Source organism: Haliotis rufescens, unplaced genomic scaffold, assembly GCF_023055435.1.
Source record: "Haliotis rufescens isolate VD_foot unplaced genomic scaffold, xgHalRufe1.0.p SCAF_11, whole genome shotgun sequence".
In the NCBI taxonomy this organism is placed as follows: domain Eukaryota; kingdom Metazoa; phylum Mollusca; class Gastropoda; order Lepetellida; family Haliotidae; genus Haliotis; species Haliotis rufescens.
Genome location: NW_025963791.1, coordinates 894,635 through 945,272, shown reverse-complemented (window position 1 = coordinate 945,272; position 50,638 = coordinate 894,635). Strand labels below are relative to the sequence as shown.

The window sequence follows — 50,638 nt, the reverse complement described above, 5'->3', positions numbered from 1 at the left end:
GTTCTTTTGGGGGGACATGGGGATATGTTTGGATGACAATATGTTGGATAAACCTTGTGATCACAGGTGTCTCTCATGTTTACATAATAATTATGATAATATTCAAACCACGAACTTGATGTGAACGGAAGTAACTCTATAACAGCGCTATGTCAGTAGACACCGGTCGTTTTGACGAGCCAATCACACAGCTAGATAGTATGACGAGTAAGGATAATGAATTAATATTCCACACACGCTTCGTATGTATTGTATTGCACCAGGGAGTCTTCCAGCGCTCTATCCGTACCTTCTGTAGCAAGCATCATGTTGGGTCTTGTTGATCATGTTATTGGGCCATGTTCATGAATTACCGTGCGCTTGTTTCTACATCTTGTTCGTATTCATAATATCTGACTGTTGATATTATCGCTTGAATTCTACAACATGAGACACGTAGCTATGTTCGAGATACCAGTAAGTTTTGCATTATTTAAGTTTATTTGAATTGTTATATTTGGGCGATAGGACGTTACATGTGAATGGTTTGTATCTGGTTATTTTGTAATCGAAGTCCACCCATGATCATGGAGAAATAATGAAGATTTTCTCATCGATAAAGTTTTAAAACCTGCATAATGTCTGATTCTTCGGAAAACATGCGTTGCCGATCTCATTTGTTTTGTAACACCTCAAAAACCAAACATTATCATGATTTATTATAATTTGATTCGCTTGATCTCGATCTGATATGGTAAACCTAATGTCGTTGCGACCTATGCTCGCCATGAAGATAAAACACGTCAGAACAGGAGAAGAAAAAAGAATAGAAAAAAGGGGAACTTGCAAAATACATTTTACCCAATTCCTCTTGTTTCCATCCACCAAAAGCATTATGTCAAATAATGATAAAGTCATAGGGTCATAATTATAATATTCAATTTATTATTTATACAGGGTTAAAACTATACTCCAAAACTGTACTAACCTGGGTAAAGATAAAATTGTGATGTTAAACAATGGGGAAATTTGGAAATGTGGATCAGCCCGCAGGAATGTGTACTAGCCCTGGGCTAGGGGGCTAGTGTTAAGTTCTAGCCCCCAGATAGGTGTATAATCTTTATTTATTTTATCATTAACACTATAGTGTACGTCCTACTCTTTTGTTCATAACCCCCACACAGCTATAGATCTGACGGAGACCAGGTTTCCCAAGGATTTCACCCTCTGGACACCTCCCTTGCTATGTAGGTGTTATTCGAATCCCTATTTTCTAAAGAAAAGTTAAATTTGCAGAAAGTTTATTGACACGTTTGCACATCAAATTATCTTAACGAATTATCATTGTACGAAATACTCCCATGGTACCTGTTAACTGTACTTGTTTACTTCATAACCTTCAGTGTCCCTCCTGCCGTCAACCCTCACCTTCATCCCCAACCCCGTCTCATCTGTGTCAATGAACACCGCTGGTCAGGTCATCATGGATGATGTTACTTTCGTTGAGATTCTCCTTGATGAAAATGAAGTCTCACATGTCATGCCCCAGTCCTTCTCCAGAGCCCTCCTGCGCTGGGTAAAGGCAACAATGGCCTTTTAAAAAGGCAGAGTTGGTGCACACCGGGCGTGCCTTGTATGTTGTGTGGGATGATCATGTGTGTACGTTTTCACACAGTACTTCAAGAAAGTATTGCCGTTTCTTCTTACACTTTTGTACCTGATAGGTGCTTTAGATTGATATTTTGTGGGAGTATTTTGTCGTATACATGTGAGTGAAAAAATTCTAATTCTTTTTATTCCATGCAAGGAATCTCTGATTAAACTTTCCCCTTCACTCACGGATGACTTCATTTATGAACTTTACAGACCATAGCAGGGTAAAAAATCAAATTGCACTAATACCGTATAATATGTTATTCAAAATACCACATACACCATGCACATCCAATTTCACAACTAGAAATAGAAGCAGTCCATGCAAGGTCCAAGAAATTATTACATTAGACACTAATCTTATATCATTACCTTGACAGTTGTGTGTTTCGTACTACAAAGCAACATCATACCAGATTTAAAGTACCATGCCTGTGACTAAAGACACTTAAATGTACTACAGGTCTATTGACATTAATTAAAAGCATATATACTATTCCGGTATAATGTCATTATACTGAATAAACATGCCCAGCGCAGTACCACTATAAAAAAAGCCCTTGTTTATAGCTACACTACCATGAAAGCTATATGCTCCACTCTCCTAGCCAGGACAATGTGTCATTGCTTAAGTATTTCTCGATATCACTTAAAATATACTTAGGATAGTGCATCTCTGACACTCGTGAATATAATAGATCTAGAATTTTTTTTGCAATGACACAAGGACCTGTGCTCTCCTGCTAGTGTTCCTTGCAAGTGTGTGTATATACGAAATATTTCTAGATCTATAAGCACTTATGGTGTAATGACATCACTTCCTGTTTGGGAAAAGCAGAGAAAGCCCCATGCCCCCATCTACATACCTAAAATAAACAATCCAGTATACTCATCCCATATAATGGCATCACATCCGTGGATCTTGGTTTAAAAATAAAAATATTAATCGGCTTCATGCTGACTTATATCTACTGAGGAAAGTAATGTTTTGTTTTTTTCTCACAGTTCACTAACACATTATTACTGTACAGATGTAGGTGATTTTGAAACCGAACAATGAAAATAGCAGTATAATAAAGCATTGTATAAAATAATTAATAAAAGACCATTTTTTATATAACCATGTGCAGCAAGACCCAGTCAACTTGACATGTTTGTACTCATCTCTCCTGGAGGAATGTACTTTTCAATTACTAAGATACTAAGATGATGTGGATGTGGAAATGTTACCAAACTGAAAGTTGGATCCAAAACCCGGAATAATGTTACAAAATGGTTAAGAATCAACCGCTCAAACACAACCACAACAGTTTGCTGAGTAATGTCAGTGCTACATCCCCCAGATCAGTGGAACTTGAGTTTGAAGTGACACTTTGGCTGCACTTCCAGCATGCCAGCCTACAAAGATATGGATATACAAGAAACGATGTACACCCAAACTGTTGGGGAGTGACAAATAACATGCTGAGAATAATGGAACTTAAAGAACAAGCTTTTGGTATGATACAAGGGGCACAGGTGGCCCGGTCTTCTAACGTTCCGCAATTCGCTGTGCAGAGTTGCGTTCCTTGGGCACGCCAAAAACCTATGATTGTGGGTTAGAATCTCAGTTCGCCCCGATTATGTTTTTAGGTTTGTCAGCACCATACCCGTGCTCGTGGGTTTCATCGAAGTGGTAAACGTCTAAGACCTTCATCACTTCAAGCTTCGTTGCAAGGAGTTTTGTCTGTAGACGAATGACACTGGATGGACGGGTGAGGCAGTGGCCTTGGCCAATGGGAAGACTAGCCATGCACCATAACAATACCCATGAACGTGTGGAGATTTTGTCCCCAAATGCCTTTTTAAAATATTGAAAGTCCAAGTACATAGTAAAATGCATTTCTCCAATCACAAAGATCAGTTTTTGCCTCAGGTTGGTCAGAGTTAGGACAAACACACTTACATAATCAGAAAATAGAAACATGTGACATCAGACCTTTTTATAGGTAAAACGCACCCATTAGGAAAGAAAGTTCCAGACAGATGCAAGGATGGTTTGAAACCAATATCATTCAGCCCAGTTCTTCTGAACATAGCTCTTACCGTTTCGTGTTTTGTCGTAGATTATAGACGCCTCAATGCAGTTACAAAACCTATATTTTCCCCTCTACCACCTCTGCCAATATTTTTAGTGTGCTTGATTGTGCTAGTGGCTTTTGTCAAATACCACTCCATCCAGATTCAAAACACAAATCGGCCTAAATTACACCTGATGGTGTTTTTGGATGGAATCGCCTCCCTCCTTTTGGCCTCATAAATGCTTCAATGGCATTTCTGCAAACCATTTCAGAATTGGCGTTACATACTAATAAATGTAGATGACATAACATTTTCTTAAACGTTTTGGGAACATTTAAGTCACCTCAAGGCAGTATTCCAAAAGATCAAAGAAGCAGGACTCACTCTCAAACCAAACAAATGTACATTCGTGCCAAAACAAGTCACCTACTTAGGGCATATCTTTAGCAAAGATGGCATCCATGTTGGTCCTTCAAAAATAGATTCAGTTACACAGATCCAACCCTCTGAAAATGTCCATGACATGTGTCATTTCATAGATTTGGTCACTTATTATTACCAGTATTATTTGGAGCAAATTTTTCTGACATCGCCTCCCCTCAGTACAACCGTCTGAAAAAAGTCGCATCTTTCGAATGGTCCAACAATTGCCAACAGACAACGAAAAGCTAATGCCAACCCTTACAACAGCCCCCATCATTGCCTATCCCAACCAAAACAAACCCTTCTTCCTCACATCTGATGCATCTCAAACTGCAAAAGGGTACATTTTAGGCCAACTTGATTCTCATACCGTAACTTGGACTGATGTTGTTAATTATGATGTTGATTGGTAACGTTTCTTTTGATCGTCAGTTTCCAAGCAAGGATATGTGATGCTTAATGCTCATTTCCCATCACAGCCAACAACTGTTATGGCCTCTTGAAATGGAAGATTTAAAATGATTATTAATAAATAGGGGTTACAGGCATACTGTCTCTCATGGTCATATCTTTCTGTCAAAGATTATGGATTTGCTCACAAAATATTCTGTATTGATGAGGATGGCCATATTGTGGTTCATACGTTTTATTGAGGCTGAGTTATTTTTTTTAAGCAAATGGAGGCTGTGATTTTTATTTACACAAATTTATTAGCTGTTTTTTTATCCCCCACACAAAGTGGAAGGGGGATATAGGAATGGGTGCCGTCCGTCCGTCCTTCCGTCCGTCACATTTCGTTTCCAGAGCAGATCTTGAAAACCGTACCATATTTCTTCACCAAAATTGGCACATAGATAGATCTAGTGATGAACTGGTGCCTTTTGATAGTTTGGGATTTTTAAAAAAGTTATTTTTCGAGTTTCCATGGCAACAACTTTGATTTAGACTGAAAATGGCGGTAGTCCTCGTTTCCAGAGCAGACCTTGAAAACCAAACCATATTTCTTTACCATACTTGGCACATAAATAGGTCTAGTGGTGAACTGGTGCCTTTGGGTAGTTTGGGATTTTTAAAAAAGTTATTTTTCGAGTTTCCATGGCAACGACTTTGATTTAGACTGAAAATGGCGGTAGTCCTCGTTCCCGGAGCAGATCTTGAAAACCGTACCATATTTCTTCACCAAACTTGGCACATAGATAGATCTAGTGGTGAACTGGTGCCTTTGGATAGTTTGGGATTTTTAAAAAAGTTATTTTTCGAGTTTCAATGGCAACGACTTTGATTTAGACTGAAAATGGCAGTAGTCCTCGTTTCTGGAGCAGATCTTGAAAACCGTACCATATTTCTTTGTCATACTTGGCACATAGATAGGTCTAGTGGTGAACTGGTGCCTTTTGATTGTTTGGCATTTTTAAAAACAATATTTTTTAAGTTTCCATGGCAACAACTTTGATTTAGACTGAAAATGGCAGTAGTCCTCGTTTCCGGAGCAGATCTTGAAAACCGTACCATTTTTCTTCACCATATTTTGCATATTGATAGGTCTAGTGGTGAACTGGTGCCTTTGGATAGTTTGGGATATTTTTAAAAAGTTATTCTACGAGTTTCCATGGCAACGACTTTGATTTAGACTGAAAATGGAGGTAGTCCTCGTTTCCGGAACAGATCTTGAAAAACGTACTATATTTCTTTACAAAAAGGCCCAGTGAACATAGTTCACAGGCGCTAATGCATTGCACACACCCGACATGTCATATTGGCGGGGGATGTGAATATTTCATGCTTGTTTGTTGTTGCTATAAGCTAAAAGTTCAGTGATTAATTAATAAACTCATTATAAAACCTTACCTACTAGTGATCCTTCTGCAGTTCGCTAGTTTGGACATTCGTTACTTTGTAGATCCTTTTGATCAGGACAAACCAAGGATGCTATGCCTGGCGTGAGGTGAAATGAGGTGGATGGAGCTGGACATCATCTTAGATGCACAGGCCAAGGAAACAAGGCGCAGCCCCAGAGCCCTCATCATTCACCTTGGCATGGATGACCTGGGCATGGTCAAGGGCAGCCAACTCTACCTTGACATTAATATGGTGGCCTCAATCCCTCGGATTGGACTCTGCCCAGGCGCTATTGGCATGATGACAGTCTTTCCCAACTTTATAGCTTATGTTGGGCAAACAATTGCCAGTATATTGGGCAGCGGCGGTAGTTGTCATGTCAGCGTTGCCACAATGGTTTTACTAATTGGGCCAGGCAGCGGTAGTTGCTTTGGCCCGCTACCTAGGGCCGGGAAGCAGAAGCTGACTTAGGCCAGCAGCGGTAGCTATGTTTGGCAATGTGGTAGTTGCCAAGCAATGGTAGCTTTGGGGGCCTGGCAGCTGTAGCTGTCCCACAGTAGCATATTTAAAAGCTACCATTGCTTGCTGTAGCTGTCCCAGGCCAGCAGCCGTAGCTGCTAATCCTGTTGGCAATGCTAGTTGCCATGGCAAAGGTATTTTTTTCGCATACCCAACTAGCCCACTAGTACCTGCACACTCTTGGCCATTTAATCCACTCTCATCTCATGTTTTTATTATAGGCACGGGCATCCCCAGTTTGGTGGCCTGTGCCTCTCCTTTGGCATATCACGCGATAAGTTCAGTGATTAATTAATAGACTCATTATTGAACCTTACCTATTTGTTATGTGATCCTTCTGCATTTCGCTAGTTTCGACATTCGTAACTTTGTAGATCCTTTTAGATATATTTTCGCTAAACCCCGTCTTGATGCTCTGGTATTTATTTTGCAGCATCCATTTATATTTGTACTTCATCCACTATTTTTGTTTGTTGTTTAACACCGCACTCAGCAATGTTCCAGCCATGTGACAGCAGTCTGTAAATATTCGAGTCTGGACCAAACAATCCAGTGAATGGTGTCTAGTGAAACACAGGTAAATCTGAAAGTATACATGTATAACACTAGTGTGGTAATTAAAGATGAATAAACCTTCCTTGTGGTGCATGGTGATCTCGTCTGTCGGCATCTACAGGAGAAGTAATTTTGTTATCTCAAAGACGTACATACGTATCTATATACGCCTTTGGTTATCTCAAACTGAATCCAGTTCGGGTAAAAAATGAATATATCTGTATCACGGAGCAAGGTTGCTTCCAGTACACACCGTTTAGATTGTGCCATGCTGGATTGGGTTTGTTTGTATGCTACTGTGATTTTGTTACTCTTCAGGAACAAATGTTACCTATAATCAATCAGGCCTCGTCCACTGCTCCAGTGTGGGCGGAATACCCCATTTTGTGACAATATGTTAGTCATGTTGGCCAGGCTAAGGGCTTATTTCTGATTGATAGCCAACACTAGCCTGTTACTTTAGTCACATCTTGTGACGACAAGTTAGTTTGGCTTCAACTTTCATACAGATTTTATGTTATAAAGCAATCTTGTTTCGAAATGTAACAGAACAGGCATGTTAAAAATTCTTGAAGGTATAGTATTACCATCGTAATGAAAACGATTATGAAAAAACTTCTTACGATTAACTGCAGAACTGATTTATGCATCCATTTCTTCCAAATCCAACTACCTCAGACTTAGGTAGTAACTGTTGTAGGGATCTCAGGGCTAACAAAAACGAACAATTTATAACCCGCTGTATTTCAGATTTGCAGACCAAATGAAAATAGATCTATAGACTGACCACGTTTAGATTGATTTATCATATGTTTATCCAGCCTGCAGATACCTCAACGTGCATTCAGTTGATCCATTTCCAGTTAGGCATATATTATTGTCTTGTTTTTTCCTAAAGTGCCAGTGTTAAATAACTAACATAAAATGGCTTACGTGTAAATAGATCCAATTTCCTGTAAATAGTGGCAATAAAATATGTTTACAACACAATATCCATAATCCATCTCGAAAACAGAAACTAAAAGAATTATTGCAAAACGGACTCTTGCATTTGGCCTCGAAACTTTTATTATTATTTGGAAAGCTAAAAGCTTGGTGACTGTCTTTACGCATAAGACAGCGAACACCAGTTTACTCAACTTTATTTTCGGAGAGCTATATCAAGGGCCGCTACTTAATATTTAAACATTTCATGTGTAGGTTCACTGTAGAACTGTTGGATTCAAAGTGGAAAATGGTTTTGTGGTATTGTTTGTGTTTACAGTGCAATGTATACATCGAATATATTGGTAATTTCAATATATGTACAATAGCAAATGATGGGATTACCAGTAGACGCGTGATACGTCGTCTGCTATGGGTAGATAACTCCCGATAAACCTTGGACGACCTAGCAAAACGGCGCGGAACATAAAATAATCCTAGATGCAAAGTTCCCATACCGCAACTTATCTATCACTGACATCTGAATCCCAGTTGCCAGTGGTTGTTGAGTGTTAAATGTGACCGACTGGATCAGGCTCATTGTAAACGGGTAAGTAAACGTGCAGCATGTAGCCTAAGTCTGATGTTGGTAACTTTTCTGAATTTCTCTTTACGATAGGCGATAGTATATTCAGCGGTAGAAACTAACAGTTTTAGTCCACTAGTTTTTATAATGATAACATATAGCAAAACCCCTAAAAGTGGCAAATTTCTACTAGTCCTAATGATACCTTACTAATGGCCAGTTTAGCAAGGACTACAGGACTTGTGCCAATTTCTACCACTAATCGGCCTATCATCCGATACTTGACAATAAGTTTAGATTGATATTATAATCTCCAGCAAAGTCACAGTAAATATCTACCAACATACTTGTTTATGACTATTCACATATGGCTGGAATGTTACTGAGTGTGGCCTAAACAACAAACAATTATCGAAAATGAGTAAACATTTCTGTAACTTATAAATAGAGGACCCAGGACTGTGATGTTTCAGATGTACAAGCAGGGATGGAGATATGAGAAGGTCTGCAGCCCCCAGCCAGCTGAACCCAGCTAAAAGGACAAAGTTCTCTGTACCATTCAAGAACCCAAATTCTTCAAAAGTGCATGAAACCGAAGCTGTGGTGTCAGAGGTAAACTGTAAATAATTAAACTTATCCTATCTCACACTATGCATCTACTTTCTTCTTTTGATCCTATATGTAAACATGCTTGAACAAAATCCCCTATTTCTAAAAGCAAATCACCAGAACACATCCCATCATCACCATGGTCACCACCCAAACAAATGGGTCACACGAGATAATCCTGTGCAAAGCGACCTACACGACCTGATCACGAGAATACCCCTGCCACATCATTCTCTTTCTGATCGCCACAATGTGGAGATGAACACTAAGAGTTTAGAGAATACATTTGAGCTTTTTCTGCTGTATTTCTCTCCAACATCATGTCACAGGTCCTGGCAGATGATTTTATAATGTGGACTGAGGCAGTGATGATTGTATTCAAAGGTTTATTCTCTGTAAAAGATATAAGCAAGAATGCAGTATACAGGACACCTTCAGCTATTTTGGTAAGGGATGTGCACAATCACATTCCTTAGTAACGGTTTCTAAGTTTTGTCACCTCGCTAAAGTAACAGGTTGATTGAGGGTGGGATTGGCTTTCCACCAAACAACGTATTGAATTAAATACTTCCACAAGTAGATGTATTGTTAAATTACCTAGTAGATATGAAAGACAATGTGTTCGCTGAAATGTTGCTCAGACAGATGTCACTGATGAGGTTGTCGCACATCATTATGGAGCTTCTATTGTCGAGTACTTTTTCGATGTTGATGTCCAATTTTTTACATTTATACATTGCTTTGATATTCAATTTCAAAGTTTAATACTATACAAATGCAAGTGGGGTAATTTTTTCTGATTATTTTGAGCTATGTTTCAAATAGTGATGCTGTCACGTGTGGTTATATTAGTAGCATGAAACAAACATCACTTAATGGTTCAATGAAAATGGTAAGATAGTAATGGTAATGTGTCTTGAAATTCTTCTAATCAAATTGTATTTTTGCAGCCAAAGAAAACAGGCCTGTCTAACCTTGTGTCTACATCTGATGTGTAAGTTAACACTATCACAGATACACCTTTATTTATTCTTCTGGTAGGGTGTACCAAAGTATGCTTACAATTATGGCTGTTGTATGGGACATGAACATGGTTGAAGGGAATGACTCAGTTACTAGAAAGTAGTATTTTACAATTAATTTTCAGACATTTCATGTTCTAATATATTTTGTGATATACATTTATCAGTTTGTGCATGACTGGCTATATACTCTTTATTATCTAGTGAATTGTTACAACCATAGTTTCATGTTTTTAATAGTCAGTACATCATGTACATATCTCTAGTAAATTATTTTTAGACAATGGAAAACAAAACTTGCTAATACGAGTTGAAACAGGAATATATTTCAAAATCCCGAAGGTGGACTGTGTAAAAAGTGTAATTAAGGGTTTGTAGAAGACAAGTACCACTTTGTTCTCGTGTGCCCATTGTATCGAAGTCTATGTTGTACATGCCTAGCTCCCTTTATGTATCAATTCCAAATATCTTTTAAGTTTAATTGATTAATGTACACATTTGTAAATATCAATATATTAAAGTCCTCAACAGATATTATATGTCATGCAATGAAGTTAAGAGATGATAAGACAAGTGCTATAAACAATCAACAATTAGTTCTGTACATCTACTATTTACACTGATTTGTGCTATAGGCCTGTGGCCTGTCAGTATGTCTGCAATAAAGCATGTTGGTTGTTGAAAAGTATTGTCAAACCATTTTGATATTGTTAACAAGTGGTAAGGATAAGTAATATTATAAGAACCAGGTCACCTATTTCATAATGTTTCTCAGCGTAATTCAATTAAAAGAAAAATTAGGAATATATTTCTTAGCTTCTCATGTCAAAGAAAGATTAAAATGTGCTATGACATGATCAGCTGAGAAATATGTTTCCAATTTTTTATTTTATTGAATTACATGCAGCTTTGGTCTATTTGTAACAACTTTCTGAAAAGACTATGTGACTTGTCGGTAATTGAATAGAATATACATGCATTTCTATATTTTTAAACAGTTGTTTATGACATGTCATATTTGGACTACTTTGTCTTAAATTCCCAATAGGTTGTTAGTTGTTCAGTTTTATTATTAAACCCTGAAATGCATGACATAGGTTAGAAAGTTTACTGCAGAGAGAGACAGTGCCTACGTGGCGGTTCATCACAGTACTTAGTCAGCAGCCAATAGGCTAATGGGCTCATTTACTGTGGAAATATAAGAGAAGTAATTACATAGTTTTTAAAAAAAACAAGGTGTAATTTATAGAACAGGGAATTAATTGAAACCAATATTGTTCATAATGATTTAAACATGTCTGCTGATTAAACTTTTTTGGAAAATTATTTTAGCATAAATTTATTTTGTTTGCCATTTTAATAAAGATATGATAATTTGTTGGCTCAGTATTGATGTTGTGTCTTTTTTTAATAATTATACATGTATTGGCAATAATATATAAGTGAAATGTGTGGTAACCAAACATAGAGCATCAGGAAACATATTGATACATGTGACCAACATTATTGTATATTTTGAGGACAAAGTGACTTTCCATTTCACAGTTCCTCCTCCCCATCAATTGCCATAGACACTGAGGATGAGGAGCCTGGGCCTACATTGCCTGTCTCAGGTGGAAGCAACATTACTCCTCCTCTTGAGCAAGACAATGGCGCCACTACACACATTGATAAGACACAAGCCTCATCTACCATAAAGTCCAAATTCTCATCACCTATATTGGGAGTCAGCAAGTTTCGTTCTCCCTTGGGTCAAGTGGGAGATAGGAATACTCCACACATTCAGAATGCCAGAAAGACACACATGGAAACAAGTAAATATACCCTATTTGTGATGATCATCAACTACTGTGGTTTTTATATGTGTTTCCAAGTTACGGAATGGTAAACATAAACAGATATTGGTATTCATGGCACTGCAAATTGTATGAATATAGATGTTATTAAAGTCTTTGAAATGCATTTAGAAGTGATACACATAAGGAAGAGAACTATCAGTGCTAATTACTGTAAAGTGTTGGCTTCCATTGTCTATTGCTAATCGCCTATCAGCGCCAATTATCTGTTGGCTTCCCTTGTTAAGTTTCCACCTTTTGTTATCTTATTACTTTTGTTGTTCTTACATGTACATATATATGCTCTCTGCCTCACATCATTCATTCACCTGATGAAGGAGTAAGCATATACTCCGAAACGTTGTGTTCCTCTTACTAAAGAAGTTGACATCCATAAATTCACTTTCTTATAGATGTTATTGTAATGCTTTTTTTATATGAGATGATAAATATAATATATTTTGTATATGATCAAGTACTGTGTATTATGTATGACCACAAATAACAAGAAACATCACTTTGTGTTCACCTCAGTGGTAATGTTGATGCGGTATTCAGTCTGTTAACCCTGTATTCATTCATGAGCTAAAACCGTGCATATGTATTGCTGTTCATTTAAATATTGCTCCCATGTCATGACAGTATTTGATTTATGCATTGAGATGTAATCCTGTGGCCACGTACAGCCACCAATCCACTAGTCTGCTAGTCATGATACTGGTGAAAATCTGGAAAGCGTCAAAGGCTTTAAAGAGCAAGTAAAGTGAAAAAAAATGATTGTGATTATTTTGCGAATATCAATTTCCGATATATGTATTATGAAACTGATATAAAGAAGATGATGGACTAACGTGGACTTTATTATTTTATTATATATATTACATGTACACCGAGTGAACATTTACCTAATTTTTTGTATATATATATATATATGCCTTCAGTTTATTCAGGGAACAGGCATTTCTTGAGTGGAATAGGGTTGAGGGCAGCTGGTGTTGTATTACCCAATATAATATATATATATAGGATAATACAACACCAGCTGCCCTCAACCCTATTCCACTCAAGAAATGCCTGTTCCCTGAATAAACTGAAGGCATCTTCAGTGTTGTTACTTGAGGTGACATAAGTTGTGGACACGGTAATAAAATGGATGAGCAGACTGAAAAAGAGATGTTTTGTATAACAAAATCTGAGGCAGAAGCAGGCAGATTAAACATTGGCCCAATTGTCATGATAGTTAAAATTGTACATCGCATCAAACACCGGGAACCTATTTTAACCCCAGTGAGGGGATTCCCCACAGCGGCGAAATTTTTCAGTTGGGGGGGTTGCGATTTCACCTGCCGTTTTTTATTAGCTGTTTTACACTATTTCCGTTGTTTTTGTTTTTTTTCAAATTTAATTTTGGTCAAGCATTTGTGATTAAGTGTGCCCTAAAGTATTAAAATCTACAAAGTTGCTATGTTGACTTTTCTTGCCCTTTATAGAGACTATGTGTCTCCTAAATTAAAGTTACATTACATAAATACAAGTCTGAAATGATCTGTGTACTGGTTGAATGTGTATTGTGGTGTGTATACTATAATAAATATTTCAAGAGTGATTTTTAAAGCAGTTGCAAAATTTGAAAGATACACAGGATATGTGCCTACCATTAAAAGCAAGCATGACTTCTAATTGTTAAAACATTTTAGCAAAAACTGATTAATTACTTTCAACTGTTGTAGGCGCCTCAGCAACAAAGTTAGAGGCAACAACACAGAAGAACTACCTCAGTGTTGTTTGGTGTAAACGATCGAAAAAGAAGGTGAGCATCTGTCCTAGTGGATGCCAATGTTAATCTACTAGTCCAGAAGTAGAAAGTTTTGAATACATCAGATATCACACAGGATGGTATGATAGTCTTTGACTAAGTTACCATGATAAGTTTGATTTGAATACCTCATAGATACATACATCTTCAGTAGCAATGAAGACAATGACATTTTCATTCAGATGAGTGTTAAAGCAAAGCTTTTACAAACAACATGGAACACTAAGAGAAATGAACTTGCCCTTGGGGGCATTACAATATGTAAGCTAACACATCTAGTGTTGTGAGCATGAATGTACATGGTTTTTGACATACAACTATTGGGCAATGGGAATCTCATGTTTGTTTCAGCACAAGAAGTGGGAAGGAGATGGTGAGTGATTTATACAATGCTAGAAATACTCCTGCAGTGTTTGAAATTAAGGGGGTCCTGGGGTTCTTGAGGTTAACTTTCTTCATATTCGAATCAAGGGACCCCCTAAATCTAAGTCTTTTACATTAGGGTTTAGACTAACACTTTGTCTGGGAAAACATTTCTTTAAAATAATTGTAAATTTTGTTTTCAGGAGAACCTTCCCCCTACTGCTGTGGAAGCAAGGAAACTAGAGTTGGTTTAGTTTCATCTAGACTTGCCTAGGCTTTTTGTAACAATGTACTGAACTTATTGCCCATGGTGATTCTTGGGTGAATTAAGCTCCAAGTATCTCATGCTTGTCACGGCATTCAACTAAAATGAGGTCATGATGATGTCCAGGCTGAATGTGTGTCATCATTCCCAGTTGTGTGGATCTTGTTATCAGGCTCTGTTCTGTGGGGTCCCAACTCTGTTATCAGGCTCTGTTCTGTGGGGTCCCAACTCTGTTATCAGGCTCTGTTCTGTGGGGTCCCAACTCTGTTATCAGGCTCTGTTCTGTGGGGTCCCAACTCTGTTATCAAGCTCTGTTCTGTGGGGTCCCAACTCTGTTATCAAGCCCTGTTCTGTGGGGTCCCAACTCTGTTATCAGGCTCTGTTCTGTGGGGTCCCAACTCTGTTATCAGGCTCTGTTCTGTGGGGTCCCAACTCTGTTATCAGGCTCTGTTCTGTGAGGTCCCAACTCTGTTATCAGGCTCTGTTCTGTGGGGTCCCAACTCTGTTATCAGGCTCTGTTCTGTGAGGTCCCAACTCTGTTGTTATCAAGCTCTGTTCTGTGGGGTCCCAACTCTGTTATCAGGCTCTGTTCTGTGGGGTCCACACTCTGTTATCAGGCTCTGTTCTGTGGGGTCCCAACTCTGTTATCAAGCTCTGTTCTGTGGGGTCCCAACTCTGTTATCAAGCCCTGTTCTGTGGGGTCCCAACTCTGTTATCAGGCTCTGTTCTGTGGGGTCCCAACTCTGTTATCAGGCTCTGTTCTGTGGGGTCCCAACTCTGTTATCAAGCTCTGTTCTGTGGGGTCCCAACTCTGTTATCAAGCCCTGTTCTGTGGGGTCCCAACTCTGTTATCAAGCCCTGTTCTGTGGGGTCCCAACTCTGTTATCAGGCTCTGTTCTGTGGGGTCCCAACTCTGTTGTTATCAGGCTCTGTTTTGTGGGGTCCCAACTCTGTTGTTATCAGGCTCTGTTCTGTGGGGTCCCAACTCTGTTATCAGGCTCTGTTCTGTGGGGTCCCAACTCTGTTATCAGGCTCTGTTCTGTGGGGTCCCAACTCTGTTGTTATCAGGCTCTGTTCTGTGGGGTCCCAACTCTGTTGTTATCAGGCTCTGTTCTGTAAGGTCCCAACTCTGTTGTTATCAGGCTCTGTTCTGTGGGGTCCCAACTCTGTTGTTATCAGGCTCTGTTCTGTGGGGTCCCAACTCTGTTATCAGGCTCTGTTCTGTGGGGTCCCAACTCTGTTATCAGGCTCTGTTCTGTGGGGTCCCAACTCTGTTATCAGGCTCTGTTCTGTGGGGTCCCAACTCTGTTATCAGGCTCTGTTCTGTGGGGTCCCAACTCTGTTGTTATCAGGCTCTGTTCTGTGAGGTCCCAACTCTGTTGTTATCAGGCTCTGTTCTGTGGGGTCCCAACTCTGTTATCAGGCTCTGTTCTGTGGGGTCCCAACTCTGTTGTTATCAGGCTCTGTTCTGTGGGGTCCCAACTCTGTTGTTATCAGGCTCTGTTCTGTGAGGTCCCAACTCTGTTGTTATCAGGCTCTGTTCTGTGGGGTCCCAACTCTGTTGTTATCAGGCTCTGTTCTGTGGGGTCCCAACTCTGTTATCAGGCTCTGTTCTGTGGGGTCCCCACTCTGTTATCAGGCTCTGTTCTGTGGGGTCCACACTCTGTTATCAGGCTCTGTTCTGTGGGGTCCCAACTCTGTTGTTATCAGGCTCTGTTCTGTGAGGTCCCAACTCTGTTGTTATCAGGCTCTGTTCTGTGAGGTCCCAACTCTGTTATCAGGCTCTGTTCTGTGAGGTCCAAACTCTGTTATCAGGCTCTGTTCTGTGAGGTCCCAACTCTGTTGTTATCAGGCTCTGTTCTGTGGGGTCCCAACTCTGTTGTTCACAGGCTTTTGTGATGCAGCGATAATATTACTTATAGCAATGTATGTGCAACGTATCAGTTTCTTCAAAAAACCAACTTTACCTGAAAAGCCAACACAATAGTCTTCCAAGATTAAGTGTTTGAGACATGTAAAAGTATGTGATGGTGTGTTCATGTGTTATCATAAGGATTATAAGGGGATTTCTTTATACAAAAATTGGAACTTTTGTGCACATAATGAAAAAAACAAATTCATCAGACTTCCAATTAACATTTGTGTTGTGAAAGTGTGAAAATGATCAAATCTGAACTGTTGAAGTGATTGGAAACTTTTCCATCACATCTGTAGTAACTGCTTACAAGATGGTATAATACATATACTTGTGTTTGTGCAGCGGTGCTGGTGACTCACGGCAGGAGTGTCACTCTGTATGACACGGAGAGCAAAGAGTGAGTGGCTGTAACCTTTTGTTTCATCTCATATGAGTCAAGATTAAAACTTTGATATTTTATTTTTGTTATGAAATCACAACTTTGTAAAATGTCTCCAAATAGCATCTACTTCATGTTATTACAGTACATGTTTACCTTGAGTATTGAAATAAGAGATGATACAGGGACTCGTGAACAACTTGGAATATTTTCACATTTTACATAATGGTGTACCGGTATATCAAATTGATATCAGGAACTGAAGGGGAGCCAAGATAGTTTGCCCTGTAACTGAAATTAACTGGATAAGATGTATATATTCCAAGATAAAATCAAGGATTCTCAAATGAAAACATTAATTTGTCATGAATCAAAATCCTTGTGCCAGTTGTGTTTCCGGCTAGTCTTCTATCTGTAATGTGGGTGCAAGTTACAAGACATCTCAGACTACTTACATACACTGAATACATTCCTGCATACACCGAACACATGCAGGTCAGAATTAATATTGTTTGACAAGGGTGATCTTAAATATATGATCTTAGAGTTGACAGAGACAACATTGATGGCGTTTATTATGATGACTACACCCGTAAAGATCCGGGCAGAGAATAAGTCTTCAGCAACCCATGCTTGTAGTAACAAGCCTAGGTGACTGCTTGTCGTAAGAGGCGACTAACGGGATCGGGTGGACAGGCTTGCTGACGTGGTTGATGCATGTGATTGCATCCCAATTGCGTAGATCAATGCTTATGATGTCAATTCTGGATTGTCTGTTCCAGAGGCGATTTTTTACAGATCGCCAGCATATAGCTGGAATATTGCTGAGTGCGGCATTAAAGAAACAAATATTTTGATGAAAACAGTCCAAGCAAGTTTGAAGATTGAAATACACATGTCTTTATTCAGGATTGGTCGAGGCAGTGGTTACAAGGCCAGTGAACTGGCATTCCTCAAAGACGATGAAACACTCTGTGTTGGTGGCAAGGAAATACAAGTCAGTCGAGTAGAGATTAAGTTGTTTAAAGATTATACATACTTCTTGTACTTGTTTCAATTGGACATTTCTTCTTGGTAGTTACCCAAACCTGAAACAATACAAAACAAATCAAGCTTTGAAAATGTAAGTATGTTTGACGATTGTGTTGACAGTTTTGATGAAGCCTAGTGTAGGTTTGAAACATAGGTAAGAGAGGGTAAGTGACACAAGGTATGTCTGTACATGGTGTTTTTATTCCTTGTTGCACAGGTCATGTCAGTACTGACAGAGGAGCAGTTTACATCAGGGAAATGTTTTACCAGCTCTGCAGGCTCCGTCCCACTTATTGCTGCTCAACACAACACAGGTAATTAGACCACTGATAAAGAAGACAGGTAATTAGACCACTGATAAAGAAGACACAGGTAATTAGACCACTGATAAAGAAGACACAGGTAATTAGAACACTGATAAAGAAGACACAGGTAATTAGACCACTGATAAAGAAGACGTAGGTAATTAGAACACTGATAAAGAAGACACAGGTAATTAGGACACTGATAAAGAAGACGTAGGTAATTAGAACACTGATAAAGAAGACATAGGTAATTAGAACACTGATAAAGAAGACACAGGTAATTAGACCACTGATAAAGAAGACGTAGGTAATTAGAACACTGATAAAGAAGACGTAGGTAATTAGAACACTGATAAAGAAGACGTAGGTAATTAGAACACTGATAAAGAAGACATAGGTAATTAGAACACTGATAAAGAAGACAGGTAATTAGACCACTGATAAAGAAGACAGGTAATTAGAACACTGATAAAGAAGACACAGGTAATTAGACCACTGATAAAGAAGACACAGGTAATTAGAACACTGATAAAGAAGACAGGTAATTAGACCACTGATAAAGAATACACAGGTAATTAGAACACTGATAAAGAAGACAGGTAATTAGAACACTGATAAAGAAGACAGGTAATTAGAACGCTGAGAAAGAAGACAGGTAATTAGAACACTGATAAAGAAGACACAGGTAATTAGGCCAATGATAAAGAAGACGTAGGTAATTAGAACACTGATAAAGAAGACACAGGTAATTAGAACACTGATAAAGAAGACACAGGTAGTTAGAACACTGATAAATAAGACAGATAATTAGAACATTGCTAAAGAAGACACAGGTAATTAGACCACTGATAAAGAATACACAGGTAAATAGAACACTGATAAAGAAGACACAAGTAATTAGACCACTGATAAAGAAGACACAGGTAATTAGAACACTGATAAAGAAGACGTAGGTAATTAGAACACTGATAAAGACGACACAGGTAATTAGAACACTGATAAAGAAGACGTAGGTAATTAGAACACTGATAAAGAAGAAACAGGTAATTAGACCACTGATAAAGAAGACACAGGTAATTAGACCACTGATAAAGAAGACAGGTACTTAGAACACTGATAAAGAAGACAGGTAATTGGAATACTGATAAAGAAGACACAGGTAATTAGGCAGAAAAACGGTAGACAACACTGAGGTAAACAAAGCCAGCAGAAAAAAACACTGGTACACAAAACTCAGATAGGGATCACAGGAAGACAATACAAGTAAGTAGAGATTATTACATTTAGTGTGAGTTTTGTACTGATAGCATTCAGTTTCATCAATTCTGACAGAAGTTTTGTAAAATCTGTTGAAATCACTTCATTATTTTTGTGGCTATTTGTTGGTCAGGAAAATTGTCGCCTTGACTTTCAGTGGAATTGGCTTTTCAGGTATAAAGAAACCTTTCGTGGACCCAAACAAGGACAATACAGCTCCCCAGGTAGAGTTCCATCTGACATGTTGTAATTTGTCACAGTCTAGTATTTATATTGAACCAGTGATTTGTTATTTGAAACATCTCAGATTTGTTAGTTTGAACTGTTTGATTACTTAAAGTTGCCTGTGTAAGCCGCCTCCCTCCAACAATGTGGCATGTATTTTTATTAACAATCTCATTTGCATGGCATTAAACATCTTATTCTAGAGGAAAAACATAGCTGTAAATTCCAGTATCAAAATACCTCTTTCACTGCAATTCTTAAAAATCAGTATCAGAACTAGAGTGATGTAGAGTTCTTGTGCGAATGGTTATACTGTCACTTGTAGGTTAGAACGGATATTTGTGTGAAGCCAAGATTTGACCCCACTGCCCCAGGAGCTCTTGTGATGAGAAGGCCACACTCTTCACATCAGGTATGTGACTGCTCTTGGAATGAGTTAGTGAATGTTGTTTATGACATATTTTGCAATATTAAAACAACTATTTCACACCATCCTGTAAATAAGAAAGTTCCAACCAGACAAACCATTGGCAACATTTTGATTGACTGTTTCATCATGCATAAGATTACGGTCCGATATTTCCCCCTGAATCCCCACTCAGTGGAATTTTGGATATGGTGCCACTGGTTGTGAAGTCTCTCTAGCAAGTACAGTTGCCGTGATTGTGTTACTTGATCTGTCCACAACAGACACATCTCCTAGGTTTCATCAAACGTTATTATGTGTCTGACCCACGTTACTTTGGGCTTTCTTCCCACTTTAAACTGTACATCTGTGATATAACTGCAGTGCTGTTGAAAGTGGTGTCAAACCCACTCAGTCACTACTCATTGGTGATATTTTCACAGACCATATGCACTTATCATCATCAGTTTAGGAAAGATGGACACTATGGCACAATGAACCATGTTGGTATACATCTTGGTTTGCTGAATTATTTCACCTGAGCATCTTCACCTTTACTGTGACAGCTCCCTCCCCCCAGATGGTAGTCCTTTGTTACACCTGTGCTTGCTGTGTCACAGTGACAGCTCCCTCCCCCAGACAGTATTCTCTTGTTACACCTGTGCTTGCTGTGCCACAGTGGCAGCTCCCTCCTCCAGACAGTATTCCTTTGTTACACCTGTGCTTGCTGTGCCACAGTGACAGCTCCCTCCCCCCAGACAGTATTCCTTTGTTACACCTGTGCTTGCTGTGCCACAGTGGCAGCTCCCTCCTCCAGACAATATTCCTTTGTTACACCTGTGCTTGTTGTGCGACAGTGACAGCTCCCTCCCACAGACAGTATTCCTTTGTTACACCTGTGCTTGCTGTGCCACAGTGACAGCTCTCTCGTCCCAGACAGTATTCCTTTGTTACACCTGTGCTTGCTGTGCCACAGTGACAGCTCTCCCATCCCAGACAGTATTCCTTTGTTACACCTGTGCTTGCTGTGCCACAGTGACAGCTCTCTCGTCCCAGACAGTATTCCTTTGTTACACCTGTGCTTGCTGTGCCACAGTGACAGCTCCCTCCTCCGAGACAGTAGTCCTGTGTTACACCTGTGCTTGCTGTGTCACAGTGACAGCTCCCTCCTCCAGACAATATTCCTTTGTTATACCTGTGCTTGCTGTGCCACAGTGACAGCTCTTTCCCCCCAGACAGTATTCCTTTGTTACACCTGTGCTTGCTGTGCCACAGTGACAGCTCCCTTCACCAGACAGTATTCCCTTGTTTCACCTGTGCTTGCTGTGCCACAGTGACAGCTCCCTCCTCCCAGGCAGTATTCCCTTGTTACACCTGTGCTTGCTGTGCCACAGTGACAGCTCCCTTCACCAGACAGTATTCCCTTGTTTCACCTGTGCTTGCTGTGCCACAGTGACAGCTCCCTCCTCCAGACAGTATTCCCTTGTTTCTCCTGTGCTTGCTGTGCCACAGTGACAGCTCCCTCCTCCAGACAGTATTCCCTTGTTTCACTTATGCTTGCTGTGTCACAGTGACAGCTACCTCCCCCAGACAGTATTCCTTTGTTGCACCTGTGCTTGCTGTGTCACAGTGACAGCTCCCTCCCCCAAACAATATTCCTTTGTTACACCTGTGCTTGCTGTGCCACAGTGACAGCTCCCTCCCCCCAGACAGTATTCCTTTGTTACACCTGTGCTTGCTGTGCCACAGTGACAGCTCCCTCCTCCCAGACAGTATTCCTTTGTTGCACCTGTGCTTGCTGTGTCACAGTGACAGCTCCCTCCTCCCAGACAGTATTCCTTTGTTACACCTGTGCTTGCTGTGCCATAGTGACAGCTCTCTCCCCCCAGACAGTATTCCTTTGTTGCACTTGTGCTTGCTGTGCCACAGTGACAGCTCCCTCCTCCCAGACAGTATTCCTTTGTTACACCTGTGCTTGCTGTGCCACAGTGACAGCTCTCTCGTCCCAGACAGTATTCCTTTGTTACACCTGTGCTTGCTGTGCCACAGTGACAGCTCTCTCGTCCCAGACAGTATTCCTTTGTTACACCTGTGCTTGCTGTGCCACAGTGACAGCTCCCTCCTCCGAGACAGTAGTCCTGTGTTACACCTGTGCTTGCTGTGCCACAGTGACAGCTCCCTCCTCCAGACAGTATTCCCTTGTTTCTCCTGTGCTTGCTGTGCCACAGTGACAGCTCCCTCCTCCAGACAGTATTCCTTTGTTGCACCTGTGCTTGCTGTGTCACAGTGACAGCTCCCTCCCCCAAACAATATTCCTTTGTTACACCTGTGCTTGCTGTGCCACAGTGACAGCTCCCTCCCCCCAGACAGTATTCCTTTGTTACACCTGTGCTTGCTGTGCCACAGTGACAGCTCCCTCCTCCCAGACAGTATTCCTTTGTTGCACCTGTGCTTGCTGTGTCACAGTGACAGCTCCCTCCTCCCAGACAGTATTCCCTTGTTTCACCTGTGCTTGCTGTGCCACAGTGACAGCTCCCTCCTCCAGACAGTATTCCCTTGTTTCTCCTGTGCTTACTGTGCCACAGTGACAGCTACCTCCCCCAGACAGTATTCCTTTGTTGCACCTGTGCTTGCTGTGTCACAGTGACAGCTCCCTCCTCCCAGACAGTATTCCCTTGTTGCACCTGTGCTTGCTGTGTCACAGTGACAGCTCCCTCCTCCAGACAGTATTCCTTTGTTGCACCTGTGCTTGCTGTGTCACAGTGACAGCTCCCTCCTCCCAGACAGTATTACTTTGTTACACCTGTGCTTGCTGTGCCACAGTGGGAGTTCAACAGACAGAAGCTGGCTGTGCTAGATGTAGTGGTAGACCCTTACCTGTCCAGCCACCTGCGGGCGCACCAGCGGGATGGTGTGTCGTTCCTGTACGAGTGTGTCATGGGCTTCAGGGACTTTGCTGGACAAGGAGCAATCTTAGCGTGAGGCACAATTTTTCAGGATTGTCTAAGAAATACAGCATTTTGTTTCTATTAATAAACACTGTCTAATGTCAAAGTGTATCAGTCATGTCTGAGTGTCTGATTATTACTCAAGGTTCACATTCCTAATGGAAAAATTGACATTTCATGAATATTATATGTATCCATTGAAAAGCTAATTTACCAAAAGCTAATTTGATTCCCTCAAGTGCCTTTTTCTCCTGTGGTATATTTTTAGTTATTTTATCCTAATTCTGTATAAACAAGGTTAACACAGGTTTGAATTGGCCTTAATTTTGCATTCTGGCCTTAAAATGCCCATAAAATTGAATCTACCTTGAAAACACTTTACAGTTCAGTAAAAGGCCATGAAAAGACCTTGAATTTCACAACAAATTATTTTAAACAAATATACATTAACATCCCCACCACAAAGAGGGGCAGGAGATATAGGAACAGAGTTTGTCGGTGCCATAAATTATTTTGTTACAGAGTTATGGCCCTTGCTCCATGTTTTTCAACTTAGGGCATGGTGTCTGCAATTGGGACAACCTTTTTCAGATAATAAAGGAAGAGTCTATGCCATAAAAATAAAACACTGGATGTGTGGACGTGAATATTTTAATAGTGTACTTGGATGTACAAATGGAACCATTCTGACCATGAATTAAAGTAAGAATGTCTGAATAAGTCTGTTTGAAGCACTCGGGGTCATAGCCTTGAAAATGCCTTATATTTGGTGGCTCCAATTTGCATGAACCATGAATTATTAAAGTTTCTCCTTGTATGTTGACAGTGATGACATGGGCCTGGGCAAGACTCTGCAGTGTATTACCATGCTCTGGTGAGTGGATGTTACAAATGTTGTTTGTTTGATGTATAATATTACTCGGACATTTATTTGTTTTTTTGAATGTGAAATGTCCTTGACCAACTGATCTTTGATCGTGCAGGACACTGTTGAAGCAGGGTCCATATGGAGGGAAGCCTGTGATTCGGAGAGCTCTCATCATCACCCCAGGCAGTTTAGTTAAGGTGAGGAATGTTGATCGGGATGTAAAATACATACTGCCCTGTACTCAGCTTCTTTGATGTATATTTTGGATAGTTTTAAGCTTGACGTAATGTACACATATGGCATGATGCATTGTCTGTGGTCTGTCAGGATGTTCTTCATAATTCTGATCATGGCTGCCATGTCAACATGTATGCAGTCAGAATGTGGTTTGAGAATAACACATCATTCATGTTTTGGTATGTTTTATTAATGACTATGTTATACATACATACCAGTTTACTACCAATGTCTCTGAAACATCTGGGTTTTGGAGGCTTATGTTTTTAAACTTATCCTATCTCACTCTATGCATATCTTCTTTCTCCTTCAAACCTATGTGGAAACGTGCTTGAACCCTGTTTCCAGCTTTAAAATAAAAAAAACATTTGCCATGCTCCTCCGTTCAAGATCCCATTCCTAGAATCTTCACGCACACTCGATTGTGGGAAGAACGCTATTGTAAATGCTCCTTCCAAGGACGCTCCCGAGGCTATACCGGATCAACGATTGAAGTCTAAGGATTGGAATTGACGCTTGACAGGAGTTCTGCCTCGGGTCCTACAGAAGGTAGAAGCCACCTATCACTGATTTTAGTTGCGCCCTTTTGACCAACATGCAACTGGTTCCCCAGCATGCTAAAGCTAGCCAACAGACAATTCCATTGTCTACCGCTTCGGGAAGACCTTCTACTTCAGCCACACTCTCAGTGGCTCCATCCGGCCCTTGCCATACTCCATTATATGCTGGCACATTTGCAGAGTCCCTTATCACAAAAGGCTACTCAGGGCGAGTAGCAAAGACTATTAATGCAGCAATCACTCATCCATTCCTACAAGTTGGTGGATCAATCTTCACGATTTGGACATGCTGCATGGGAACAACAGACCAACCAACCAGTGATTACAAGCCGGATAAGAACTTCAAGACGATCATGCTGAAGACCATATTTCTAATGGCCCTGGCCCCTGGTCTTCGTTGGGATTTTCTAGCAAAGAATCAATTTCCCGGCCAGTCTGATTGGTTATTCACGATTTCCCCACTCTTGTTGATTTGGGGATGAGATGACCAGGAAGATCTCTCCCTCTGTCCAGTTCGAGTGCTTCATATCTCTTTGACTGCATCTCGTGAACGCAGAAAATCACGGAAGAGACTCTTCATCCTGCTGTCAACCACTTCCATCTCAGTGATTTCCCACACTACTCTCTTTTTGTCGTTGCTCCATCATCCTTTTGCTGGGCTGTCCACAGTAATTGCACCCTCTGCACCATTACGGAAGGGTACTTCTGGAAGTCAGACACAGTTTTCGCCTCTCACTACCCTCACAACATCTGTCACGGATGTACAAGGTCTTCACAAGTTCACAGCGCAGCTATTATGAAAAATAGAATTCTGTCCCAAACCTTTATTCTGCTCACCACTGCCTCGAGTATGTGATCTAGGGTTTTGTTTGGAAGATCCTTTACGGATATTGTCGATTATTCCTTTTCACGCCTTCATTTGGCTCATACACTCGAATGTGTTTAATAACCTTGATGTAGCGCTAAAACAAGTCACATCTATTCTACGTCAGAGATAGCAATGTGACATGTTTGAAGAATCGATACCAGTAGACAAACCAGGGTCGATTTAAACACGTTCGGCATGTATTCCCAATCTCGTTCTGTTTGGATCGAGTAATGTATCAGGATCGTCAACACTTTCAATCAAGTGTTTTTTCCCGCTCACGAGTTCAGCAGCTTCCTAGTGTCTTCTCACGGTTGTAGTCTATACAGGCTAGGGTATCTGCAGCCCACAATCCAACCATGGGATAAATGCATAGAGTGAGATAGGATAAGTTTTAAAATTTGGAAATATTAAGTATAAATTGTACATTTATATACTTACCCTATCTCACACCCTATCGTGATATGCCCATCCGACCATCCCCGCATCTCCGTTGTTCTAGCTTGATAGCTCTAAGAAAGAAGATGAGTTGGTAGAGAGACATGTGGTCAACCATGGACGGTTACCATGTACGAGAGGTATGTAATTGACCAAGCTGGGGTCGTAACCATTAAGAGATGCTATGGGTGGAAGTTTAGGAGCTGGAAACAGGGTTCAAGCATGTTTCAAGACAGGATCGAAGGAGAAAGACGATATGCATAGTGTCACATGGTTTTGCGTCTCCTGGCTCATCTCGACGCAGCTCTACGTCATCCCGGTCTCGTCGCCGTTCAAGGAGCCATTCCCCCGTCCAGATTGTGATTCCATTTAAGATTCCTCTGAGGGATCCTTTTTCCCTGACTATGACCCACCGGACTGACTCAAGTTGTCGATTGAATTGCTAAACGGTTGACTTCTGTTGCATCCCACTATATGAGAGATGACTTATGTCCTACCAGTAACGACAGGTCGATCATATGAGCAAACACTTACGTCTGTCTTGAGCTATCTAAGTTTTAGAAGAAACTCCTCCGTCAACCCTGGTCCAGTCCTTCCTTATTCATATCTATGCCATTACAGACACTGTTGTTCTGTCTCGAAACGAAATGGGGAGACTCAGCAGGTTATGGCAAAATTGGACCATCCTAGAGAACCTGTATGGAGCCTCATGGAGCTGTTCATCTTGGGCTGTGCTGGGATTTCATTGCCAAGAATCAACTCCCAGGACTGCCAGACAGGTCATTCACCATCTCTCCCCTCTTGTTGATCATGGGTGCAGACGATAAAGAGGAACTTTTGTTATGCCCAGTGCATGCTTTGTGGTATTTCCTCAGACATTCTAAAGCACAACACAAGTCGAGGAAACGTCTTTTTATACCTCTTACTCCTACTTTGCAGGTGGAGGTTAACTGTAATACTATCTCCTTATGGCTTCGGTCATTCTCCAGGCTGACCTGGACTCCCCCATGGCCAACGACCCTCACAAGATCAGGGCTGTCGCATTGACCATGGCTCTCCATAGCAACTGCTCCATCAAGTCTATTATTAGTGTTTTTTGCACTCCGATATCGTCTTTACAAGCCATTATCTACAAGAAGTGGCCTTGGATGATGAACCCTGTGTCCATAGTTTGCCATGGTGGCAAAACAACTCACCAACCCCTGACCTCAATGATTCCCTTAGACCCTTGGCCCGTCGAAATCTCTGGTTTTATCACCCCAGATTAGAGGGCTCACATGCTTTCTGCATTAGCTTGGTAGGCCAGTTTTAGTTTTGGCTCACGCTTTTTGCTATTGCTGTTCATTTATTTGGTCTTTCCATATTCTTCAAACTTTTGTTTTCCTTTTGACAGGAAAGGTTATTGCTTTCTGTCATTGCTCAGGATTACTTAGAACTTGACATGCATTTATTTCGGATCACATCTGAAGGTAGGCCCGCCTCCGTACCATCTGATATATATGCATTAAGGAGTAATACAGGATAAGTTAACATTTTTTGTAAATATAAATATTTTTTACATTTGTATACTTATCCTGCATTACTTTGTCTAAGTGCCCTCCCATCGTAGTGCTGCCTCCCCATGAAGTCTTCAGATGTTACATATTTCGCAGTAATGTGCTCTTATGTGACGTCACCACTTCTGGGTCACTTGGCAGCTGTGTGCTACACTACTGGTTAGAACAACTTCTGTAGCTGGACCTCTGACAACTTCGTCTTTCTGTCAAAAAACAGCAGTAAATGCATTTAGGAGTAGAACAGGATAAGTATACAAATGTAAAAATATATTTCGATTTTACCAAACTAAATCTTGAGGTGTGAACAATGATGGAAGGCGAGGTTTGAACTTTCAGATTGGTCCATTTTCCAGGGATGTCCTGCACATATTTTGCATAATCATGAAATTATGCTAATGCCACGTGTCACTAGAGAGGGGTCACCTATTTTTATTCTTCAGGATTTGAAATTCCATTACTCCTTTTGTTATTGTTAAACTTAATCAAAAATTCAATATTTTCTATGAAACTGGTGTTATTGCTTACATGAGAGATGATGACACTTACCTTGAGTAATAATCAGTGTCATTTTTCCTATAAAATTGTGAAAAACATTGGCTGTTTTGACTGACAGCCATCTGGCCTGCTCCAACTGCCCCTGTAGATATAGATGACACTGCTATATTAGAAGAGCTCTCATTGGCCAAACTACAGTAGACAGTGATTATTCTTAGTATATCAGTTCTTCCTTGGCAGTTGATGATCTAAGATGTCATGTCATGAAGAAAAACTGGATTTGAATAGAAGCTCATTTTACAAAACACCTTTGTATTTGTGATTATGAAATGAGGGAGAAGGTGTTCTGAATAGCAAGATCGGTAACTGAAAATCTGCTTATGCCATGCGGATATTTATTGTATATATATCATCTGAATGGACCACTTGTACAGTTATTAGTGTCTCATTTTCAAATTTTCAACCTAATCTTACACTCAAGTTGCAAATTTGGCTTTGTGATATTTACAGTTTGGCAACTATAATATGTTTTTGGTGCTCTCAGTTCAGTTGCTAATACCTGAAATGTGGGACATAGTTATACATGCAATAACCAGATGCTGCTGATGGGAAGTTGCTGTGTACCTGGTAGCTTACTGGGCTGGTCTCCGTGGTAACTATTCTGTTTGGGTCACCTTTATTCCTTATCAGAGGTTTCTATTGTCCAGAACTGGTTTCAAGAGTTTAAGAAGTGGCTTGGTTCTGAGAGACTGAAGGTGTTTGCTGTTACTGCCAACAACAGAGTTGAGGTAAGATGTTCAGCGATTATGGGTATGGAAAACCAATTTTTGATCTGTTAGCAGTGACCTAGTTCCTTTGAAGTTTATGCAATTGATTATGTATGTAAGGCCAATAATGTAATTTGTTCATTGCCTTAAAGTGCTACCTCATATTTGTGCTCAAGTCTTTGGAAATAACGTAGGGAAAATCTCTTCCAAATAAGTATTAAAGAAACTGTTGTTATACTTGGCCAAATTTTTTAGCTCACCTGGCCTGAGTTAATGTCATCAAAAGCTGTCAGCCATCAACTTCTCCAAAATGGCTTGCTGGATTCAACTGAAATTTTGGGTTAAAGTTTGTTTTTATTAAAAAGGGGCTTCATGTAGTTACAAGGCATCAAAATTAGAATTTCAATATGGCTACCTGTAAGCCATCTTTGATTAAAGACAAGAAATATTTAAAAACATTAGTTGGTGAGATGGTCACCTTGTATAGTTTGTTCAAGACATCTTCATAAGAAACCAAATATAGCTGCCAATCATCAAACATCTTCTCAGAACCTCTTCTGGCTGTCATGGGAGCCATATTGAAAAGTATATTTATAGCCATTGATCAGTGTATTGTTAAAAAGTGTAGTGAAATTTTGATATATCAATATGTAGGTAGTAGTGGGGGTTAGCTGATATGTTCTGTTTCCTGTGATATTTACATTTTTACCTTCATTTAATCTTTTCACTTCGATTATTCTGAAAAGTGAAACTTATTATGGCCATTACTCAACCATTTTCTTTAAAAAAATGCAACTTTATATTCATGTCTACAATTCAAATGACTTACTGACATTTTTTTAGTGGCTGTATTTGTTGACATTTTAAACTGTTGAGCTTCAGTGTTGTGGCACTATTTTAATGGTTTAAGAAATAACTAACCACTTGACTTGGATAGGTCAAAAACAATATCGAATTGTGGGGAGAATAAGTTTGTATTGTTACTGAAATTTACTGATTTGTGACTTGATGAGAACTGACTTGTGACTTGTGTGTGTGAGTTGCAGGAGTACACAAAGACAGCCATCTACCCAGTACTCATCATGTCTTATGAAATGTTTGTACGAGCTTACAAAGTGATCCAGGAGGCCCACTTTGACATAGTTATATGTGATGAAGGTCATAGGCTTAAGAATACAACAATCAAGACTACTTCGGTGAGTTGCGGAGTTGCTTGTTTTTATGCGCATGATATTTCATCTTTACTGATACATGTGTATGTATTGATATGGATAGAAATGAAACATGTTAATGCAGGAACTCGGTTGCGATGGAGCTGAAACTTCACAGGCCTGTTCCTGCTAATGATGGCACCCTTAAATGTTCATAATGCTCTGATATGTTTTTTATATATGTCGCCACAGAAGCAATACTGAAAATCATTTATGATTACCGGTATTATTCAGCCACTCAATTTCTTTTGCAATATTTCAAGTTTTGACCACATGCTCTTACATACTCTCAAAATGCTTTTTTGGCTCTGCAAATATCATCTCTTCAAAATCTGCCGGACTAGAGCTGAACTTTGGCCTTTATGTGTCTTCTTAGATGATATCATATTCTGTTGAAATCAAAGGATTTTATTGAGCAAAAGAATAGAAAATTGTGGGGGAAAAACAAAATTAAGTTGTAAAATTAGGAACTTAGATGCATGGATGAAATGTAGTTACCGGTTTCATATTTAGGTCTCATAATTTATGCAGAACATATTTGGATATCAATGTTTGTTGAGTGGCTGTCTTTATTGACATGATAACCCTCATGAGTATTTTAGGGCTGAAACCTAATGGTGTGTCATTGTAGAATGACAGCAGTGCAGATGATATCAACGGTTTACCTCCACTGTGCCCACTTTTGAATTTGGATCTTATAACAACAAAGGATTAAGGGATTAGGCCATATCACCATCAGGGTTGCAGTGCCCACTTTGCCACAGTGCATGTACAGACCCATGAATATACTAGTATATTGAAATAAGCATACACAAGAATGTAAATAATGATTTATTATTGGCAAAATAAAAACATATTGTACAACAATCCAAACACAATTATGTGTACAAAATCATTCTACACGTACAATTAGGTGTACAAAATCATGATACATTTACATGTTATTTGCTTAATTTCATGATATGCACAGAATCAGCAAACTGTTGAATGGTCTTGGTGCCATTCTGCAGGTGGTGCTTCTCTATCTGCAGTCTGTCATCAAGTTGTCTGTACTTTCGCTTTCTTGGACGAATTTTCTCACCAGACTCTAGCTGATGGATGGTCGACTCGACGTACGCTTGTTCGGCTTTGAAAAATGATACAATCTTGAATATATTTGGATGAGGCGCACCCAATATCTTCGCAATCTTGCTGTGCCACCCCTCCACATGATTTGCGGTTATGGATGTTCTTATAAGCTGTGATCACGCCGTTGTAGGTGTTGAGTGTGGCGTGACAGGTTTTCATACAGCATCGCCAGTAGACTCTATCTTCTTTCCTATTTTTAACCCTGAATTTATATCCACCATATACTAAATTCTCCCCGCCTTGACCGTTAGGAATGTAACTTAATGCTACTTGTGCGTTTGCCATGACTGCACTGCCAATTTGTGGGATATCATATAATTATAAAGTAGTGAACAAAGTTCACAAGAGTGAACACTTGTGAGAACATTTCACTTATCACCGCAGTGCCCACTGTACAGGTGAGAACATTTTAGCTGATACGGTCCCCCACTTAATCCCTAATCCCCCCACTGTCTTCCCCATGTTGTTTTAGGACCAAAAACAAAAAGTGGGCACAGTGGGTTTGTCTAATACAGATTTGGACTATTTACAGGTCATGGTAATATAGAGAATCTCACACGTTTGTCTTTTGATATCAAATATATCAACATGAGTTGATTTTATCAACGAGTGTTGATATATTTGATATCCAAAGACACGAGGGTGAGATTTTATTAATCAACCAACATCATTCTTCCAACTTTTTCAGTTTGTAGATAGTAATAAGCAGTGTCTTAAGTGTAAAAAGTACTGCCAACAGCTTCTGTAGCAGAGCCATTAGTGATGTAATTTGATTGTGACGTCATGGTAACCAATGACGTCACAATGGTCTGCTAAGCATTGTGATGCAATTTCATTGCAGTGATATCTGCAATGTAGCTATCGCTTGATGTCAACCAAGCAATATCTCCTGTGGGAGCCAGTTTTGGATGATAAATAGCTGTAAAATGGTTGGCGAAAATATAAGAAACATTCACTATCTTGCCTCGTGTAGCCTTAAAGTTGAACTTCTTGACAGTGAAACTGAATACTGAACTAACTGTGTGTTTCAGTTTACCAGTGAAGATCCTGGTTAGAATTGGTCATCAGCAACCCATGCTTTTTGTAAGAGGCGAATATCGGGATCGGGTGGTCAGGCTCGCTAATAGCGTAGTTTGATGCTCATGATGCCAATCACTGGATTATCTGGTCCAGACTTGGTTATTTACAGACCGCCATCATATAGCAGCAATATAGCCGAGTGCGGTGCTAAACAACAAACAAACAAATTTTGTTTCAGTTGATCATGAGTTTGCCAACCAGAAGACGTGTAATTCTAACAGGCACTCCCATACAGAATGACCTGAAGGAGTTCTTCTCCATTGTGGAGTTCTGTAACCCTGGCATCCTTGGTAGGTCCTGACTAGCCTCTCCTAATGCTTATATAGTTAGTGTTCATTCAAGCAGCTGGGCAACAAGCTGTTTATAGACAAGTTCGTATAACCAAATTAGAAGTCCATGATAATCAGTTCCTCAACTAAAAGCGTACTATGAATTAATATATGCAGACTCAGGTTGGACTTTGAATTTTTAACTAGAAACTTCATGTCAGCAAAATATCAACATTGAAGGATATAGTTTCTACTTTAGAATATTTTGAATATTTAATTCCAAATGTGCATTTTTAAAATAAATATGTTCTTTTTCAATGTTATTTTGAAGGAACAGTCTTTTACTGAGAATGATGCTCTTCATAGAATATGGGTATTGTAATAGTAACTCCATTTGATAAATATGCCCTGAGTGAGTGAAGTTTTATCAGTGTTGTAAATGTTGGAAACCAAGAAGTGCTCAAAGCTTAATTGAATTGCCCATCGCCCAGGTTCTAGTGCTGCCTTCCACCGAGTGTATGAAGACCCCATCGTGGCGTCCCGCCAACCGGGCGCCTCCTTGCAGCAGGTCAGTCTCGGGGAAGAGAGAGGGGCCGAACTGACAAGACTCACCAAGATGTTCATCCTGCGGAGAACTCAGGAAATAAACAACAAATACCTGCCCCCTAAAGGTACTTGTCAGTAGAGAGTGAGTGTTTAATCTGCAGATATTCCAGCTATTTCACGTTAACCTGTATACACTCGTGACTGGGCCAGGCAACCCGTGGTTGATGTGCACAATCAGCAGTATCCAACATTATTAACAATTTATCTATAAGCGCATAACAAAATAAACTCCAGGTATTGCTCACTCCTATCTGTGCATGTCTAGATATGTAAAACAAACAGCAACAATGATGGTACTTTAGCAAATCTTTCCAACTTTGAAAACAATAATGCTGTTGCCCAATTTTGCAGCCACGAGCACTTAGATAGAAAATAGTGTAGAAACTCTGACAATTGTGTGACAGTTACTCTGTACTTCACATCTGTACCTTCACAACATATTAAACCTTGTTCCTCTTTTAAACAGAAGGTAGGGACATGTCGTCAGGTCTTCACACAGACAGGTATTGTCTCCGCGTACAAGATCTGATTTCATTTAAATTTACTCACATACTCACTTATTCAGTTCTATCATCATTATTTCAGTGGAGCTTGTAATATTCTGTCAGGCAAGTCGTCTCCAGCTGTGCCTGTACCACCAGTTCCTCCAGTGTCGACTCATGCGGCGCTGTCTGTCAGGGAACGTGGAGGGGGCGCCACACCTCATCTGTATCGCCGCTCTCAAGCAGCTGTGTAATCACCCCAACCTGGTTCTCAGGAAGGCCATGGAGCCAGCAGGGAAGGGAGGAGAAGAGGAAGAGGTAGCCAATGTCAACGATTTTCTCCTGTTTAGTATATTCCAGTGGGAAAAGTCATCACTATATAAGTTTTAACTTACTCACTCACTCCTATGAGGAATAAGTAGGCACTAAATTTTTATTCTATGTTGATGAGGATAGAATTCAGTATTCATTTTCTTAAAAACAAATGATAGAATTTAAGAAATTCATTGAACAACTTTGGGGTTGGTGGGTAGGGTGAGAGGTGAGATGTAGAGTGAAAGTAGTCGGATCCAATGACAGGGGTAATGACGGTATGCAAATGTACATTATATTATCCAGTCTGTGTACTCCGGCCTTCTTCCCTACTTCCCTGAGGATGCCTCCCTGGAGAGAGTGGTGACACGACACTCTGGCAAGTTGGTGGCCCTCTCCTCCATCCTACAATCCCTGCACTCAGAAGAACCCCGGGAGAAGGTTGTGCTTGTCTCCAACCACACCAAGGTACATCTTTCGTAACTATTGATGGTGTCAAATGGTGATTTAACTCCTTCAAACCTGCTGGCTGTATGCCAGTATGTTACCGAAATGTTTTCTTTTCCCATTGGTTGTTTTCAGACTCTAAACATGCTGCAGGTGTTTTGTGACAATGTGGGCTTCAGGTGGGTGCGCCTCGACGGCCAGACCCCTACATCACAGAGACAAGATATTGTCAACAAGTTCAACAGTAAACACTCTCAAGAAAGTAAGGAAAGGCAAAACCGGATATAAAGTGTGATAAAGACTATATTTTAAACATTTCCTTTCAAAGAAGTTTTCTCACTATTTTGTAACTGAACAAGGCTCTGTTAGACTACGGGATCTGAGCACCATAATTCCCATACTTTAACAAAGACTTTTAGCAGTTGTAGCTCTAAGATTGCTTTGTGGAACAGGACCATGGAATCCTTCAAATGACTGTTGGCAGTGGTAGCTGAATCATTGATAGCAGTGTTAGAAAGCAGTGGCTCGCTCAGAGTCACTACAAGATGATACTTGCTAAGGGGGGCATGATGAGTTCGGGCATAGTAACTATGATGTTTTGCAGCTGTGTTTCTTCTGAGCTCCAAGGCTGGGGGAGTTGGTCTGAACCTGGTCGGCGCCTCCAGACTCATCCTGTACGACATCGACTGGAACCCTGCCAACGATCTCCAGGTATACACTTCGACATACATAGCTAAAAGTTGTTTGCTGATTGTTTGCTTGTAATTATAGTTCCATTGCTATAACCATCTCATTGAAGAAATATGTAAGAGTTAACTTTCATGTTCATTGCAAACTGTTAGGGTTCCCATTAATCAGCATCTGAAACATGACGAGGCTGGTGTTACTTGGTTTACTTTGTCTACAGGCTATGGCCAGAGTGTGGAGAGATGGTCAGTCCAAGAAGGTGTACATTTACAGACTTCTCACCACAGTAAGTTCTACAGGCGACTGGTCATCAGTAGCATACCTAAAAAATAATTCACATGATAATTGTGTAGAGCTTCAAAAACCCTCCCCTATAACTTTTTAAAGCCCTAAATCACATTCAAAGATGTCTGCTGATATAATAGGAATTATTTGTTGTTTTGTAATTAATCTGATAACAATGTTGTCAAACTTTCAATGTGTTAGAATTCAATTATTTTAGCAAGGGGATAAAATCTTTGACACTTAAGTATTTTCTTTATTTTCTAACATACCGCAATGTTAATTGATGATGTCAGAGAGTCCTATGACATCACTCAATCAGATTCCAGCTATAGTATTGGTAGCTATGTCTTGTTATAGTAATGTAGAAAAGTGATTAGATTGATGCGTGTCAATTATATTAACAGATGCACACGAATAACTACATTGTATTGAAGTAGCTAGCTCTATTGCCTATCAATAGTTAAGATAGTTGTGGCTCATGTCCTGTTCACTGATGCTGCTAGCAACACCTGACCAGTCATCAGATGATAATCAAGCAGTCCCATGTAGGTAAATGGAGATGCTGAAAGGTTTTGTCTTCATTTGACCATCGTCATCATCCTTAGTTCTTAAAACAATGCAACGTTTAGACGTCTCAGGAAAATCATATCATGGAGAAAGAAGAAGAAGAAAAATATTTTATTTACGTGTCACATATTGCACGATACAATAAATCACATAAAAAGCAAACAGTACACTATCCGGCCACAGGGCCTATGAGACACAATCTTTCACAATTTACATTTCTTTAAAATTGTAACAACATATTTGAGCAATGTAACCTGCTGAAAACAGCCGATAAGGGCTTAACATTACACTGATAAGTTCGTCACACACAGCGTTAGACGTTTATTAGATAATATACAACATCTTCCATACACACAGCACTAAACACTTCTTCGCACACAGTGCTGAACCCTTATTGGATAATACACATCTTTTCTCACACAGCGCTAAAAACTTATTGGATAATTTACAACAACTTCCTCACACACAGCGCTGAACGCTTATTGGACATTTTACTACCTCTTTCTCTCACACAGCGCTGAACACTTATTGAATAATATACAACATCTTCCTTACACCCAAAACGCTCATTGGACAATATTCAAAAATCTTTCTCACACACAACACTGAACACTTAAGCTACAGTCACACAGACAATGCGACCGCGATGCAACCTCTTGGTGACTGATTTCCTTTGCGACCGAATGTAGATAGCTAAGACCGGTAACTGTTCACCGCAGGTACGGCAAAATGTTTGCAACTGGTTGAGACCGATCAGTGACTAGTCAGTGAATCTTCGGTGACTTGTTGCAACTGAATGGCGACTGGTGGGTGACTAGTTGTCGATCAATCACCGATCAAAACATAATGCATATAAAAGGGGTGCTTTTCTGAATCAAATCATTTCTATGCAAGTTGTCAAGATGTAAACAGCAGAACAGTTGCAGTTGCTCCGCCTGCAAAGAATAAATCAAACTGCTGCAGTTGCTGCCATGTACATGATGATGTACAGAAGAATGAGACTGACAAGGCGAAGGCAGTATTGGCTGAGACCTTGGATCGCAAGAAGGCCACAGCTAGGAGACTATGGTAATCTGATGGCAGAGTTGGAGACATTTCGTGGGCTACCTAAAAAATGGAGCCTGTAAACATCGGACATCTCTGGCTCTTCCTTCTCACAGCAGTTGTCTCTGGTTCTGGTTCTTTTGTTTTCCTGCCTTTACGGACCATAGTGATGAATGGAAATAATTGATGTGAACTCTCTGAGTACTTATGACAAAATGATGATGTAATGCACAGACAGGTGTTTTTAGAGACAGTGACATGTTGCATACCCAACGGCGAATGATAGATGCATGCTTGGAAACCGCTTTGCAACCGATCGACCACCAGTCACCGATGAAGCGCCGGTCGATCACCGCCTCATCACTGATCAACCACCGATAGGTCGCCACTAGGTTGCAAAGAGTCAACACTCTTGTGCAGACGAAACCGATCGCCACGCAGTGGAAGCCAATCTGCGATTAAAATAACACCACTTTGGGACCTCCATGAGACCAGTGAAACCCCCTGTGCGACCAAATTGGTAGCAGCTAGTCTTTTGTGCATGTTCAAAAGACTGGTTGCGACCAAATGGGTTTTGCATCCGCTCTGAAACCTTGTAGCGACCTCAGTGAAACCTTTCAGGGACCCTTGAAACCTCATTGTGATTGTCAAATATTTTGGTCGCCAGGAGGTTGCATCGCGGTCGCATTATCTGTGCGACAGAGGCTTTACTGAATAATTTACAACTTCCTCGCACACATTTAATGGATAATGTACAACAGCTTCCATACAGACTTTGCTGAACGCTTTTGGATAATAATAACTACAGTAGTGCATGTATTCTACGTTGGAACATGTGTAATATAGACATGGCTAGGGGTTTACAGAGCTTCTCACATTGCAGCAAAAATATAAACTGATCACTTGGAGATAAATTAGGGAATGATGGATTTAATGTACTAGCTTGGTTATACAACTCATACATAATATCTAAATACAATGGGCAGATAGTAAGGAAGTGACACTCACCCTTGATATCTATGAGATTACAATATTTACATTTTCTTTCCTGAAGAGGCCTCAGTGGGCGACGGAAACACCCCAGTTCAATCTCTAGTGGGAGTGAACCATATCTTAGTTTGGCCAAAATACTCCACTGCCATCTTTTAATTATATTCCGAACATACGGTTTAACATTAGGGTTATACTTGAACTGTCTGTACGTACATAATTTATTCCCATTAACTTGTCCTCTATCATTACATAGATCGGATAGCCACCTCCTTGCATCTGTGGTCATTAAACAATTCTTAATAGATTCAAATTCTTGATGGGAAATGTCTTAAACATTCGGGATACGAATCTGGAGACTCCCAAGAGTTATGATACTGTGTTGTTGACCATGAATAGACAGCAGAGATAATTCTGTCGGGATCAGTAGAACTGAGATTTTTTCAAAATCGCAAAGTTTCAATTTGCTGGATTGTCAGAGTTGATAACCAGCTCATGTCACCACAAATGGCGGAGTTAGCAGTCTTGCAGCCTACTCCTAGAAAGAATCGGCGTGCTCGGTGTTGAACTTAGTTAACACATCGGAATACTCTTATACCATATATTGTAGATCCATATGACAGGAGGGGTTGGACAAGATAACCATATAAGGTGTTAAATACATCATAAACCATTGCCCCCGACAGTCTTGAATTTACTGATTAAAATGCCCAATGCCCTGTTGGCTGATTTCGACAGTTCTTTATAGTTCAAGTCTAAATTTTGTGGAACCATAATCCTAGATATCTGTAGGCTTTAGAATAGTTGATGACCACATTTCCAATTCTGAAGACTACGTCAGAGTTCTGAAGATTAACTGGTCGATAATGAACAATTTTAGTTTTTCTCGTGTTTATACTTAGTCGCCACTTTATAACACTAGGTGTTCACTCTTTCCAACATAAGTTGTAAACTGTGTCCCTCTGGGGCGATTAATGCAATGTCCGTATATAACAGCAAACTAAGCATAGTCGCATCAACTAGGACACCACATTTCAGACTATTATTTTCGGTAGCAAGGTCATTTATGAATACCGGTACAGAGAATAAGGCAGGTGACAACACACATCCCTGATGGACGCCGGACTTCACTGAGAATGAATCTGTGTAGTAACCATTGATACCAACCTGGCCCTTTTTATCTCCATACATAGATCTAACTGCTTCATAAAAATTACAATCAATACCCAATTTCTTTAGCTTGTACTACAGACATTCCTTATTAACTTTATCAAAAGCCTTTAAAGCTTCAATAAAACAGACAAACATTGATTGTTTTGACAGTTTCCGAATGTGTAACACAGACTATAATGTGAATACCGCATTCGACGTAATAAGCGCCCATGGCGATATTTGCTGATAAATTGGCTAGTGAACAATCCCAATTAGCACCCCTTCCGATTGATCAATGTACACAAGACTTATTTATTCACGTATAATACATGCTTGTGTGTTATATGCACCCTTAATTATGGGCAATTGAATTCTGGAAAAATATATCTGTCGTACATAAACATTTCAGGCAGTCACTATAAACCACAAAATTTATCTTTCAACTCTGTTTTTTTCACCAACATAATATTCTAATAAGAGCCCCCTACTTCTAATTGTGAGAGCGCCCTGGGCGCTTATTACGTTGAATACGGTATGCGTACATGGGTACTTCTCTTTTTATCGAACCCATTTTGCTCATCAACCAAGAGGGGCGGTCGGGTAGCCTAGTGGTTAAAGCGTTCGCTCGTCACGCCGAAGACCCGGGTTCGATTCCCGACATGGGCACAATGTGTGAAGCCCATTTCTGGTGTCCCCCGCCATGATATTGCTGGAATATTGCTAAAAGCGGCGTAAAACCATACTCACTCACTCATCAACCAAGACATCGTTGTCTTCTAACCATTTACTGAAGAGGCTGTATCAATATGTCTGCACAGATCTTGCAAGGTATTGATAGTAATGAAATACCACGGTATCCAAGAGGGTCTCTCGGGGCTGGCTTCTTTATCGGAAGGATAATACTGCTTTTCCAATTATCAGGGCACACATTATTTTCAAAACAGTAGGAAAAGATCTTGTACAACATTTCAATACAAGTTATATTTTTTAGTGCTTCAGCCGGTATTAGATCAAGACCTGCAGCTTTATCACGTTTGCCCCGGGCAATAACCTACTCCACTTCAGAATGTTTAATACACAAGTTCAACAAACCATGTCCAGACTCTTTTCTACACTAACTGAGTCATTACGTAGATCCTGATGAATAGAACCATAATGATCATTCTCAAAATCTGTGTTAATTGATTCTTCAAAAAGCGAAGTGTAACTAGTTTTCCATGTATTTAACACGGCTTGCTTGTCAGGCGAAATTCCACCATTATGATGTACCTCCCAGGGAATATATTTCACAATCTTTTTCACAAATGCAGTCTTGCTTGTAGATGTCCCAAGTGTTAGATGTGTAATATGCCATGTTACAATGTCCCGTGTGTATTCCAGGGAAGTATCGAGGAAAAGGTGTACCAGCGCCAAATCAGCAAGCAAGGCCTCAGTGGAGCCGTCATGGATCTCAGAGAGAGAAATGATGTCCAGTTCTCACGGGAGGATCTTAAGGTACAGCGTTGTAAAGTTTCGCTTGGCAGTTCCATAAACCAAGTAATTAATACACAAATGCCTAAGATTATGATTTCCACATCTACAAGAGCCTTGTTAGAGCGTGTTGTCTGCTGTTTGACTCTCCGGTCTGACTGTTCCCAGGACCTGTTCACCCTCAGTGAGAGGACTGCATGTGACACTCATACTCTGCTGGACTGCCAGTGTGGGGGGAAGGGGGTGCTGCCATCTGACACTGTCACCCACGCCTCAGAGACATCACGACCATGTCAGCTCGGAGCTCCAGCGGTCAAATCACACTCCAAGGTGAGACTGAGTGAATGAGAGATGTATTGAGTGAATAGTGGTGTATGTCAGCAATGTGACAGCTATATCAAATCATGGAATTATTGAATCAGGGTACCAGCAGTGATATCCAGCAGTCAGTCCATCAATGAATGCAGTGAAGTGTATAGAAATACTACATGTTATAAACTTAATGTGGCATGGAGACATGTCAAACTGCCTTAAATAGGCAGGATTCTTTGATCAGACTCAGAGAGTCTGTGTTTTAAGTCACAGATGCATGAACTGTGGGACTATTTCACTTCCAGAAAAACTTGTCAATGGATGAACTTCTTGATTGGCATCACCTCTCTGGGGAGAATTCTGCTAACTTTGATCCAGTGAGTTTTATATCTTTTGCTTCAAAGGCTGAGATTCATGTTTTATCCTCAATACTTTTATTTCCTACAATTGTTTGGTGTGTGCAAATTGTAAAGTTTTGCAAGATCTTGTTTCCTACCATTTTCCAGGTTGATATTGAGCCCTGTGACATTACCAAATTCTGAATTGATCTTAATCAAAAGTGATCCAGCATACATTTAAACAGTGTACAGAGACACCTTGTTAATCCCGGCAGAAGTGTTCCAAGGGAAATATGGAGTCACTGTCCTGATGTGTGGTTTCTGGATTAACAAGAAGTCAGTGGGGTAGCCTCGTGATTAAAGCATTCACTTTTCATGCAGAAATTCTGGGTTTTATTCCCCACATGGTACAATGTGTGGAGCTCATTTCTGGTGTTGTGATATTGCTGGAGTACTGCTAAAAGCCCAGTAAAACCGTATTCACTCACTAAATAAGTGGATTAACAAGATTTCAACTAACAAATGTCACTCTATATTCAAGCATTCAGGAACTGGTACATGCAGTTATGTGCTGAACACTTTTAGGTTTTGTTGTATTTTTACTTTCAGAGTTGGCATATATCGGGGGCAGAAGATGTCATTTCCTTTGTGTTCTGGAACGAATCCAAGATGACCTCATTTTCATGATGGGACCTACTACTGTGCTATGAGGATATTTTCAGACTGAGGCTTCTTTCTTCACACACAGCTTATTCAAACACCATCTGTGAAATTTATGTCATTATCTGAAACAAGAGTCTGATAAGTGTCTAGGATCCAACTGTTGCTCTGTCCAGGATTCATAATGTGTCATCTGATTGAGTGTGAGGCATGGATATGTGCATCCAGCTCTTACACTGACCAGGAGTCATAATGTATCACCTGGTTGAGTGTGGGGCATGGTTGAGTGTGGGTCATGGTACATGCATCAATCTCTTACACTGACCAGGAGTCATAATGTATCACCTGATTGAGTGTGGGGCATGGTTGAGTGTGGGGCATGGTACATGCATCAATCTCTTACACTGACCAGGAGTCATAATGTATCACCTGGTTGAGTGTGGGGCATGGTTGAGTGTGGGGCATGGTACATGCATCCAGCTCTTACACTGACCAGGAGTCATAATGTATCACCTGGTTGAGTGTGGGGCATGGTACATGCATCCAGCTCTTACACTGACCAGGAGTCATAATGTATCACCTGGTTGAGTGTGGGGCATGGTACATGCATCCAGCTCTTACACTGACCAGGAGTCATAATGTATCACCTGGTTGAGTGTGGGGCATGGTACGTGCATCCAGCTCTTACACTGACCAGGAGTCATAATGTATCACCTGGTTGAGTGTGGGGCATGGTTGAGTGTGGGGCATGGTACATGCATCCAGCTCTTACACTGACCAGGAGTCATAATGTATCACCTGGTTGAGTGTGGGGCATGGTACGTGCATCCAGCTCTTACACTGACCAGGAGTCATAATGTATCACCTGGTTGAGTGTGGGGCATGGTACGTGCATCCAGCTCTTACACTGACCAGGAGTCATAATGTATCACCTGGTTGAGTGTGGGGCATGGTATGTGCATCCAGCTCTTACACTGACCAGCAGTCATAATGTATCACCTGGTTGAGTGTGGGGCATGGTTGAGTGTGGGGCATGGTATGTGCATCCAGCTCTTACACTGACCAGGAGTCATAATGTATCACCTGGTTGAGTGTGGGGCATGGTACATGCATCCAGCTCTTACACTGACCAGGAGTCATAATGTATCACCTGGTTGAGTGTGGGGCATGGTTGAGTGTGGGTCATGGTACGTGCATCCAGCTCTTACACTGACCAGGAGTCATAATGTATCACCTGGTTGAGTGTGGGACATGGTACGTGCATCCAGCTCTTACACTGACCAGGAGTCATAATGTATCACCTGGTTGAGTGTGGGGCATGGTACATGCATCCAGCTCTTACACTGACCAGGAGTCATAATGTATCACCTGGTTGAGTGTGGGGCATGGTTGAGTGTGGGTCATGGTTGAGTGTGGGGCATGGTACATGCATCCAGCTCTTACACTGACCAGGAGTCATAATGTATCACCTGGTTGAGTGTGGGGCATGGTACGTGCATCCAGCTCTTACACTGACCAGGAGTCATAATGTATCACCTGGTTGAGCGTGGGGCATGGTTGAGTGTGGGTCATGGTTGAGTGTGGGGCATGGTACATGCATCCAGCTCTAACACTGACCATTAGTCATAATGTATCACCTGGTTGAGTGTGGGGCATGGTTGAGTGTGGGGCATGGTACATGCATCCAGCTCTTACACTGACCAGGAGTCATAATGTATCACCTGGTTGAGTGTGGGATGGTACCTGGATTGTTTGATGTTCCTTGGGACATCAACCATTACTTTGTTTGGACTCCCAGTATCTGGATTAGTGCTCTCATTTACATATCATTGCCATTGAATAACAAATTAATCAGGTTGATTATCCATGGAACATTGTACATTCTGTAAATAAATCAGTACAAGTAATAATATTTCTGTGTCAATGTTTGGAAAATTAAAGCCCCTGTGGGATGCACATGAACATGAAGGATACCTCCATCAAATAGTCTGTCAACTCCATTCACTCTCTCAAACAACTTCAAGTGCTAGCTGTTACACAATACACCTGGTCCATATTGTGTTTTCAGGCCTACAGTACTCCCACCTAATATAAGTACCTTCAACTCATACCGAATCACTAGACAAGATAACTATTATTTTAATTTGAATTGGTCTTAAATCAAGCCATGGTAGTGAAGGGGTCCAGGATATTTATCATAATAGATGGGGTGACTGGACACTGGACACAGGTTTGGCCAACTAGTGATGATCAGATGGTTCCAAATATGGCCCCGATGGCATGCATCTTTGCTGAGGATATTAACTAATTGTTAGCCTGGCCCAGGCTCAATTCTGTACAGGTCACCGTGATATATCTGGAAAACTGTTGCCTGTCGTGTAAAACAACATTTATTCACTCACTCCCTATTACTTTCTCTCTTTTCAGTGTTGACTATAACTAATACATTTGATTTCTTACAATTAAGGAAGCAAATGGATCAATGTAGCAACAACAGTATCTCCTCGATATGTTGATCCATACGATAAAACAAAACAAAACTGAAATGGCTTTCTTTGGGTAACATCATATTTGAAGAAAAGGTATTTCATTTCGAAACATAACACTGGAATAAACAATTATATATAAATAAATATATTCATATTACATTCCAACCTAGTAACAAGGCTGATGTAGTCAATGGATGGCTGGACACATTTGTGGTATGTTGAAAAGTTCTCCAAAAGTGTCCAGAATTCTGGAACTATACAAGAATAAATGTCCCCAAACTGTGAGATCATATTGCATGTCCATCAGATTTTGAGACTGAAGACAGATTTTGAGACTTAAGTTTGTGACTTAAATTAATAACAAAATAAACAAGGTGATTCCCAAATACTTATGGCAACATACTATCACATTAATAGCAGACATTATTATGTACGTGTATGGATTATGTATCACAGTATCTGTTCCCTGAGCAAATGTGGTAAGTCAGGACGAAGTGATGTGTAACATCTGGTATTCCATGCCTCAATACACTGTGCAGAGCTGTATCCCTTAGCCTGTCCAGGATCCGCTGATTGTGGGTTGAAGCCACACAATACCAGTACAGGGATTCACCCAAGTAGTTGATGTGAACGACCTCTGTCACTTTGAGTGAAAGCTTCAAGCTGATACACAACATAACTATAATAAATACTGTTTTATGCAGTTGAACTCACTCTGGTTTCACACAGATGCAGATCCATTTGTATATTTACACAAATTCTGAAGTCGTTGATATCTGAAAGCATAGCACGTGGTACATCCCAAGTGGTCCCAGATTAAGCCGGTATTGCCCCTGAGCGTCCCCTCTTCACGACCCATGGTCATCAGCACTTGGCAGCAGAGATCATGTCGACCACTGCCTGCTCTGACTTGACCACCACCACCTGCAGTCGTGGGCCAGACGTCCGGAATAACGTCATCACACTGAAGGGCAGAAAACAGGATGATGACACATCCCTATGACAATCTGATGTGTTGTAAACACTGTTAACTTGTGTTGCAAAATGTTTTTAAGAAACGGTTAATGTTTTTTATATGTATTTGAATGATGAAATATTCCTCTTCTTTTTTTAAACAAAATCATATACAAGAAGCTCTGTCATTAAACCCCAAAATACATACACCCTAAACGTTTTGTATGTTGGTACATATCCTGTACGTTTATCACTATGAAATAATGGCGAAAAGTTGGTTCAATTACATTGTGATGTGCTTAGTGTCCCCCAATCCCCACGCAGTCGACTTATTTTGTCTGTTATGAATCTGTTGCAGGAGAGTTTCGTCGATAACCTATACATCTATAGAACTTGCCATTCATTTTATTTCAAATAGGTACAGTTTGACGATGCAAACATTATGTAATGATTGCACCAAAGAAAACTGACCTCTGGTAGTCCTGGCAGGCGATGTTATGGTCGTTGATGGCCAGAATCCTGTCCCCGATGCTCAGCTGACCACAGTGGTGGGCGGGGCTGCCCTGCAGCAGGTTCTTCACGTAGATTCCCGGGCACTTCAGCGGCGTGTACTGTAACACGTGGATACGCTATGTCTTTCACATATTGCCTAGGTTTGCTTTGCAAGGTTTTATATGTCATATCTAGGGATGAAATCGTGTATTGGAAGCCCATACGTTACATATTGAAAAAGTTATCAACAAGTTTGTTATACCTAAAACAGAACGCACTTGTAACTGGCCGGTTTGTCCTATCATGTCTTTATTGTTAGATGAGAGTGGTTTCACGCTAATTGTTTCAGACACATTTAATCCATTCTACGGCGGGGAACACCAATATTAGTCTCCTTTGCTGTACCCTTGGGGAACAGGATTCGGATCGAAATGGGCTTTAACGTTAAATACGACTCATACTTATCTAGAGAAACGTACAGAATGGAAGGATACCTCACAAAACAGTTACTGAAATATACCCAGAAGATCCGGGTTAGAATGGATCTTAAGCAACTCATGCTTGCCCTAAGGTACGACTAACGGGATCGGGTGGTCAAGCTATCTGACATGGTTGATGCATCACAACGTATCCAAATTGGCTAGATCGATGCTCATGGTGTCAATCACTGGATTGTCTGGTCCAGACTTGATTATTTACAGACCGACGTCATACTGCTGAAATAGTTGAAATATTGCTGAGTAAACAAAGTTACTGAGATACGAATCGTGTTAAGTATCAAATTATTTAGCAATATGATGTCACAATCGTTCCAAACTGAGAAAGACATGTTTTATTGACTGACTGCACTACATTATTTAACTTCCGGACGTTAAACAGTAGGACCCCAACCAAAGTATGGATCTAGTGGAGAGCCCAGGGGGTTCAACAGTCAGGACAATGCCAAGTGCAGGGTACTACTGCCCCCCTTGCGGCTCGGTTACACTCGTTTTGTTAGATTCTTTGTTGTTTAACGCCGCACTCAGTAATATTCCAGCTACATGACGTCGGTCTGAAAAGAAATCGAGCCAGGACCAGACAATCCCCTGATTGACATCATGAGCATTGATCTAGGCAACTGGGATACGATGACATGCATCAACCAAGTCAGCAAGTCTGACCACCCGATCCCGTTAGTCGCCTCTGACATAAAGCATGGGTTGCTGAAGACCTATTCTACCCCGGATCTCCACGGTGGGTTACACTCGTACTCGTGTTGTATTACCCTCACCAGCCCATCTATCAGCCCCAGTCCCAGCTGAGAGTCACCCTTGTCCAGCTCCACCGTCACCACATCCCCAGGGATGTCCTGGAGAAACACCTCGTCGTAGGGGAGTGACCGGCGGTTCCTGGGGGAGAGGCTGTTATACGCTCCAGGGGTGTGTTGCTTGGCACCTGACAATTAGTCAACCACTATATGAATACATGGATTTTTGGTCCACTTTAACCTTTCCAATAAAAAGTAAATAATTTACAGACGTTATTTCATTGAAGGATAATGCGAAGGGCATTCGAGAATCGAGATTAGTGGCATACATGTCATTCATCCCACTAGACAGTTGGAACAGCTGGGAACTACAGGTTTAATAGGTATTGGTATATCATACACAGTTTCTATTTTCTAAAGAACGTGGAGTATCATTGAGTACAATATGTACTGATAGTGGAATGTTAGGTCTTTGTATCAGCTGCAGATGGCTTGTCGACGTGGTGGAGTACATCACAGCAAATGCTCACCAAACATGTTTCACCGACCAATATACCAGGGAGCATTTCTTTATATCAATTTGGTGGAATGAACAATATGCATTAATAAGAAAAACAAAAGTATTACAAACCTAAGAGATGTACAATTTGGTTGACACTTATATAAATCAGATGAACAGCCCTGGTGACTGCAGTTAGTGTCTTGTATGAAATACTTCAAATCAGTAACCAAAGCAGTAAATAAGATATACGGTTCTGTGTATACTGAGGGTTCATGAAGTCTGGATACTGAAGGATCGTGAGGTACAATGGATACTGAAGGATCGTGAGGTACAATGGATACTGAAGGATCGTGAGGTACAATGGATACTGAAGGATCGTGAGGTACAATGGATACTGAAGGATCGTGAGGTACAATGGGCACTGAAGGATCGTGAGGTACAATGGATACTGAAGGATCGTGAGGTACAATGGGCACTGAAGGATCGTGAGGTACAATGGATACTGAAGGATCGTGAGGTACACTTGATACTGATGGCTAAAGAGGTACAAAGGATACTGAAGGATCGTGAGGTACAATGGATACTGAAGGATCGTGAGGTACAATGGGCACTGAAGGATCGTGAGGTACAATGGATACTGAAGGATCGTGAGGTACAATGGATACTGAAGGATCGTGAGGTACAATGGATACTGAAGGATCGTGAGGTACATTGGATACTGAAGGATCGTGAGGTACAATGGCTACTGATGGATCGTGAGGTACAATGGATACTGAAGGATCGTGAGGTACTTTGGATACTGAAGGATCGTGAGGTACATTGGATACTGAAGGATCGTGAGGTACAATGGATACTGAAAGATCGTGAGGTACAATGGCTACTGAAGGATCGTGAGGTACAATGGAAACTGATGGCTAAAGAGGTACAATGGGCACTGATGGATCGTGAGGTACAATGGGCACTGAAGGATCGTGAGGTACAATGGATACTGAAAGATCGTGAGGTACAATGGGCACTGAAGGATCGCGAGGTACACTTGATACTGAAGGATCGTGAGGTACACTTGCTACTGAAGGATCATGAGATACATTGGATACTGAAGGATCGTGAGGTACAATGGATACTGAAAGATCGTGAGGTACAATGGGCACTAATGGATCGTGAGGTACAATGGATACTGAAGGATCGTGAGGTACAATGGATACTGAAGGATCGTGAGGTACAATGGATACTGAAGGATCGTGAGGTACAATGGATACTGAAGGATCGTGAGGTACAATGGGCACTGATGGATCGTAAGTACAATGGGCACTGAAGGATCATGAGGTACAATGGATACTGAAGGATCGTGAGGTACAATGGAAACTGATGGCTAAAGAGGTACAATGGGCACTGATGGATCGTGAGGTACAATGGATACTGAAGGATCGTGAGGTACAATGGCTACTGAAGGATCGTGAGGTACAATGGAAACTGATGGCTAAAGAGGTACAATGGGCACTGATGGATCGTGAGGTACAATGGATACTGAAGGATCGTGAGGTACAATGGATACCGGAGGATTGTGAGGTACACTTGATACTGATGGCTAAAGAGGTACAATGGGCACTGATGGATCGTGAGGTACAATGGCTACTGAAGGATCGTGAGGTACAATGGCTACTGAAGGATCGTGAGGTACAATGGAAACTGATGGCTAAAGAGGTACAATGGGCACTGATGGATCGTGAGGTACAATGGATACTGAAGGATCGTGAGGTACAATGGCTACTGAAGGATCGTGAGGTACAATGGGTACCGGAGGATTGTGAGGTACACTTGATACTGATGGCTAAAGAGGTACAATGGGCACTGATGGATCGTGAGGTACAATGGATACCGGAGGATTGTGAGGTACACTTGATACTGATGGCTAAAGAGGTACAATGGGCACTGATGGATCGTGAGGTACAATGGGCACTGAAGGATCGTGAGGTACAATGGCTACTGAAGGATCGTGAGGTACACTCGATACTGAAGGATCGTGAGGTACAATGGGCACTGAAGGATCGTGAGGTACAATGGATACTGAAGGATCGTGTGGTACAATGGATACTGAAGGATCGTGTGGTACAATGGATACTGAAGGATCGTGAGGTACACTTGATACTGAAGGATCGTGAGGTACAATGGATACTGGGGGATCGTGAGGTACAATGGATACTGAAGGATCGTGAGGTACAATGGATACTGAAGGATCGTGTGGTATAATGGCTACTGAAGGATCGTGAGGTACACTTGATACTGAAGGATCGTGAGGTACACTTGATACTGAAGGATCATGAGATACATTGGATACTGAAGGATCGTGAGGTACAATGGATACTGAAGGATCGTGAGGTACAATGGATACTGAAGGATCGTGAGGTACAATGGATACTTAAGGATCGTGAGGTACAATGGGCACTGATGGATCGTGAGGTACAATGGGCACTGAAGGATCATGAGGTACAATGGATACTGAAGGATCGTGAGGTACAATGGAAACTGATGGCTAAAGAGGTACAATGGGCACTGATGGATCGTGAGGTACAATGGATACTGAAGGATCGTGAGGTACAATGGCTACTGAAGGATCGTGAGGTACAATGGGTACTGAAGGATCGTGAGGTACAATGGATACCGGAGGATTGTGAGGTACACTTGATACTGATGGCTAAAGAGGTACAATGGGCACTGATGGATCGTGAGGTACAATGGGCACTGAAGGATCGTGAGGTACAATGGATACTGAAGGATCGTGAGGTACAATGGCTACTGAAGGATCGTGAGGTACACTTGATACTGAAGGATCGTGAGGTACAATGGATACTGGGGGATCGTGAGGTACAATGGATACTGAAGGATCGTGAGGTACAATGGATACTGAAGGATCGTGAGGTACATTGGATACTGAAGGATCGTGAGGTACACTTGATACTGAAGGATCGTGAGGTACAATGGATACTGAAGGATCGTGAGGTTCAATGGATACTGAAGGATCGTGAGGTACGATGGATACTGAAGGATCGTGAGTTACACTTGATACTGAAGGATCGTGTGGTACAATGGATACTGAAGGATCGTGAGGTACACTTGATACTGAAGGATCGTGAGGTACAATGGATACTGAAGGATCGTGAGGTACAATGGATACTGAAGGATCGTGTGGTACAATGGATACTGAAGGAT

The 50,638-nt window shown here is 40.8% G+C and overlaps 2 protein-coding genes across 4 annotated transcripts in view; one reads left to right on the top strand and one right to left on the bottom strand.

Moving 5' to 3' along the window:
• The first annotated feature begins 7,932 nt into the window (after positions 1-7,932).
• LOC124144587 (DNA repair and recombination protein RAD54B-like) lies at positions 7,933-42,043 on the top strand. Its single transcript, XM_046514076.2, has 27 exons — positions 7,933-8,563; positions 9,013-9,151; positions 10,099-10,142; positions 11,716-11,984; positions 13,736-13,815; positions 14,173-14,194; positions 16,710-16,764; positions 17,656-17,743; positions 17,996-18,092; positions 19,515-19,564; positions 19,891-19,977; positions 22,795-22,949; positions 23,746-23,793; positions 23,903-23,984; positions 28,646-28,726; positions 29,752-29,901; positions 32,303-32,414; positions 32,885-33,064; positions 33,585-33,799; positions 34,100-34,261; positions 34,376-34,502; positions 34,845-34,951; positions 35,148-35,213; positions 40,346-40,459; positions 40,604-40,765; positions 41,053-41,124; positions 41,695-42,043. The coding sequence occupies exons 2-27, from the start codon at positions 9,035-9,037 to the stop codon at positions 41,770-41,772; spliced, it is 2,820 nt and encodes a 939-aa protein (XP_046370032.2). The 5' UTR covers positions 7,933-8,563; positions 9,013-9,034; the 3' UTR covers positions 41,773-42,043.
• A 2,069-nt stretch (positions 42,044-44,112) lies between these two features.
• The window catches only part of LOC124144590 (ras-associating and dilute domain-containing protein-like), a 25,304-nt gene continuing 18,778 nt past the window's right edge, over positions 44,113-50,638 (bottom strand). For 2 of the 3 annotated variants that reach the window (XM_046514078.2, XM_048392109.1), the window contains exons 10-12: positions 46,951-47,114; positions 45,660-45,799; positions 44,113-45,198 (exon numbers count right to left, since the gene is read on the bottom strand). In XM_046514078.2, the coding sequence (XP_046370034.2) occupies positions 45,099-45,198; positions 45,660-45,799; positions 46,951-47,114 (404 nt within the window). In that variant the 3' untranslated portion in view covers positions 44,113-45,098. Of the gene's footprint in view, positions 45,199-45,659; positions 45,800-46,950; positions 47,115-50,638 lie in introns of those variants that run through there. The other variant, XM_046514079.2, reaches the window with a different exon arrangement.

Excerpts from the sequence above, each read along its gene's own strand:
- LOC124144587 (XM_046514076.2), top strand. The coding sequence starts at position 9,035 with ATGAGAAGGTCTGCAGCCCCCAGCCAGCTGAACCCAGCTAAAAGGACA. Across the intron at positions 34,262-34,375 it reads TTGTCTCCAACCACACCAAG|ACTCTAAACATGCTGCAGGT; the intron begins GTACATCTTTCG and ends GGTTGTTTTCAG. Across the intron at positions 40,460-40,603 it reads TCTCACGGGAGGATCTTAAG|GACCTGTTCACCCTCAGTGA; the intron begins GTACAGCGTTGT and ends GACTGTTCCCAG.